General features: G+C 51.4%; 2 protein-coding genes across 3 annotated transcripts; both read right to left on the minus strand.

Moving 5' to 3' along the window:
• Nucleotides 1-6,692: 6,692 nt before the first annotated feature.
• Nucleotides 6,693-13,316, minus strand: LOC142906548 (uncharacterized). The gene is made up of 2 exons (XM_076054653.1): nt 12,870-13,316; nt 6,693-10,498 (listed from the first exon to the last, which is right to left on the minus strand). Exon 2 carries the CDS (start codon nt 10,469-10,471, stop codon nt 8,786-8,788), a length of 1,686 nt encoding a protein of 561 aa, XP_075910768.1. The 5' UTR covers nt 10,472-10,498; nt 12,870-13,316; the 3' UTR covers nt 6,693-8,785.
• A 1,272-nt stretch (nt 13,317-14,588) lies between these two features.
• LOC142906545 (uncharacterized) lies at nt 14,589-38,098 on the minus strand. Of its 2 annotated transcripts, none has more exons than XM_076054634.1 (7): nt 37,994-38,098; nt 30,138-30,197; nt 29,192-29,397; nt 26,469-26,633; nt 25,087-25,208; nt 22,231-22,420; nt 14,589-21,144 (listed from the first exon to the last, which is right to left on the minus strand). In XM_076054634.1, the coding sequence occupies exons 2-7, from the start codon at nt 30,145-30,147 to the stop codon at nt 18,865-18,867; spliced, it is 2,973 nt and encodes a 990-aa protein (XP_075910749.1). In that variant the 5' UTR covers nt 30,148-30,197; nt 37,994-38,098; the 3' UTR covers nt 14,589-18,864. The 2 variants fall into 2 exon arrangements, with proteins under 2 accessions (XP_075910749.1, XP_075910748.1); XM_076054633.1 differs by having other exon boundaries at nt 29,192-29,400.
• Between the last annotated feature and the right edge of the window lie 33,991 nt (nt 38,099-72,089).

Genomic DNA, 72,089 nt, shown 5'->3' on the forward strand with positions numbered 1-72,089 from the left:
ACACTGAACGCTATGGGCAGCCTTTAACACTGAACGCTATGGGCAGCCTTTAACACTGAACGCTATGGGCAGCCTTTAACACTGAACGCTATGGGCAGCCTTTAACACTGAACGCTATGGGCAGCCTTTAACACTGAACGCTATGGGCAGCCTTTAACACTGAACGCTATGGGCAGCCTTTAACACTGAACGCTATGGGCAGCCTTTAACACTGAACGCTATGGGCAGCCTTTAACACTGAACGCTATGGGCAGCCTTTAACACTGAACGCTATGGGCAGCCTTTAACACTGAACGCTATGGGCAGCCTTTAACACTGAACGCTATGGGCAGCCTTTAACACTGAACGCTATGGGCAGCCTTTAACACTGAACGCTATGGGCAGCCTTTAACACTGAACGCTATGGGCAGCCTTTAACACTGAACGCTATGGGCAGCCTTTAACACTGAACGCTATGGGCAGCCTTTAACACTGAACGCTATGGGCAGCCTTTAACACTGAGCGCTATGGGCAGCCTTTAACACTGAACGCTATGGGCAGCCTTTAACACTGAACGCTATGGGGAGCCTTTAACACTGAACGCTATGGGGAGCCTTTAACACTGAACGCTATGGGGAGCCTTTAACACTGAACGCTATGGGGAGCCTTTAACACTGAACGCTATGGGGAGCCTTTAACACTGAACGCTATGGGGAGCCTTTAACACTGAACGCTATGGGGAGCCTTTAACACTGAACGCTATGGGGAGCCTTTAACATTGAACGCGATGGCCTTTAACATTGAACGCGATGGGGAGCCTTTAACACTGAACGCTATGGGGAGCCTTTAAAACTGAATGCTATGGGGAGCCTTTAACACTGAACGCTATGGGGAGCCTTTAACACTGAACGCTATGGGGAGCCTTTAACACTGAACGCTATGGGGAGCCTTTAACACTGAACGCTATGGGGAGCCTTTAACACTGAACGCTATGGGGAGCCTTTAACACTGAACGCTATGGGGAGCCTTTAACACTGAACGCTATGGGGAGCCTTTAACACTGAACGCTATGGGGAGCCTTTAACACTGAACGCTATGGGGAGCCTTTAACACTGAACGCTATGGGGAGCCTTTAACACTGAACGCTATGGGGAGCCTTTAACACTGAACGCTATGGGGAGCCTTTAACACTGAACGCTATGGGGAGCCTTTAACACTGAACGCTATGGGGAGCCTTTAACATTGAACGCGATGGGGAGCCTTTAACATTGAACGCGATAGGGAGCCTTTAACATTGAACGCGATAGGGAGCCTTTAACACTGAACGCGATGGGGAGCCTTTAGCACTGAACGCGATGGGGAGCCTTTAGCACTGAACGCGATGGGGAGCCTTTAACATTGAACGCGATGGGGAGCCTTTAACATTGAACGCGATGGGGAGCCTTTAACACTGAACGCGATGGGGAGCCTTTAACATTGAACGCGATGGGGAGCCTTTAACATTGAACGCGATGGGGAGCCATTAACACTGAACGCGATGGAGAGCCTGTAACACTGAACGCTATGGGGATCCACTAACACTGAACGCTATGGGGAGCCTTTAACATTGAACGCTATGGGGAGCCATTAACACTGAACGCGATGGGGAGCCTGTAACACTGAACGCTATGGGGAGCCACTAACACTGAACGCTATGGGGAGCCTTTAACACTGAACGCTATGGGGAGCCTTTAACACTGAACGCGATGGGGAGCCTTTAACACTGAACGCGATGGGGAGCCTTTAACACTGAACGCGATGGGGAGCCTTTAACACTGAACGCGATGGGGAGCCTTTAACACTGAACGCGATGGGGAGCCTTTAACACTGAACGCGATGGGGAGCCTTTAACACTGAACGCGATGGGGAGCCTTTAACACTGAACGCGATGGGGAGCCTTTAACATTGAACGCGATGGGGAGCCTTTAACATTGAACGCGATGGGGAGCCTTTAACATTGAACGCGATGGGGAGCCTTTAACATTGAACGCGATGGGGAGCCTTTAACATTGAACGCGATGGGGAGCCTTTAACATTGAACGCGATGGGGAGCCTTTAACACTGAACGCCATGGGGAGCCTTTAACACTGAACGCCATGGGGAGCCTTTAACACTGAACGCCATGGGGAGCCTTTAACACTGAACGCTATGGGGAGCCTTTAACACTGAACGCTATGGGGAGCCTTTAACACTGAACGCTATGGGGAGCCTTTAACACTGAACGCTATGGGGAGCCTTTAACACTGAACGCTATGGGGAGCCTTTAACACTGAACGCTATGGGGAGCCTTTAACACTGAACGCTATGGGGAGCCTTTAACACTGAACGCTATGGGGAGCCTTTAACACTGAACGCTATGGGGAGCCTTTAACACTGAACGCTATGGGGAGCCTTTAACACTGAACGCTATGGGGAGCCTTTAACACTGAACGCTATGGGGAGCCTTTAACACTGAACGCTATGGGGAGCCTTTAACATTGAACGCTATGGGGATCCTTTAACATTGAACGCTATGGGGATCCTTTAACATTGAACGCTATGGGGATCCTTTAACATTGAACGCTATGGGGAGCCTTTAACATTGAACGCTATGGGGAGCCTTTAACACTGAACGCTATGGGGAGCCTTTAACACTGAACGCTATGGGGAGCCTTTAACACTGAACGCTATGGGGAGCCTTTAACACTGAACGCTATGGGGAGCCTTTAACACTGAACGCTATGGGGAGCCTTTAACACTGAACGCTATGGGGAGCCTTTAACACTGAACGCTATGGGGAGCCTTTAACACTGAACGCTATGGGGAGCCTTTAACACTGAACGCTATGGGGAGCCTTTAACACTGAACGCTATGGGGAGCCTTTAACATTGAACGCTATGGGGAGCCTTTAACATTGAACGCGATGGCCTTTAACATTGAACGCGATGGGGAGCCTTTAACACTGAACGCTATGGGGAGCCTTTAAAACTGAACGCTATGGGGAGCCTTTAACACTGAACGCTATGGGGAGCCTTTAACACTGAACGCTATGGGGAGCCTTTAACACTGAACGCTATGGGGAGCCTTTAACACTGAACGCTATGGGGAGCCTTTAACACTGAACGCTATGGGGAGCCTTTAACACTGAACGCTATGGGGAGCCTTTAACACTGAACGCTATGGGGAGCCTTTAACACTGAACGCTATGGGGAGCCTTTAACACTGAACGCTATGGGGAGCCTTTAACACTGAACGCTATGGGGAGCCTTTAACACTGAACGCTATGGGGAGCCTTTAACACTGAACGCTATGGGGAGCCTTTAACACTGAACGCTATGGGGAGCCTTTAACACTGAACGCTATGGGGAGCCTTTAACATTGAACGCGATGGGGAGCCTTTAACATTGAACGCGATAGGGAGCCTTTAACATTGAACGCGATAGGGAGCCTTTAACACTGAACGCGATGGGGAGCCTTTAGCACTGAACGCGATGGGGAGCCTTTAGCACTGAACGCGATGGGGAGCCTTTAACATTGAACGCGATGGGGAGCCTTTAACATTGAACGCGATGGGGAGCCTTTAACACTGAACGCGATGGGGAGCCTTTAACATTGAACGCGATGGGGAGCCTTTAACATTGAACGCGATGGGGAGCCATTAACACTGAACGCGATGGAGAGCCTGTAACACTGAACGCTATGGGGATCCACTAACACTGAACGCTATGGGGAGCCTTTAACATTGAACGCTATGGGGAGCCATTAACACTGAACGCGATGGGGAGCCTGTAACACTGAACGCTATGGGGAGCCACTAACACTGAACGCTATGGGGAGCCTTTAACACTGAACGCTATGGGGAGCCTTTAACACTGAACGCTATGGGGAGCCTTTAACACTGAACGCGATGGGGAGCCTTTAACACTGAACGCGATGGGGAGCCTTTAACACTGAACGCGATGGGGAGCCTTTAACACTGAACGCGATGGGGAGCCTTTAACACTGAACGCGATGGGGAGCCTTTAACACTGAACGCGATGGGGAGCCTTTAACACTGAACGCGATGGGGAGCCTTTAACACTGAACGCGATGGGGAGCCTTTAACATTGAACGCGATGGGGAGCCTTTAACATTGAACGCGATGGGGAGCCTTTAACATTGAACGCGATGGGGAGCCTTTAACATTGAACGCGATGGGGAGCCTTTAACATTGAACGCGATGGGGAGCCTTTAACATTGAACGCGATGGGGAGCCTTTAACACTGAACGCCATGGGGAGCCTTTAACACTGAACGCCATGGGGAGCCTTTAACACTGAACGCCATGGGGAGCCTTTAACACTGAACGCCATGGGGAGCCTTTAACACTGAACGCTATGGGGAGCCTTTAACACTGAACGCTATGGGGAGCCTTTAACACTGAACGCTATGGGGAGCCTTTAACACTGAACGCTATGGGGAGCCTTTAACACTGAACGCTATGGGGAGCCTTTAACACTGAACGCTATGGGGAGCCTTTAACACTGAACGCTATGGGGAGCCTTTAACACTGAACGCTATGGGGAGCCTTTAACACTGAACACTATGGGGAGCCTTTAACACTGAACACTATGGGGAGCCTTTAACACTGAACGCTATGGGGAGCCTTTAACACTGAACGCTATGGGGAGCCTTTAACACTGAACGCTATGGGGAGCCTTTAACACTGAACGCTATGGGGAGCCTTTAACACTGAACGCTATGGGGAGCCTTTAACACTGAACGCTATGGGGAGCCTTTAACATTGAACGCTATGGGGATCCTTTAACATTGAACGCTATGGGGATCCTTTAACATTGAACGCTATGGGGATCCTTTAACATTGAACGCTATGGGGAGCCTTTAACATTGAACGCTATGGGGGCCTTTAACACTGAACGCTATGGGGAGCCTTTAACACTGAACGCTATGGGGAGCCTTTAACACTGAACGCTATGGGGAGCCTTTAACACTGAACGCTATGGGGAGCCTTTAACACTGAACGCTATGGGGAGCCTTTAACACTGAACGCGATGGGGAGCCTTTAACACTGAACGCGATGGGGAGCCTTTAACACTGAACGCGATGGGGAGCCTTTAACACTGAACGCGATGGGGAGCCTTTAACACTGAACGCGATGGGGAGCCTTTAACACTGAACGCGATGGGGAGCCTTTAACACTGAACGCTATGGGGAGCCTTAACACTGAACGCTATGGGGAGCCTTTAACACTGAACGCTATGGGGAGCCTTTAACACTGAACGCTATGGGGAGCCTTTAACACTGAACGCTATGGGGAGCCGTTAACACTGAACGCTATGGGGAGCCTTTAACACTGAACGCTATGGGGAGCCTTTAACACTGAACGCTATGGGGAGCCTTTATCACTGAACGCTATGGGGAGCCTTTAACACTGAACGCTATGGGGAGCCTTTAACACTGAACGCTATGGGGAGCCTTTAACACTGAACGCTATGGGGAGCCTTTAACACTGAACGCTATGGGGAGCCTTTAACACTGAACGCTATGGGGAGCCTTTAACACTGAACGCTATGGGGAGCCTTTGACACTGAACGCTATGGGGAGCCTTTAACACTGAACGCTATGGGGAGCCTTTAACACTGAACGCTATGGGGAGCCTTTAACATTGAACGCGATGGGGAGCCTTTAACATTGAACGCGATAGGGAGCCTTTAACATTGAACGCGATAGGGAGCCTTTAACACTGAACGCGATGGGGAGCCTTTAGCACTGAACGCGATGGGGAGCCTTTAGCACTGAACGCGATGGGGAGCCTTTAACATTGAACGCGATGGGGAGCCTTTAACATTGAACGCGATGGGGAGCCTGTAACATTGAACGCGATGGGGAGCCTTTAACATTGCAAGGCTATGGGGAGCCTTTAACATTGCAAGGCTATGGGGAGCCTTTAACATTGCAAGGCTATGGGGAGCCTTTAACATTGCAAGGCTATGGGGAGCCTTTAACATTGCAAGGCTATGGGGAGCCTTTAACATTGCAAGGCTATGGGGAGCCTTTAACATTGCAAGGCTATGGGGAGCCTTTAACATTGCAAGGCTATGGGGAGCCTTTAACATTGCAAGGCTATGGGGAGCCTTTAACATTGCAAGGCTATGGGGAGCCTTTAACATTGCAAGGCTATGGGGAGCCTTTAACATTCAGCAGACTCGGCTGGGAAACCCCCAAAGTTCGAAGGGGAGAGGAGAAAAAAAAGTCAACAAAACTCCTCAAGTAGGGGAGAGGAGAGAAATGACCAAAAAAAACTTCTCAAATTTTCCCATGGCCAATCCGGCCGACCGTTAAATCACAAATTGCAAGGCGTGGCCCCCAATGTAAAACTAGAACGATTAACCGTTAACATGAACAATGAACAACGAAACCACCCCCAACATCATAACATAAAATCCCCGTGCCTCCCCCCATGGCACAGGACGGGCCCGGTTCAACCAACAGCCCCTTTTGACTCGCGAGTGAGATGGTGTGCGGAAATCTTGGCGTGCAGGCAAGAATCATCGAAACCGGCCGGTTTTTGAGAGCGTCCTCATCGTCGGGCCCCCAGATGGGGTGGGGGAGGCCTCCGCGGGGGGTCCCGCAGTGGGACAAAGCTGGCCCGAGGGGCATGGCACCTCCTGAGGTGGAGGAGACGGCTGTCAGACAGGAGAGGAAGGACCGGACGATGGGTGTCCTTCCCAAATTTGAGCCGATTTAGCCCGCTGCTCCGCGGACCTCAGTTTTTGGGTCCCTGTGGGGAAAGAGGCAGAGCACCCTTGAGGCATTGTATCCGCGGACGTGCGCCGCAGCGCGTCGGGCGCATCTGATACAGAGCCCCCAGGGATTGGAGATGAAGGAGCGCCGTCAGGCGGACAAAATGGTTTATGACGCGACGCATGCACGAACCAGCGCCTGCGTCCGAATTGGATGTGGACACTTTGCGGGCTCTTTACCTCAACGATTTCCACGGGGCTCCACCAAGGTTTATATAGCTTAGGGGACATCCCCACGGAGACCTGGCGTGCAGTGAAGCCTCGCCCTATCCCCAACTGCCCATTTGGTCCCAGTTTCCCGGGTCCCCACTCGTTAGCAGCTTGTTTAAAGCCGAATTACCTTGGGAGGCCTCCCTAGCCTCCGACAAGCACTGGAGGGTAAAGCGTACAGGGTCGGGCATTTTCTTACGAGCCAGATCCGGATTAAGCTGGACATCAATAGGCGGATCTTGCTCCTTCCCGTACATGAGCAATAATGGTGAGTAGCCGGTGGACGCATGAGGGGCCAATCAATAAGCGGCAAGAACCCCCGGGACATGCAGTTCCCAGTCGGTTTGTTCCTCATTGACCTGCTGACATAGCATGGATGTCAGCGTCCTATGTAGGCGCTCCACCATGCCGTCAGTCTGCGGGTGATAGGGCGAGGTGCGGATCTTTTTGGTGCCCAACAGGTCACACACCTCCTTGGGCAGCTTAGATGAAAAATTCCTGTCCTGATCCATGAGAAGGCATTCAGGGACTCCCTTATTCAAAACGTACCCGTGGAGAAAGGCGTCCGTGATCGTCACAGCCGACTGGTCTGGCACCGGCCCGGCCATTGGCCACCGAGAAAGGTAGTCAACATCCACCAGCAAATACTTGTTTCCCCGCGGGGTGGTGGGGAAGGGACCGAGTATATCGGGCGCGACGAGCTCTTGCACACGGGATACGCAAATCAATTGGAGAGGGGGGCACGCCAATTTTGGTGGGGGTTTTCGGCGGGCACATGCAGTGTACCCTCGCAGCATGTTCTGAACAAAAAGCAGCCATGCCGGGCCAATCAACTTTGCCCGCAGGATGGTGGGAACGACCACATTGTATTTTTGCAATTCTGCGTCCCATCGCATCAGGAGGCCCCCTCGCAGGATCACCGTGGATAACACCCGTCGACTCTCGCCTTCCGCGGAGTCACAAACACGGCGCCTAATGGTGAGCAAGGTGGCGTCCTCCGCCTGGAATCGCCCCCACTCGGTGTTGGTGAGCCCGAGCGTGTGGTAACGCATGTCGGCTGCGTCCGTGTGCGCGACATCAGCTGCAGCGACAACCTTACGGGGCGGACCTGAATCGGAGAGCCTGCACCGTCCCGCGCCCGAAATGCATGCGCACTTGTCACCGGGTGGTAAACGTGACAATGCGTCAGCATTCGTGTGGCGGACGCCCTTTCTATAAGAAACTACGAACGCATAGTCCTGAAGGACCTCAAGCCAATGGGACAGCTGGCCGGATGGCTGCTAAACACGCAGCGTGTACTGCAGAGCCGCGTGATCCGAACGCACCTCGAACTTGCGTCCATAGAGGTATGCCGGTACTGTTGGACGAAATAAACTATCGCCAGCAACTCTCGACGTGTAACGCAGTAGCATTGCTCTGCCGGAGACAGCCGCCTACTCCCGTACTCAATCACACGCTCTCCTCCATCCACAACCTGTGACAAAATGGTGCCGATATCCGAGTTGCTAGCGTCTGTATCAAGGATGAAGGGCAAAGAAAAATCGGGGTAACGAAGGGGAGGCGCGTTGACCAGGCCGTCACGCAGCGCGGCAAACGTGGCCTCCTCCTCCTCCCCCCACCAACATTTCTGTGCCTTGTCCGTGAAGACATGGAGTGGTTTTGCGATCGTGGCGAACCCGGGGACAAAACGTCGAACCTGACAAAACTACGTACCCTCGCCCGCAGAACCCCGATCGGCCTCCGACGTCTGCCGACACAAATCCGCAACCCCTATTTCTAAACAGATGCCTGAGGTGAGACAAAGGGCTGTGTGTGAGGTGCGCCGCGACTCGCCTGAGGAGAGAAGGGGCGACGATCCGCAGATGGCGTCGACTTGGAGAGTCCTCCCTGTTGAGCGCGGCACCCCTTAGACACATGTCCTGGCAGCCCGCACTTGAAGCACACGATCGGGCCGTCAACCGGGCGAGGGAAGGCCCCCCTCGGCCGGTCTCGTACGCCCTGGTGGTACTCCTCCGACCCCTTCCACTGTGCCACGGGACGGGAAACAGCGGATTGTAGAAGCCGCGTTCCTGTGGCCGGTCCCGTGCTCGCGACCATGCCGGCACGCCGACGGATGAAAAAATGGGCTTCGAGGCACCGCGCAACTTGAAGAGACGTCAGGTCGTCGTCCACCATGGCTGGCAAGACGACCTGGAGATCTCGGGCCAGCGGCAGCATTTTCTCCAGGATGAGAACATCCCACCCCACCTGGCCCATCTGGGGATACGCTGATTTCGCCAACGACAGGAGTGCCATGCGATAGGCGAGGGGCGTCTCGACCTCCCCTCGCCTACGCATAGCAAACTTGTGGCGTTTCATTGACGGAGGGGCGAATATCGCCCCCATCTGCGCCAGCGCTTGGGCGAGCGTCGCCTTGTGGTCATCGGGGATCCTGTTAAACTCCGCCAGCGCGTCGTCGTCGAGCACCAGAGGGAGCGTCCGCAGCGCCTCCTCCTCCGTCCACCCCATCAGTTTGAAGGCGGCGGAGAAGCGACGGCAGAAAGCCTCCCAATCGCCGCCCGCAGCGGCGAACTTCCGAACGAAGGGAAAACCGCGGTCCGCTTGCAGCGCTGTTGGCGGAAGGTCGGTTTTGGCGGGAGACGAGTCCCGGGCATTTTGAATTTTGGCGGGCTCCCGCGCGTAATGAAAATGGGCTTGGAGGCACCGCGCAAATTGAAGAGACGTCAGGTCGTCGTCCACCATGGCTGGCAAGGTGACCTGGAGGTCTCGGGCCAGCGGCAGCATTTTCTCCAGGATGAGAACATCCCACCCCACCTGGCCCATCTCGGGATACGCTGATTTCGCCAAAAACAGGAGTGCCATGCGATAGGCGAGGGGCGTCTCAGCCTCCCCTCGCCTACGCATAGCAAACTTGTGGCGTTTCATTGACGGAGAGGCGAAAATCGCCCCCATCTGCGCGAGCGCTTGGGCGAGCGTCGCCTTGTCGTCGTCGGGGATAACGTCAAACGCCGCCAGCGCGTCGTCGTCGAGCACCAGAGGGAGCGCCCGCAGCGCCTCCTCCTCCGTCCACCCCGCCAGTTCTGAGGCGGCGGAGAAGCGAAGGCAGAAAAACTCCCAGTCGCCGCCCGCAGCGGCGAACCCCCGAACGGAGGGAAAACCGCGGTCCGCTTGCAGCGCTGTCGGCGGGAGGTCGGTTTTTGCGGGAGACGTGTCCCGGGCATTTTTAATTTTGGCGGGCTCCCGCGTGGCGTGCGCCTCCACCGTTTCCCGCGCGCAGGAAACGGCGACGGACGTTTCGTCGGCGTCCTCCTGCGGTGGTAGTACAGCAGCCAGACCCGCGACGGTGGAGAGGAGGTCGCCAAGGCAGTCTTTCTTGGAGCGGCGCTCCCTCCCCGGTGAAGGCGGTGAAGCCAGCTCAGGGTCCCGCTGCTGCGCCGGCGACAGGATCTCCCCGCGCTCCATCACCGGGGCTCCAGCACCCGGGGCCGTCTGCGGGATAACAACCGTCATCTGTTTCTTCACCTGAAGACGACTGGGTGAGATCCTTAAGTCTCGTTAACATTTCTAATCGCCCCCTAGCTACACCAAACTAATAATCCCTTCTGGCACCAGTGTAGTGTGTAACATACACGGAGGCGCACACACTCCAAGTTGGAGGCAACACGTTTAATAAACTATGAACCCCACCCCAACCACCACCCCCACCACCACCACCACCACCCCCCCCCCACCACCACCCCTCCCCACACCTACACCCACCCCCACCACAACCACCCCCCCCCACCTACACTCCTCCCACCACCTACACTCCCCCCACCACCACCACCACCACCCCCCCACCACCCCCCCACCACCAACAACCCCCACCACCAACACCCCCCCACCACCACCAGCCCCCACCACCACCACCACCCCCCACCACCACCACCGCCCCCCCCACCACCAACACCCCCCCCACCACGACCACCCCCCCACCACCAACACCCCCCCCACCACCACCACCCCCCCCACCACCACCCCCCCACCACCACCACCCCCCCCCACCACCACCCCCCCACCACCACCACCCCCCCCACCCCCCCCCACCCCCCCCACCACCACCCCCCGGCACCACCCCCTCCCCCCACCTACACTCCCCCCACCACCACCCACCCCCCCACCACCACCACCCCCCCACCTACACCCCCCCCCACCATCACCACCCCCCACCTACACCCCCCCACCACCTCCCCACCCCCCCGCCACCACCCCCCCCACCACCACCCCCCCCAACCACCCCCCCAACACCACCCCCCCAACCACCCCCCCACCACCACCCCCCCAACCACCCCCCCAACCACCCCCCACCACCACCCCCCCCCCCCCAACCACCCCCCCACCACCCCCCTCCCCACCACCACCACCACCCCCCTCCCCACCACCACCACCACCCCCCTCCCCACCACCACCACCACCCCCCTCCCCACCACCACCACCACCTCCCTCCCCACCACCACCACAACCCCCCTCCCCACCCCCCCCCACCACCCCCCTCCCCACCCCCCCACCCCCCCCCCACCACCCCCCCACCACCTACCACCCCCCCCACCACCCCCCCCCCCACCACCACCCCCCCCCCACCCCCCCACCACCCCCTCCCACCACCCCCCACCACCACCATCCCCCACCACCACCCCCCCACCCCCTCCCCACCACCCCCCCCCCCACCACCCCCCCCCACCCCCCCCCACCTACATCCCCCCCACCACCACCACCGCCCCACCTACACCCCCCCACCACCACCCCCCCCCACCCCCCCCCACCCCCCCCACCACCACCCCCCGGCACCACCCCCTCCCCCCACCTACACTCCCCCCACCACCACCCAACCCCCACCACCACCACCCCCCACCTACACCCCCCCCACCATCAAACCCCCCACCTACACCCCCCCACCACCTCCCCACCCCCCCGCCACCACCCCCCCACCACCACCACCCCCCAACCACCCCCCCACCACCCCCCAACCACCCCCCCACCACCCCCCCAACCACCCACCACCACCCCCCCCCCCCCCCCAACCACCCCCCCACCACCCCCCACCACCACCACCACCCCCTCCCACCACCACCACCACCCCCCTCCCCACCACCACCACCACCTCCCTCCCCACCACCACCACCACCCCCCTCCCCACCCCCCCCACCACCCCCCTCCCCACCCCCCCACCACCCCCCACCACCCCCCACCACCACCCCCACCCCCCCACCACCCCCTCCCCCCACCCCCCCACCACCACCACCCCCCCCCCACCCCCCCCCCCCCCCCCCCCCCCCCCACCCCCCCACCCCCCCCACCCCCCCCCCCCCCCACCCCCCCCCCCCACCCCCCCCCCCCCCCCCCCCCCCACCCCCACCCCCCCCCCCCACCCCCCCCCCCCCACCCCCCCCCCCCACCACCACCCCAACCACCACCCACCAACCACCACCCCCCCCCACCCCCCCTCCCCCCACCACCACCCCCCCACCACCCCCCCACCTACACCACCCCCCCCCCCCCCCACCCCCCCCCCCCACCCACCACCCCCCCCACCCACCACCCCCCCAACCCCCCCCACCACCACCACCCCCCTCACCACCACCCCCCCCCACCTACACCCCCCACCTACACCCCCTCACCACCACCACCCCCCCACCACCCCCCTCACCACCACCCCCACCCCCCACCACCACCACCACCCCCCCCACCACCCCCCTCACCACCACCCCCCACCCCCCACCACCACCCCCCCCACCTACACCTCCCCCCCCACCTACACCTCCCCCCCCACCTACACCCCCTCACCACCACCACCCCCCCCATCCCCACCACCCCCACTCACCACCGCGCGCTGCCTCCCCGCCAAGTTGCCCACGGCCACGTTCCTGTTCACCTCGGGCCTGGGGTGGTAGGCCCTGCGGAAGCCTGGGCACGTGGCCGCTCGAGCACGTGGCGGAGGCGTCACAGTGGGCTTCGAGGCACGACTTGCAGAACGTGTGGCCGCACGTTGGACTCACGGGGTCGGTGAACAGCTAGAAGCAGATGGGGCAGTCCTCGTCGCCGCTTGAGAATGATATTGGGGCTTGGTCGGTGGGCGCTGGACGGGCTTGCTGGCTGCTGCCGTTGCTTGCTGTGGCAGCCGAATGGCTCACAGGGGCTATACCAAAATAAACGGAACCGTCGGTTTCACGTGAAAAGCCACGCCCACACCTACCCGAGGAAACCACGCCCCACATTAACCCCAGGAAAGCCACGCCCCACATTAATCCCAGGAAAGCCACGCCCCACATTAACCCCAGGAAGCCACGCCCCACATTAACCCCAGGAAGCCACGCCCCACATTAACCCCAGGAATCCCCGCCCCACACTCACCCCAGGAAGCCACGCCCCACATTAACCCCAGGAAGCCACGCCCTACATTAACCCCAGGAAAGCCACGCCCCACATTAACCCCAGGAAAGCCACGCCCCACATTAATCCCAGGAAAGCCACGCCCCACATTAACCCCAGGAAGCCACGCCCCACATTAACCCCAGGAAGCCACGCCCCACATTAACCCCAGGAATCCCCGCCCCACACTCACCCCAGGAAGCCACGCCCCACATTAACCCCAGGAAGCCACGCCCCACATTAACCCCAGGAAGCCACGCCCCACATTAACCCCAGGAAGCCACGCCCTACATTAACCCTAGGAAGCCACGCCCAACATTAACCCCAGGAAAGCCACGCCCCACATTAACCCCAGGAAGCCACGCCCAGCATTAACCCCAGGAAAGCCACGCCCCACACTCACCCCAGGATGCACAGCCCCAGTTCAGTGATTCTGCACTTGCTCCATTCCTATAGTACTATACCACCTTCAGCTTTTACGAACGACTGGTGTGTAAGGTTAGCGACTTGTCGTATTATCTGGCTGTATAGCAAATGAAAAAATACAATTACTTTACTATGCAAGCTACAAATTTGTGTTTGAATATTGACGTGTTTTTATACAAAATTTAGGGCCCCTTAATAACAACATTTGCTGCAGTCCCCGCACTGAGCTTAACCCGGCACAGGCTATCGTCGACAAGGACACCAAGGCACGTGGTTGCCTTAGGGGCCGTTCACCTGGGGGGGGGGGGTCAGACATTTGTGACGTTGTGTGACGAGAGTGGGGGGCGGTTTGGGAAATGTGACGTCACATGCGCAACTTTTTAAATAAATACAGACAACACGTTCTACTTAATTAAATAGACTTTTTGATAAATGTCTTCTCCTACAACATCAGAGTGCAGCGCCACATTGAATACGCATTACAATGACAATAGCTTAAAGCGATTTGAAGCGTGTTTCATTATTATGACTGGGGGGGGGGGGGTCAAAAATCGTCCAAAATCGCGTTACGTCATTTATGGACGGCCCCTTATCCGACACTGGGATATCGCAGCCGTCGAGTTAAGCTTCAGATGGTTTGATGTCACCCAGCTCTTTGTGTCGTATGAGGCGTGGAACGTGTTGAGTCGTGCGAGGCAGCATGGAAGTAAAGTTGGGTGTCAACAGAACAACAACAAACGAACACTTAAAACGCGGTTACAATTTATTTATTTGACGAAAACGCTTTCATTTAGGTTCCACGTTTAATTTGCATTTCATCGAAGCCGTAACATTATATTGCAAAGCGCAAACTGTGGGTGGCTGCGTTTTTGCGAAGACCGGGACAGTGCCCCACCCCACCCTCCCCGTCTACAGCGTTAAATGTTCGAGACCGTGAGCTGTTCACGGCGATGATGTGAATTAGGGCAAGAGGAGGAGGCTACGATATCTACTACTCATCATAATAGCCTCTCGGTGCGAGCGTGCGAAGAGACAAATCACAACACTCGGGTGACCCCACCTGACGAATTACCGCACTACCCCCTGAGCTGATAATAACGCGGTTACTACGCCACTGATAATGTGGTTACTACACCACTGATAATGTAGTTACTACGCCACTGATAATGTAGTTACTACGCCACTGATAATGTAGTTACTACGCCACTGATAATGTGGTTACTACACCACTGATAATGTAGTTACTACACCACTGATAATGTAGTTACTACGCCGCTGATAATGTAGTTACTACGCCACTGATAATGTGGTTACTACGCCACTGATAATGTAGTTACTACGCCACTGATAATGTAGTTACTACGCCACTGATAATGTAGTTACTACGCCACTGTTAATGTAGTCACTACGCCACTGATAATGTAGTTACTACACCACTGATAATGTGGTTACTACGCCACTGATAATGTAGTTACTACACCACTGATAATGTAGTTACTACACCACTGATAATGTAGTTACTACACCACTGATAATGTAGTTACTACACCACTGATAATGTGGTTACTACACCACTGATAATGTAGTTACTACACCACTGATAATGTAGTTACTACACCACTGATAATGTGGTTACTACACCACTGATAATGTAGTTACTACACCACTGATAATGTAGTTACTACGCCACTGATAATGTAGTTACTACACCACTGATAATGTGGTTACTACACCACTGATAATGTAGTTACTACGCCATTAATAATGTGGTTACTACGCCACTGATAATGTGGTTACTACACCACTGATAATGCAGTTACTACACCACTGATAATGTAGTTACTACGCCACTGATAATGTGGTTACTACGCCACTGATAATGTGGTTACTACACCACTGATAATGTAGTTACTACGCCATTAATAATGTAGTTACTACGCCACTGATAATGTAGTTACTACGCCACTGATAATGTGGTTACTACACCACTGATAATGTAGTTACTACACCACTGATAATGTGGTTACTACACCACTGATAATGTAGTTACTACGCCATTAATAATGTAGTTACTACACCACTGATAATGTAGTTACTACGCCACTGATAATGTAGTTACTACACCACTGATAATGTAGTTACTACACCACTGATAATGTAGTTACTACGCCACTGATAATGTAGTTACTACGCCACTGATAATGTAGTTACTACGCCACTGATAATGTGGTTACTACACCACTGATAATGTAGTTACTACGCCATTAATAATGTAGTTACTACGCCACTGATAATGTAGTTACTACGCCACTGATAATGTGGTTACTACGCCACTGATAATGTAGTTACTACGCCACTGATAATGTGGTTACTACACCACTGATAATGTAGTTACTACACCACTGATAATGTAGTTACTACGCCACTGATAATGTAGTTACTACGCCACTGATAATGTAGTTACTACGCCACTGATAATGTAGTTACTACACCACTGATAATGTAGTCACTACACCACTGATATTGTAGTTACTACACCACTGATAATGTAGTTACTACACCACTGATAATGTAGTTTACTACGCCACTGATAATGTAGTTACTACGCCACTGATAATGTAATTACTACATCACTGATAATGTAGTTACTACACCACTGATAATGTAGTTACTACGCCACTGATAATGTAGTTACTACACCACTGATAATGTAGTTACTACACCACTGATAATGTAGTTATTACGCCACTGATAATGTAGTTACTACGCCACTGATAATGTAGTTACTACGCCACTGATAATGTAGTTACTACACCACTGATAATGTAGTTACTACACCACTGATAATGTAGTCACTACACCACTGAAAATGTAGTTACTACACCACTGATAATGTAGTTACTACACCACTGATAATGTAGTTACTACACCACTGATAATGTAGTCACTACACCACGGATAATGTAGTTACTACACCACTGATAATGTAGTTACTACACCACTGATAATGTAGTTTACTACGCCACTGATAATGTAGTTACTACGCCACTGATAATGTAGTTACTACGTCACTGATAATGTAGTTACTACACCACTGATAATGTAGTTACTACATCACTGATAATGTAGTCACTACACCACGGATAATGTAGTTACTACACCACTGATAATGTAGTTACTACGCCACTGATAATGTAGTCACTACGCCACTGATAATGTAGTCACTACACCACTGATAATGTAGTCACTACATCACTGATAATGTAGTTACTACGCCACCGATAATGTAGTTACTACACCACTGATAATGTAGTTACTACACCACTGATAATGAGTTACTACACCACTGATAATGTAGTCACTACACCACTGCTAATGTAGTCACTACACCACTGATAATGTAGTTACTACACCACTGATAATGTAGTCTACTACACCACTGATAATGTAGTCACTACGCCACTGATAATGTAGTTACTACATCACTGATAATGTAGTTACTATGCTACTGATAATGTAGTTACTACGCCACTGATAATGTAGTTACTACACCACTGATAATGTAGTTACTACGCCACTGATGATGTAGTTACTACACCACTGATAATGTAGTTACTACACCACTGATAATGTAGTCACTACACCACTGAAAATGTAGTTACTACACCACTGATAATGTAGTTACTACACCACTGATAATGTAGTTACTACGCCACTGGATGGCATCCATGATGATAATGATGACAACACAGGAAGATTTCTTCACAATTCTGGCAAGTCAACCTGATAATGATGCTGGCTGTTGTTGAAATCACCGGCGAAACGTCACCAGCTACTCGAATTGTAGATATTGTAGTGAGTGTACTCTCCAACACAACATCCAGTTAGTGTCCTGAACTGTTAACTAATTGGCCACCTTTTGTTTACGTGACTAAACCTTTACTAATTGGCTGTGTCGGGTGGTGGTGGCGATGGGTTTAATGACACATTTATAATTTACGTGATGTAACCCAACAAAAAACATACACCTTCATTATGCACTATACCCGGTAAAATAAAATAGTTTCGTTGAAACTTCCACACCACTGACAATTCACCGCGATCCTTTGCGCGTGTCGTCCTATCTCTGTTTAGCTCATAAGAAATGTTTATTTTTGTGTGTACTCGAATTGGAAATGTCGCTGTGGGTTTACGCTCTCCAATGCACAATAACCACTTAGTGCCGAACTCGTAACGAATTGGCAACGTTTTGTTTACGTGACTAAAATTTGACTCATTGGCCATGTCGGTTGGTGGTGGTGGTGGCGGATTTAACGATACATTTATATTTTACGTGATCTAACCCTAAAAAAGAACTCCAAAAAACCATTTATTATAGATAATATTTCTATTTTAGCAGGTGTAAGGCCCACTGAGCTATACAGCTCGTTTTCAGAAGCGACATGGCAATCACAAATGATAGCTCAACGAAGTGGCTTTTCATCATCATCATCATCACATAAAAATATAGAGTAGCCAAATACTCTAAACGTGTAGAGACATTGACTATAAATTTGGAGGGGAAAAAACCGAAGGACCCGGAGAAAAATCGACGCGACCACCGGGGAAAGAGAGATGCAAACTCCAAATATACAGCAGGCGTCAGGGTCGGGATCGAACCCACGACCTCCTGTATACCAGGCGAGGTAGTTAACATCTCCTAGCCACCACGGGGTATCATCATCAGCAGCAGCAGTGTGGGGATTGCGGTGTAGGGTTGCCCTCGTAAGCTATGTTATGGGATTGTTGGATAACAAGCTGATGTATATTTATTTTCAGATTACGTGCCCTTCTAATTATTTGAGCCGTCCGACCAGCCAACACCTCGAAGGCGAATATTGAAATATGAGTGGCTTATATGTTAGTGGTCGCGGAAGTCCATACGCATGTTAAACACTCTCCTACAGCCTAGCTTTGAACTCATGAAAAAAAACAAAATCTCTCACAGCCTCAATGGGCGCGGCGTCACACTCTCCTACAGCTCAGAGGGTCCGGTACAGCCAGACCCTGCGTGGCAGGCGAGCGCAGCGGGCGTCCGTGAACGACCGGCGAGCGAGCGATCGCCGGCGACTGCCACGCGCCGACGGCGGCGACGGCCTGGCCACGTGAACCACGCCGCGGCCCAGCGCCACGAGTGGAGCGGGCCGGTGCCTGCGCCCCTCCGTACGCGCCACCCTCACCATTACCCGGAGGCCGCCAGAGCCGTCCGAGTCGGAGGAGGCGAGGGAGCTCGGGGGCCGTCGAGGGGTTCCCCGCGGATCGAACGGAGGGGTGCCCCCCGGGCGCGAGCTAGGGGCCTCTCCCGTCGGTGGGGTGCCTGCGACCTCCTCCGGGAGACCTTCGTCACCTTCCCACGAGACATCGTGGATTTTTTTCGGAGTGGAGTGCATGACGTAACGGGTGACCCTTCTGATGGCCCCGGGACGGGACGCAGGGGCGGGAGCCCGCACCTCCGGGCTGGAGAACTGAAAGGGCAGCGTCAGACACCTTGTGTCCGATTGGAAAGGCTCGGAATTCGACGGCCTTCCCTTGGTCCTGGGCCAGGACTCGTGCTTGGAGAGGCGACTGCTCCGTTGGGAATGGTGCACGAGCGGCGGAGAGAACCGCTCGTCCCGCGGGATGCCCTGACCCTTGGGCACGCGGTGCTCAATGTAGCGGACGACCCTTTTGATGGCCCCAGGCCGCGATCGCGGGATGGCATTTGGGGCTTCCGGTACAGAAAAGTTAACGGGACTGGTGGATCGTCTGACACCCAATGGGGACTGAATAGACGAGGCCGAAGCCTTCACAGCCGCCGCTGTGAAGGCGACTTCCTGTGGGGCGGACTTCCTGCCGCGCCTCACGAGCTTCCGGATCACCCCCGGCCGCGTCTGCTGCCTCGGATTCCACGAATCCCAGTGGAAGTCTCTCTGCTCCGGCCGCCTGCCGTCGCCTGAGTGTCGCACCTCCTCTGACCCAAAGAACCGCGCCCCCAATCCGGAGCGTCGCGTCTCCTCCGACCTGAAGAACCGCGCCTCCGATCCGGAGCACCGCGCCTCCTCCGATCTGGAGCGTCGCGTCTCCTCCGACCTGAAGAACCGCGCCTCCGATCCAGAGCCTCGCGCCTCCTCCGATCCGAAGAACCGGGCCTCCGATCCGCAGCGTCGCGCCTGCAATGCGGACCGTGATGCGTCCGCCCCACGGTTTCCGGGGGGCTCTTGTTCATGAGCGATTTGGCTCCAGTGGAATACGAGGGATGTCCCCAACTTGGAGCCGATGCTAAACGTGGTGCCCCTGATGCGGGAATTTCCGGCGCTCTCCTCGATGTCCGCCGGGCGACGTCGGGCGGCGATCGCCACCGCCACGGGCTCGAGGTCAGCGGCGGGGTCAACGTTTGAGTCAGGGTGGAGGCGACGGTCGATGCTTCCTCCGGCTTCGAGCCGGGGTGATTTATCCACGTCGAGGTCGAGTGACAGCTCGAGGTGCAGGTCAGGGTCTGGTTCCTTGGCATCAGCCTCGTTGTCGCGTTCAAAATCAGGCGCGAGGTCCAGTCCGAGGTGAGCGTCTGGATCAGAATGGAGTTGGACCTCGACGTTTTGGTCGTGCACAGACTTGAGGCTCGTGCTTGGACCATGGTCGGACTTTACGTCGGTTTTCAGATCACGATTAAGTTGGAGGTTGGACGTTGGATTGGGGTCAAAGTGGACACCGGTACTTGGATCGCATCTGAACGGGAGGTGAGCAGTTGGATCGGCGCTGACAATCACCTTCACGCTTTGGATGGGGTGAAATTTGAGGTGAGTCCTTCGGTGGGAAATTAATTGGAGGTCGGCATTTTGATCAGGGGCGAGTTTGAGGTCAGTGTGTGGGTCGGGGGTGAGTTGAATATCAGTGGTTAGATCGGGAGTCAGTTTGAGGTCAGTGCTTGGATCGGGAGAGAGTTGAATTTCAGCGGTTAGATCGGGAGTGATTTTGGGCTCAGTGTTTGGATCAAGAGAGAGTTCAATATCAGTGGTTAATTCAGGGGTGAGTTTGACGTCAGCGTTTGTATTAGGAGTCAATTGGATATCAGTGCTTGGATCGGGAGTGAGTTGGAGGTCAGATTCGGCTATGAGTGGAAGGTTGACGTGCAGCTGATGGTGGTGGTGATGAGCCGTGTGGCTGGTTTGAGCATCACCGCGATCCCCATTGTCTGGGAGGTCGAAGTTGGGGTCATCCGTAGCATCCACCTCCCCAAACACCTCGTGGCAGTGGTCGATCAGAAACTGCACGAAGGCGACGATCTGGAGGTGGCACAGAGCGACAGTGACAGCAGCGGACGTCACTCGGCGAGGCTGGTTGGCAACGTCCGGTGCGAAAGAACGTGTGTATATATACACAGAAACCCACAGACACCCAGACCCATAGAGACCCACAGATTAGCGCAGTTGTGGCTACGTATGGTGCGAAAGAAGTTCAACATACATGTGTAGTAGCATAGCGCTGGCTGCTGGCGGAAATGGGGATCCGCGGCGTACGGCAGTCCTGACGTCAACAGGCCAGGATATAAACGAGAGGGGGATCTAGGGGAAAGGTCACAGAAGGGGCCCACCAGGAACCCGCTAGCAGGTTCCAGAAAGGGGGCGTGGCCGGGGTGGAGCGAGGCCACGCTGACTCTATAAGAGGGGCCCCTGTGGGGGACCCCGGGGCTGTTGTTGGAGTGGGATCCCCGTCGTGCTGTTGAAGTTCATCGTCGCCATTCTTCTCGTCATCTTCACCATTATTCTCATCGTCCTCTCTGTCTCTACCATCTCGGGGCGCCGCTAGTCAGACAGCCTACCAACTGTCCTGGCTGAGTTCCGTCGCCGATAACAGACGGACTAAATATTGAGTGTGTTAATCCCGATGGTGCTCGTTAATAAAGAAGTGCCTCCAAGTCTTATCGTCTCCGAGTTAGTCACTACACATACATAAATGAATACCCACAGACACCAAGACCCATAGAAGCTCACAGATTAGCACGGTTGTGGCTACGTACAATGCGAAATAAGTTTAACATACATACGTAGAGACCCACAGACACCCAGACCCATAGAGACCCACAGATTTTGCCACTGGTGGTGAGGCAAGGCCATAAAGATGGCTGCTGTCTCTGGTGTAGTAGGCCAACCAGTTTCAAACACAATGCCATACATTATTATTAGCAGAGCATGTTTGTTTGCATGTTTTGCCGCACGTACTGTGTGTGGTTAATGCAGACTTGATGATGCTTTATTTGGTGTTTGAACATCTTAACACAACTCCCGTGTTATTGCTAGAAAGGGTTAAAAACCTATTCTTCTTAGTATATATTATTGTTATTATTTAATTATTATTTTTATTAAAGCGACCTTGTCGATGACGTCGCCCTCCTGCCTTCGGTCGATCTCTCCGGGGGCCCAGAGCATGCTGGGAGCCGTGCACACCGATAGGCTGAACGAGGTCATGTGACTCCAGTGCGCGTTGTCGGCGACGCGGCGCAGCAGGCGGAACACCGAGCCAATCAGAGCGCGACGCTCGAGCGACACGCTGCACAGCATTCTGGGAGGTGGCCACAGGAAACGTGGGGAAAAACTGTGGGATTAATCGTTGTAACCATGTGAAACTAAAAACTCTGAAACTATTTTCTATTGTTGCCAGGTATTTAAGCTGCTATGTACAGTGAGGGAAAAAGTATTTGATCCTCTGCTGATCTTGTACATTTGCCCACTGACAAAGAAATGATCAGTCTATAATTTTAATGGTAGGTTTATTTGAACAGTGAGAGACAGAATAACAACAACAAAAATCCAGAAGAACGCATGTCAAAAATGTTATAGATTTATTTGCATTTTAATGATGGAAATAAGTATTTGACCCCTCTGCAAAACATGACTTAGTACTTGGTGGCAAAACCCTTGTTGGCAATCACAGAGGTCAGACGTTTCTTGTAGTTAGCCACCAGGTTTGCACACATCTCAGGAGGGATTTCCCACTCCTCTTTGCAGATCTTCTCCAAGTCATTAAGGTTTCGAGGCTGACGTTTGGCAACTCGAGCCTTCAGGTCACTCTATAGATTTTCTATGGGATTAAGGTATGTAGACTGGCTAGGCCACTCCAGGACCTTAATGTGCTTCTTCTTGAGCCACTCCTTTGTTGCCGTGGCCGTGTGTTTTGGGTAATTGTCATGCTAGAATACCCATCCACGACCCATTTTCAATGCCCTGGCTGAGGGAAGGAGGTTCTCACCCAAGATTTGACGGTACATGGCCCCGTCCATCGTCCCTTTGATGCGGTGAAGTTGTCCTGTCCTCTTAGCAGAAAAACACCCCCAAAGCATAATGTTTCCACCTCCATGTTTAACGGTGGGGATGGTGTGTTTGGGGTCATAGGCAGCATTCCTTCTCCTCCAAACACGGCGAATTGAGTTGATGCCAAAGAGATCCAATTTGGTCTCATCTGACCACAACACTTTCACCCAGTTGTCCTCTGAATCATTCAGATGTTCATTGGCAAACTTCAGACGGGCATGTATATGTGCTTTCTTTAGCAGGGGGACCTTGCGGGCGCTGCAGGATTTCAGTCCTTCACGGCGTAGTGTGTTACCAATTGTTTTCTTGGTGACTATGGTCCCAGCTGCCTTGAGGTCATTGACAATATCCTCCCGTGTAGTTCTGGGCTGATTCCTCACCTTTCTCATGATTGCAACTCCACGAGGTGAGATCTTGCATGGAGCCCCAGGCCGAGGGAGATTGACAGTTCCTTTGTGTTTCTTCCATTTGCGAAAAATCGCACCAACTGTTGTCACCTTCTCACCAAGCTGCTTGGCAATGGTCTTGTAGCCCATTCCAGCCTTGTGTAGGTCTACAATCTTGTCCCTGACATCCTTGGAGAGCTCTTTGGTCTTGGCCATGGTGGAGAGTTTGGAATCTCATTGATTGCGTCTGTGGACAGGTGTCTTTTATACAGGTAACAAGCTAAGATTAGGAGCACTCTCTTTAAGAGTATGCTCCTAATCTCAGCTCGTTACCTATATAAAAGACACCTGGGAGCCAGACATCTTTCTGATTGAGAGGGGGTCAAAGACTTATTTCCCTCATTAAAATGCAAATCAATCTATAACATTTTTGACATGCGTTCTTCTGGATTTTTGTTGTTGTTATTCTGTCTCTCACTGTTCAAATAAACCTACCATTAAAATGATAGACTGATAATTTCTTTGTCAGTGGGCAAACGTACAAAATCAGCAGGGGATCAAATACTTTTTTCCCTCACTGTAGCTATTTTTTATAAGCGCCCTGGCCATCACAAATGATAGCTCAACCAAGTGACTTATCATCATCATGTGGACATTTAACACATTCCTGCGGAGGGAGCTGATAGGAACGTTGGGTTGCTCGGTCAATGGCCAGGGTCAACGGCGGCACGTGGTGTATTCCGCAAATATGCCCGACTGTGAGGGCGGGCACAAGCCAGCGTGAGTAGGTTAAACGTTGAGTTTTATAAGGGCACCACGGGGTGACCAGCCCCTCCCCACCCAGCCCCACCCCTCCCCACCCAGCTCCTCCCCACCCTCCCTTCTCCACCCAGTCCCACCCCTCACATTTTTGGATGCACGACGGACGGACGGACACAATAATCCCCTGTGGGCTGGTGTAACCAGGAGGCTCCTACCAGTAGCAGGAGCCAAATACTCTAAACGCGTTATGTTGATTCTAAATGTGGAGAGAAAAACCGGAGGACGCGACCACAGAGAGAATATTCCTCAGTGACAAACCTTACTAATTGACCATGTTGGGTGGTGGCGGGTTTCACGTCACATTTATATTTACGCGATCTAATAAAAAAAAACTCCATTATGAATAACATTGGTCGTGAAAGCCCACGTGCTATATGTAAACTATAAACAAACTGTAAACTATATTTATTTTACAAGGTAGGGCCCAACTGAGCTATGTAGATCTTTTTTTCAGAAGCAACCTGGCCATCACAAATGATGGCAGCTCAACGAAGTGGCTTATCAGCATCATCATCACCACCGTGTGGAAATGTATAGCATCCAAATACGCTAAACGCACACTGATTCTACGTGGCAATTAGTTCTTATTGAAATGTGGCAATTAGTTACTCTCCAACATATCGGTTTTTTGCCCAATCCTCGCCAGCTAGCTCAGCAACTTAATCAATGTGGGGTAGGGGGAGAGATGGAGGCTATGGGGGAGGCTTACGTCTCAATCCTCCGAACGGTGGCTTCTGGTTCCCAGGGGTCGTCCGGACAGCCCACGGCAGCCACCCACTGCTCGTAGCTGTCGCGAGGGAAAAACCCTCCAGGGACGGAGCGAAGGAATTCCTGGAGCAAGCGGTGAACACGCGCACGCACACAGTCACGCAAACTCACAGTCACACACACAGTCACACAGACTCACAGTCACACAGACTCACAGTAACACACACAGTCACACAGACCCACAGTCACACTCACAGTCACACACACAGTCACACAGACTCACAGTCACACAAACAGTCACACAGACTCACAGTCGCACACAGTCACAGAATCACAGCACACAGTCACACAGAATCACTTGCGCACACAGTCACACGCACACAGTTACAGACACATCTCTGTTGCGTGTAGCGTATTCTGCTACTACGATGATATTCCACCTCGTTGGGCGATCATTTGCGGCCAGGTCACTTATCAACAAGATATACGCAGCTCAAGTGGGGGTCTTACCTGGTCAAATAACAACATAGCTACAGAAAAGTTAGTTTTTGAGGAAAAAAAAACAACAATGATGCCTAGATTAGTTTTCATAGTTTCATAGTTTCATTTATTTGGCATAGCCCTGTGAGCCATTCGGCTGTTGAATCGGGTGCAACCGCAACAAACAAAAAAAACAAAAACACGAACAAGAAAACATCTTAAAGTGACTTTGTGTGACTGTGCAAACAGAAAATCCAGGAAAAAAACATCAAAATATTCCCAAAATATTCCTGATATAGCACCGTACACCAAAGATTAGGAATTCAGCATTGCATTCTGGGTAAGTGTTCTGACATTTGAGCCACCTGGCGTAAGTGATCTTGTAAATATGACCAGATTGACTGCGTTATCACCGTGTGCAGTCTTAGACGAAGAGAATCTCGCACGATAGTTGGTCGTGTAAGTCAGGGGTGGATGTTCGACCCACCAGATTGACTGCGTTATCACCGTGCGCAGTCTTAGCCGAAGAGAATCTCGCACGATAGTTGGTCGTGTCAGTCATGGGTGGATGTTCGACCCACCAGATTGACTGCGTTATCACCGCGTGCAGTCTTAGCCGAAGAGAATCTCGCACGATAGTTGGTCGTGTTAGTCACGAGTGGATGTTCGACCCACCAGATTGACTGCGTTATCACCGTGCGCAGTCTTAGCCGAAGAGAATCTCGCACGATAGTTGGTCGTGTCAGCCACGGGTGGATGTTCGACCCACAATTGCCATTCACGAGAAAAATAAAATCGTCGAGAGGCGAAAACTTCGACGACGTTCAAGGCGGTTTTTTGTTGTTGTTTTATGATTCGATTGTGACGACAGGGTGGTGTCGTCACAGCGCTCCCAGAATGCACCTTGAGGATGGTTGCCAGGGCGACGGGCGAGCCGTGCTCCCATTGGCCGGCTGGGGAGTTGGCGTTGATCTTGTTGCGGATTTCCCGCGAGGTGCGGAAACCCGGGCTTCGCCTGAACACCCCCGGCTCCCAGGGAGCTCGCCTCCAGAGCCGTCCTAGGAGCTCCTGTCCACAAATGAATGCACACGTGCATGCACAGGGCGCTTCACAACAATGTGAACACTCGATTTGAAGCTTTCGTGACTGCAAGGATTCATCTTCTTTGGTTCTTTCGGTAAAGTCATGTAGAATGAGAATAAAATAACAAAATGAAATAAGACAATAAAATTCTCACGACGTTTCGGCCACAACACAAGTAGCCTTCTTCAGGTTCTGTCACAAGCTAATCCCTCGGCTATTTCAATGCTAAATTCTCCTGCTCTGATATGTAAACTCCTTTGTCAAGGCACTTCACGCTTCTCACCGAGCTTAAAATACGCTATGGTTTACTTTATAATAGTTGGTAATTGGAGGCCTTTAGCGTTCATATACTTAATGCCTCTGTGGATATGTAAACTTTGACTTTAACACAGCTATTTCTGTCACAAGCTAATCCCTCAGTTTTTTTCAATGCTAAATTCTCCTGCTGTGATATGTCAACTCCTTTTTTCAAGACTCGCCACGCCTCGCACCGAGCTTAAAAGACGCTGCGAATCTTAGCGGCGTTAATTGAAGTTCTGTCGTCCCGACAGTTCTGTTCTTTCACCTGAAGAAGGCTGCTTGTGTTGTGGCCGAAACGTCGTGAGAATTTTATTGTCTTATTTTATTGTATTATTTTATTCTCATTCTACGTGACTTTACCGAAAGAACCAAAGAAAATGTGAACACTTCCGAGAATTTGCAAAAACAACACCGCAAGAAATGTGCCTCCTCCTCGGGGCTCTGCAGATCACCTGGAGAAGATTCCAGGCACGCGTTGACAACGATGGCGAACACGTGGAGACTTTCGGAAGATATTAACATACATTTGTTAATCATGTTACAGTGTAGTAGTATTATCCGTCCTTTTTCCATTAAAAAGGATAGTCCCAGCTAAGTGTTAACATTTCTTTGAAGCACCCGGTGTATACAGTGTGTCCATGAAGTCCCTATCTATTTGATTGAATTCATGGTATATACGTATATGTGTTCTTCCATAGTACAGGTTTTTGTTTGGGGGTTAGATCGCGCAAACATACGTGTGTCGTTAAGCCCGCCACATTTATGCAATCAAACCTCAAAAAACCTTTACGGATAATATTGGTTGCTAAGGCCTCTCTGGCTTATATTGACATGGCGCCTTTATCCAAGGCGCTTTCACAAGGCTTATGAGTGGTACAATGAGGGCAGCCAAAGATGATGCGGTGAATACGGATGGGGGGGGGGGTATAGGGAGGGAGGTTTAGTGGGAGTAGGAATTGCGGTGGGTACCTAGGGGTGGAGGGGAAGGATTGGGCCAGGGAGGAGTGGAAACTTGACAGGGAGAGAGGGTCGCCTCTTGCTTCACGTGGAGGCGAAGTTTGTTGCAGGTGTAGGGAAACGGAGCGGAAGCGGTGGATTGCGCACAAGGAGAGTGGACGGGGTGGGAATGGGAGGAGTCAAAGAGGTCGAGAGCGGAGCGGGCGGAAGGTGACATAGTGCGAGAGACGAGAGAAGCCAGGTGCGGTGGGGCAAGGCCATGAAGAGATTTATGTTTGTTGCTTTCTGCGTTTGTCTCAGGTTGGACATTTGCTGGTCTCATACTCGACTCACAATAAGGTCAAAGGGTGCGGGTGTGTGTGCGTTGAACTTCTTTCACACCGTACGTAGCCGACCCGCGCTAATCTGTGGGTATTTGTGGGTGTCTCTATGGGTCTGGGTGTCTGTGGGTCTCTGTGTATGTGTACGGTGACATTTCTTTGCACCGTACATAGCCAACAGTGCTAATCTGCGGGTCTCCGTGGGTGTCTTTCTGGGTCTCTACAATTGGAGGTGCGGTGGGGTGGGGGGGATAACAAACTTAACACAACAACAAAAAGCAGTTCTAAAGAAATGAATTTGTCACTCGAGATGATTATTTAAACGTGCAGAGAGTCCAGTGGCTTCCTAATATCGGAAGGAAGAGCGTTCCAGACGGCCACAGAAGGGCTTCTGAAAGTTCCGCGCGATGCAGTGACCACCGTCTTTGTTCGATGGTCAGCCAAAAGTGTATAGTGTAGTGTATAGTAGTGTATGGTGTAATGTATTGTGTAGTGTATAGCAGTGTATATTGAGTGTAAGGTATAGTAGTATATCGCGTATAGTGTAGTGTATATTATATAGTGTAGTGTATATAGGATCTGAAAGCATCCTACGATGCGGTGACAATCTTAGTTCGACAGCTAGCCAAAAGTGTAGTGTATAGTGTAGTGTGTAGTATATAGTGCAGTGTATAGTGTAATTCATAGTAGTGTATAGTGTAGTGTATATAGCTTTGCTCTCCAACACACAAGCGGCTAGTGCTGTACTAGTAACGTACTGATTGTAATTGTACTCAGTACTCAGATTGTAAATGTTTGTGTATTTGCTCTCCAACACAGAACCGGTTAGTGCTGTAATGAATTGGCCACGTTCTGTTTACGTGACAAACCTTCATATTTGGCTGTGTCGGGTGGTGGCGGGTTTAACGACACATTTGTACTACACACACACATCTCGTATTTCGCAATGCCCCCCCCCCCCCGTACCCTGATTGCCCGGGGCGCGAGCCCTTCCTCCCAGAGGTCCTCCATGGGGCATCCGAAGAGGTGGCGCTGGTGGGGCTCCGGGGGTTCGGCTTCGGGCTGCCCGAGCTGGGCCCTCTCGGAGGGCCATGTGTCCTCCCGGTGCCTCCTCCTGAAGAATGTTCGCCGCGGAGACTTCTGGGAGGGAGACACGGCCGGCGGGGTCCATTCTGCTGGCACGCACAAAAAAAAAGAGCGGTGGGTCGACGCTCTCGATGGAAATTGATCCACGCGGCGATGACGGTGGCGATGATGAGGCACTTCGGTGAGCTGCTATCATGGGTGACGGCAGGCGTCGGGGGGTCGTGATCGAACCCACGACCTCCTGCATACCAGGCGAGGTAGTTAACATCTCCTAGCCACCGTGGTGATGATGAGAGAGAGAGAGAGACGCAGAGTCCAAATATACAGCAGCATGCATCGTCAGGGGCGAGTTCGAACCCACGACCTCCTGCATACTCGGAGAGGTAGTTAACATCTCTTAGCCACCGTGACAGGGAATTAATTCATGACAGGGGTCATAATTTGTTTTATTTGAATGTCGCATTTACCCCGGGGGGGGGGGGGGTGAGAAAAAAAACTTCACTGAATCTCAAGCTTATGGGTGCAGCGGTGGCTAGGAGATGTTAACTACCTCGCCAGGTATACAGGAGGTCGTGGGTGCGAACCCGAACCTGACGCCTTCTGTTTGGAGTTTGCATGTCTTTTTTTACAGGAGATTCTACAACTTTTAAAAACATTCCCGGTGTTTAGTGAACATGCCCTACAACGTGTTTGGAATGGACGGGAGTAAAGTTGGACTTGTGAACAAATCGACTTACGAAAAGAACATCTAGAACCTAACTCCTTCGTAAGTAGAGGAGGTCCCTGTACTATTAATGCACATCAATTTGATAGAAATTAGCGTTACCTGTCTGCATGTCTGACGCTGTCCCCTTGCAGTGCGCTCCCCAATCGGAAGAGCCCTTCCCTGCAACGTCACAAAGGTCAACACAATCGTCACGTTGCCGAACGAATACATTATTTTTATTGTGAGATCTTCAGTTTTTTCAGTTTCAGTTTATTTATTTGGTAGAGCCCTGTGAGCCATTCGGCTCTCGAATCGGGTGCAACCACAACAAACAAAAAACAAAAACACGAACAAGAAAAACTCGTTACACCACACACACGCACGCAAAATGCTTTGAAACCAATGAACCACCACGACACCTCGCTGCCGATCTCGTCAAGGGAGCTATAAACCATGGGGCCGTCCATAAATGACGTCACGCACCTAGGGAGGAGGGGGGGTCAGATTATTGTGATGATGTGTGACGAGGGGGGGGGGGGGGTTGGGAAATGTGACGTCAAATAAAAATGCGCAACTTTAAATAAAATAGAATTGTTATAACAACACTAATTGTTATATCAACACTCCGACAACATGAGTGCAGCGCCACATTAAACACGCACTACAATGACAATAGTTTAAAGCGATTTGAAGCATGCTTTATTTTAGGGGGGGGCGGAGCTTTGTGACGTCATATTTGAGGGGGAGGGGCCTGACTTTTTGTGACGCCGTGTGACGAGTGGGGGGGGGGGTCAAAAATCGTCCAAAATCGCGTGACGTCATTTATGGACGGCCCCCATCATCACATCAACTCCGCTCATCCTTGCAGCAGCAGAAGCCACAGCGGATTTTGTGCTGGGCATCGGACAAAGACGGCAACTGGACATACGGGACAGGGTTCGTTCGTATCTCTGAAAGTTCCTAAGTCGATTGTTCGTAAGCAGAGAAGTTTACATTATGAGACCTCCTTTGCCAGGAACAAGATATAGTAATAGGTTTTACCCTTTTAACTGGCACAAAAAACTGACACCTTTATTCAAGGCATCATGTCTGCAATAACCACAACACAAGCTGTCAAAATGCAAACAAAACGACAACTCTGATAATCATATGCACTGTCCTTGAATTTGATTGGTCCACACCCGAGACGGCTTTCTTTAGAGCCTAGTCTCCACTGGTGTTGGACCTTTTGGCGTCTTCTTTTGGCGTCTTCTGGTCCAACACCAGTGGGGACTAGGCTCTAAAGAAAGCCGTCTCGGGTGTGGACTAATCAAATTTAAGGACAGTGCATATTATTATCAGAGTTGTCTCTTTTGTTTGCATTTTGACTGCTTGTGTTGTGGTTATTGCAGATATGATGCCTTGAATAAAGGTGTCAGTTTTTTTGTGCCAGTTAAAAGAGTAAAACCTATTACTATAGAGGAGATGTCCCTGGACGCGACCGAAATTGCGCCACCAATTTCGAAACGACAATTCCCATTGTTGTCGTGCATCAAGCCACACCACGCTGCGACTAGGGGGCAGCATTGAGCCGGTGGGCGAAGCCTGGGGACACTTTGATGCCCCCTTACATCAGACACACGGCCCTGGGTCAATACACTGCCCTCTGCCGACAACGTGACTCAACAACAGAGGCAAAGACTCCCCCACCCGTATATAGCCCGTGAATGTATCGTATGTGTGTTGAACTTAATTTCGCACCGTACGTAGCCAACCGCGCTAATCTGTGGGTCTCTGTGGGTCTCTATGGGGTGTTTCTGTGGACCTATGTGTATTTGTAAACATTTAACTCCTTTTGAACCGTACGTAGCCAACCGTGCTAATCTGTGGGTCTCTATGGGTGTCTCTGTGAGTCTCTGTGGGTCACTATGGGTCTGGGTGCCTGTGGATCTCTGTGTATGTATGTTGAACTTCTTTCGCACCGTACGTAGCCAACCACGCTAATCTATGGGTCTCTGTGGGTTTCCATGCGTCTGGGTATGTGTGTCTATCTGTATGTTGAACTTCTTTAGCACCGTACGTAGCCATCCGTGCTAATCTGTGGGTCTCTGTGGGTCTCTATGGGGTGTCTCTGTGGGTGTCTATGGGTCTTGGGTGTCTGTGGATCTCTGTGTGTGTATGTTGTAGGGAGCGGTAGTGTAGTGGTTAGCGCTACGCTGCGCTACGAACCCGGCAACCCAAGTTCGAATCCCGCTCACGGCCAACACCAGTGACGATTATCTGAACCGGTCCTGGGCCTCCCCTAGGTCCCTGATGCGGTGTGTAAACATCGCCACTGGAGAGACAAAGGCGGTCGGGCGTGGTGCTGGCCACCCACCCCCTCGTGAGCCGTGCCGACCTTCATAGGTGTTCGCTAACAGCACTTGCCCCAACAGTCTGTTAAGGCTATACGGGGGATCTTTGTCTTTGTGTGTTGAACTTCTTTCCCACCGTACATAGCCAACCGCGCTAATCTGTGGGTCTTTGTTGGTCTCTATGGGTCTGAGTATCTGTGGATCTCTGTGGGTGTCTCCATGGGTGTGGGTCTCTGTGGGTCTGGGTGTCTGTGGGTCTCTGTGGGTGTCTCTGTGGGGATGTCTGTGGGTCTCTGTGGGTGTCTCTGTGGGTCTGGGTGTCTGTGGATCTGTGTGTGTGTACGTTGAACTTCTTTCGCACCGTACGTAGCCAATCGTGCTAATCTGTGGGTTTCTTTGGGTCTCTATGGGTGTCTCTAGGGCTCTGGGTGTCTGTGGGTCTCTATGGGTGTCTCTGTGGGTGTCTCTGTGGGTCTGGGTGTCTCTATGGGTCTGTGTGTCTGTTGGTCTCTGTGGGTGTCTCTATGGGTCTGGGTGTCTGCGGGTCTCTGTGGGTGTCTCTGTGGGTGTTTCTGGGTGTCTCTATGGGTCTGGGTGTTTGTGAGTATCTCTGTGGGTGTCTCTGTGGGTCTCTGTGGGTGTCTCTGTGGGTGTCTCTGTGAGTGGCTCTGTTGGTGTCTCTGTGAGTGTTTCTGTGGGTGTCTCTGTGAGTGGCTCTGTTGGTGTCTCTGTGGGTGTCTCTATGAGTGTCTCTGTGGGTGTCTCTGTGAGTTTCTCTGTGAGTGTCTCTGTGGGTGTCTCTGTGGGTGTCTCTGTGAGTGTCTCTATTGGTGTCTCTGTGGGTGTCTCTGTGGGTGTCTCTGTGGGTGTTTCTGGGTGTCTCTATGGGTCTGGGTGTTTGTGAGTATCTCTGTGGGTGTCTCTGTGGGTCTCTGTGGGTGTCTCTGTGGGTGTCTCTGTGAGAGGCTCTGTTGGTGTCTCTGTGAGTGTTTCTGTGGGTGTCTCTGTGAGTGGCTCTGTTGGTGTCTCTGTGGGTGTCTCTGTGAGTGTCTCTGTGGGTGTCTCTGTGAGTGGCTCTGTTGGTGTCTCTGTGGGTGTCTCTGTGAGTGTCTCTGTGGGTGTCTCTGTGAGTGTCTCTGTGGGTGTCTCTGTGAGTGTCTCTGTGGGTGTCTCTGTGAGTGTCTCTGTGGGTGTCTCTGTGGGTGTCTCTGTGGGTGTCTCTGTGAGTGTCTCTATGAGTGTCTCTGTGGGTGTCTCTGTGAGTTTCTCTGTGAGTGTCTCTGTGGGTGTCTCTTTGGGTGTCTCTGTGAGTGTCTCTGTGGGTGTCTCTGTGGGTGTTTCTGTAGGTGTCTCTGTGGGTGTCTCTGTGGGGATGTCTGTGGGTCTCTGTGGGTGTCTCTGTGGGTCTGGGTGTCTGTGGATCTGTGTGTGTGTGTGTACGTTGACGGGTGCGAGGGGCTGGTAACCCCTCGACCTTCAATTAATTACCACTAAACCACGAGTTAAACTGAAATATGTAACTAATAAGCTTGTGCCGGAGGCCCCGGGGGGCCAGGCGTCTATGACGTCTCCTGGCCAAACCCCAATTGGCAGAGCCAGGAGATTGAATATCTACCCTCGGGGCTCCTCCAGAAACAACGAAACGCCACTACGGGTGGCCACGTGGAATGTTCGAATGCTCACTGCGGAGGAGAGGCTGCCACTCCTCTGTCGGGAGCTGGACCGGTACCGCCTGGATCTGTGTGGCATTCAGGAGGTCCTGTGGACCGGCTCTGGCTCCTGCCACCATGAGGGGTGGACAGTCCTCTACTCGGGGCAGCAGACTGCCAAACAACAGGGTGTGGCTCTTCTTTTGAACAAAAGAATAAAGGGGGCGTGGGAGCGTGGCGGTGAGGTGTGGGAAACTGTAAGTCCCAGGCTACTTTGGGCTCGCCTTCCCATCAACCGGAGGCGAGGAATGGTGGTCGTGGTTACTTATGCCCCCACCGAAGATGAACATCCGTGGAGGGATGCAGGCAAAGCTGATGAGTCAGATGCCTTCTATGACCTCCTGTCACAGGTGCTGGCTAAAGTGGCCCCTCGGGATAGAGTCATCATGTTGGGTGACTTCAATGCCCGAGTTGGTCATGATACTGGCACCTGGTCTGGAGTGATTGGAGGGCATGGGCCAGATCAGCTCAATAACAACGGTAGGAGGCTGCTAGATTTTTGTGCAGCCCATGGGCTTGTAATTACCAACACGCATTTCCGGCATCGGCACATCCACACAACATCATGGATGCATGCCGGGTCCAAGCAAGAACATCTGCTGGACTAAATAGTGACAGACCAGCGGATGCGAGCCCATGTCCTTGACACCAGGACCTACCGTGGAGCTGATCTGCCCTCTGACCATCGACTAGTCATCTGTAAGATGCGCCTGCCATTCCTCCACTCCGGTGGTGGGTGTACACCCAGGACCCCATTCCAACCTAAAGTGGCCTGTGACTCATGCGGCTGAAATGGCTGCTTTGGGTACGCGGTCCAGACCTCCCCAGAGACCCTGGCTGACAGAGGAGGTGTTCAGGATGTTTGAGAAAAGCGACAGGCCCACTGTCATCGGCTACAGAATCCCACGTCAGAGAATGAGGAGGCTTACCGCAGCCTTCGCTCGGAGGTTCGGAGAGCCGTGAGGCGCTGCAAGGATGGGTAGTGGTCGCGGGTTGCTGAGGAGATGGAGTCTGCCTCAGTGGCCCGTGATCACAAATCTCTATTTAACTCCATCAAAAAAGTAACCTGCAGCGCTACACCTATTACCATCATTAGGGGAAAAACGGTGATCCAATCTCCGAGCATTTCTGTGAGGTCCTGGGGGAGGGAAAATCCCTCAGCCAGGAAAACATCGTGGCACAAAGTGAGGATGACCCTGCTGAGGCTGCGGTGCCTCAAATATTGGAAGAAGTCACCCCCTGTGAGTGGCTGGCTGAGGTGCCATCTGTTGAGGAAGTACTGAAGGCGATCCGGAGTCTGAGACCAGGAAAGGCAACGGGCAGAGATGATCTCCCAAGCGAAATGCTGAGGGAGGGTGGCGTTTGTGCGCAGACTGCCCTATATGACATCATAACAACAGTCTGGACCACTGGACGGGTTCCGCAGGATTGGAAGGATGCCTTGGTGGTCCCCCTTTTTAAGAAGGGGGAGGCAAGGATTATTCAACATCGTCTTGCCAGGCACGCTGAGGAGAGGCTTGCGGAGCCCCAATGCGGTTTCAGGAAAGGGCGGTCCTGCACAGATGCCATATTTTCTGTCCGTCTGCTACAGCAGAGGTGTAGGGAATTCCAACAAGACCTACATCTCTGCTTTATTGACCTGGTCAAGGCCTATGATACCATCAGTAGGCCTGGGCTCTGGGTCGTTCTTCGTGCTTTTGGAGTACCTGACCCTCTGCTCACGATCATTAAGGACCTTCATGATGGTGAGCGGGCCCGGGTAAAACTACGTGGCCGGGAGTCAGAGCCATTCCCTGTTAACCTTGGGGTGCGACAGGGATGTCCTCTGGCTCCCACATTATTTAACATCTATTTTGACCACGTGGTTCGTGAAGCCTTCAATAGCTGTACCGGGGGAATCTCCATATGGTACAGATATAATGGGAGGCTAATCGATGCCCGGGTGCGGTCAAGGGATGGCTCCCTATTGCTCAACCACGTTATGTATGCTGATGACTTGGTAATAGCTGCTCAGTCAGAGGAGGAGTTGGAGACGCTGCTGCTGAGACTGGAGCGTGCCACTAAGAGGTGGGGCCTTACCATCAGCCCCACCAAAACTAAGCACCTGCCTGGGTATTTTGTACCATCGGACACTCCACCCCCACAACTCCCAATCGGTGATGGGGCAGTTGTGGAGAGAGTGGAGAGTTTCCCATACCTGGGCAGTGTGCTTATGACTGGCTCCAGTTTAACAGCAGAGGTCTCACTCCGAATCAGTCGAGCGGCAATATCTTTTCATCGGTTGCGTAACGCTGTGTGGAAGCTACCTGGTCTGTCGCTCCGCACTAAGCTTCAGGTCTTCTCGGCCACGGTCATTCCCTCCCTTCTCTACGCTTGCGAAACGTGGACCCCCCTAATGGAACATCTTCGCCGGTTGGAAACATTTAGGCTGGCCTGCCTACGATCCATCCTGGGTTTAACCAGACTGGATTGTGTGAGGAGCTCACAAATCCTTGAAAGATCTGGGCAGGGTCCCATCGGTGAGCTCCTCCGGCAGGCAAGGCTGCGATGGCTGGGTCATGTAGCCCGCATGCCCAGCCACCGCATGCCGAAACAGCTTTTGTTTGGCCGGATTGAGGGGGCTAAGCGGGCGCGGCACGGGCTAGAGAAGAGATGGAGTGATGTGGTACAGGAGGACGTGGAGCTGAGTGGACTTGCCGATGACTGGTACCAGCGGTGTCAAGATCGGCCTCTGTGGAGGAGGCTCGTGAAGGACGCTTCTGGGCAGTTGGAGGCAGTCGCCCTCCAACAACAACGGAGGGCGGAGGAGCGACGCTCACAACAACGAGCGGAGCGCCGGGTGGCTAAAGCACAGCAGGTTGGCACAGTAGGGGGCACAGGTGGTGCATCAGCCAGTCATCTCAGTCAGTCGACCCGTGGCACCTGGGTCTGCCCCGTGACCTCCTGCCAGCGGGTGTTCGACACTTCACGTGGCCTCAGGGTGCACGTGGCCTGGCACAAGCGTCGTGGTGACGTCACCGCCACTTAGTGGCGAATGGCGGTTGTTGTTGTGTCTGTGTGTGTGTGCTGTGTGTGTCTCTGTGTGTGTGTCTCTGTGTGTGTCTCTGTGTGTGTGTGTCTGTGTGTGTCTCTCTGTGTGTGTGCCTGTGTGTGTCTCTGTGTGTGTGTCTATGTGTGTGTGTGTCTCTGTGTGTGTGTTTCTGTGTGTGTTTGTGTGTGTGTCTGTGTGTGTGTGTCTGTGTGGGGAGCGATAGTGTAGCGGTTAGCGCGCTGCGCTATGAACCTGGCGACCCGGGTTCGATTCCCGCTCACGGCCAACACCAGTGACGATTATCTGAATCGGTCCCAGGCCTCCCCTAGGTCGACTCAGCCTCAAATGTGTACCTGGTGCGGTGTGTAAACATTGCCACTAGGGAGACAAAGGCGGTCGGGCGTGGTGCTGGCCACCCACCCCCTCGTGTATCGTTCCGGCCTTCATAGGTGCTCGCTAACAGCACTTGCCCCTACAGTCTGTTAAGGCTATATGGGGGATCTTTGTCTCTGTGTGTGTCTCTGTGTGTGTCTCTGTGTGTGTCTCTGTGTGTGTCTCTGTGTGTGTCTCTGTGTGTGTCTCTGTGTGTGTCTCTGTGTGTGTCTCTGTGTGTGTCTCTGTGTGTGTCTCTGTGTGTGTCTCTGTGTGTGTGTTTTGAGATGAACGTTCGTGCCAGTGCCGCCCTTCAGAAGGAGCTCGCTGACATCAACTTGATCCCCCCAACACTCCGTTGAAGTCCATACGAGGTGGGGGGGGGGGTGGTATGGGTTGGGAGGTAATCTCTGTTTTGCTACACAGCCCCAATCGTCAACAACAACAACAACAATGACACGAGAACAATGAAAGAACAACAAACAAAGAGCCGTCCGCCGCGTTGACGATGAACATCGCTGGGTTACTCACGCGGTCCCTCGGTCGTCTCTGTCTCTCTCGATGTGGGCCCCCCCCCCCCCAAACCACCGTGGGCTCTGTGCGTATCGCGTGCGGGTGACCCGCTGGTTGTGTGGTTCGCTCCCTCGGTGTCAAAACAACAAGGGTGGGTGGGAGGGCAGTCAACATTTCAACATCGCTGTTGGGCAACTTGCAGGAGTGAGAGGACGAAAGGCGGAATCGAAATCGATGATCGTGCATGATTTTTTTTTTGGGGGGGGGGGGTAGAAATACGAAACTAAAACAACAAATTCGATTGATTGATTGATTTATATTTCACCAGGTGTGTAAGGCAGCCCCCCCACCTCCCCCCCCCCCCGCCGCCTCGCCCCCCACCCACAAATTGAACTCGCGAAGTGGTCCAGCTCGTTGGTCAGAAGCCACCCTGGGCCATCACAAATAACGGCAGCTCCACGGAGTGAGCGATATCATCGCGCGTGATGTGTGGCAATGTGTGGAGCGGAGGGCGGATTCTCCAGAAGGACGAATTTCTAAATGTGGGAGGGGAAAACAACCGGAGAGATGACCACGGGGTGAGAGAGAGAGAGAGAGAGCCACACACAAACTCCAAATCTACAGCAGCAGCAGCAGCAGGCGTCGTCAGGGTCAGGATGGAACCCACGACCTCCTGCACACCAGGCGAGGTAGTTAACATCTCATAGCCACCGTGATGATGATGATGATGAGAGAGAGACGCAGACTCCAAATCTACAGCAACAGCAGGCGTCGTCAGGGTCAGGATGGAACCCACGACCTCCTACACACCAGGCGAGGTAGTTAACATCTCATAGCCACCGTGATGATGATGATGATGAGAGAGAGACGCAGACTCCAAATCTACAGCAGCAGGCATCGTCAGGGTCAGGATGGAACCCACGACCTCCTGCACACCAGGCGAGGTAGTTAACATCTCATAGCCACCGTGATGATGATGATGAGAGAGAGAGACGCAGACTCCAAATCTGCAGCAGCAGGCATCGTCAGGGTCGGGATGGAACCCACGACCTCCTGCACACCAGGCGAGGTAGTTAACATCTCATAGCCACCGTGATGATGATGATGATGAGAGAGAGGCGCAGACTCCAAATCTACAGCAGCAGGCATCGCCAGGGTCGGGATGGAACCCACGACCTCCTGCACACCAGGCGAGGTAGTCAACATCTCATAGCCACCGTGATGATGATGATGATGAGAGAGAGAGACGCAGACTCCAAATCTACAGCAACAGCAGGCGTCGTCAGGGTCAGGATGGAACCCACGACCTCATGCACACCAGGCGAGGTAGTTAACATCTCATAGCCACCGTGATGATGATGATGATGAGAGAGAGACGCAGACTCCAAATCTACAGCAGCAGGCATCGTCAGGGTCGGGATGGAACCCACGACCTCCTGCACACCAGGCGAGGTAGTTAACATCTCATAGCCACCGTGATGATGATGATGAGAGAGAGAGACGCAGACTCCAAATCTACAGCAGCAGGCATCGTCAGGGCCGGGATGGAACCCACGACCTCCTGCACACCAGGCGAGGTAGTTAACATCTCATAGCCACCGTGATGATGATGAGAGAGAGAGACGCAGACTCCAAATCTACAGCAGCAGGCATCGTCAGGGTCGGGATGGAACCCACGACCTCCTGCACACCAGGCGAGGTAGTTAACATCTCATAGCCACCGTGATGATGATGATGATGAGAGAGAGAGACGCAGACTCCAAATATACAGCAGCAGGCATCGTCAGGGCCGGGATGGAACCCACGACCTCCTGCACACCAGGCGAGGTAGTTAACATCTCATAGCCACCGTGATGATGATGAGAGAGAGAGACGCAGACTCCAAATCTACAGCAGCAGGCATCGTCAGGGTCGGGATGGAACCCACGACCTCCTGCACACCAGGCGAGGTAGTCAACATCTCATAGCCACCGTGATGATGATGATGAGAGAGAGAGACGCAGACTGCAAATCTACAGCAGCAGCAGGCGTCAGGGTCGGGATGGAACCCACGACCTCCTGTATACCCGGCGAGGTAGTTAACATCTCATAGCCACCGCAGCTCCCGAGTCTTGAGACTCGGCAAAGTTTATTTTCCTCACCCAGCGGTGAATGAATGCGACATTAAAATAAAAATTATGACAGCTGTCATGAATTCATTCCCTGTCATGGGGTGTCACTGTGGCTATGAGATGTTAGCTACCTCGCTGGGTCTACAGGAGGTCGTGGGTTCCATCCCGACCCTGACGCCTGCTGCTGCTGTAGATTTGGAGTCTGCGTGTCTCTCTCATCATCATCATCACGGTGGCTATGAGATGTTAACTACCTCGCCTGGTATGCAGGAGGTCGTGAGTTCTATCCCGACCCTGACGATGCCTGCTGCTGTAGATTTGGAGTTTGTGTGTCTCTCTCATCATCATCACGGTGGCTATGAGATGTTAACTACCTCGTCGGATCTACAGGAGGTCGTGGGTTCCATCCCGACCCTGACGATGCCTGCTGCTGTAGATTTGGAGTCTGCGTCTCTCTCTCATCATCACGGTGGCTATGAGATGTTAACTACCTCGCCTGGTGTGCAGGAGGTCGTGGGTTCCATCCCGACCCTGACGATGCCTGCTGCTGTAGATTTGGAGTCTGCGTCTCTCTCATCATCATCACGGTGGCTATGAGATGTTAACTACCTCGCCCCGCCTACAGGAGGTCGTGGGCTCCATCCCGACCCTGACGATGCCTGCTGCTGCTGCTGTAGATTTGGAGTCTGCGTCTCTCTCTCTCTCTCTCCGTGGTTGCGTGGATTTCGCTCCGGGTCCTCCGGATTGTCCACCGCTCCACGTTCAGAATCAACGTCTCTACGTGTTCAGAGGTGTTTGGTTGCCGCTCGCAATTTCCACACGATGACGATGGCAATTAATCCACCTCGTAGCGCTATCATTCAGTGATAGCCAGGTCGCTTTTGAAAAAAAGTAAAATAGCTACATAGCTGATCAGTGGGTGCCTGACCCAGCAACGTTAACAAAGTAAATGTGTTTATAGTTTAATGGTTTTAGGTGTCAGGGACGCCGTGCTTGCAAGGGGATGGTTGATCAATTCGTGGTTTCACAACGCTGAGGTGTCTTTGCCTTTCTGTGGGGTAGGAAAGCAAAGGGCAGCTCACACACGAGGAGACAGCTCACACACACATGAGGAGACAGCACACACACGAGGAGACAGCTCACACACACACACGAGGAGACAGCTGACACACACACGAGGAGACAGCTGACACACGATGGGACAGCTCACACACGAGGAGACAGCTCACACACACACACACGATGGGACAGCTCACACACGAGGAGACAGCTGACACACGAGGAGACAGCTCACACACGAGGAGACAGCTCACACACGAGGAGACAGCTGACACACGAGGAGACAGCTCACACACGAGGAGACAGCTCACACACGAGGAGACAGCTGACACACGAGGGGACAGCTCACACACGGGGAGACAGCTCACACACGAGGAGACAGCTCACACACACACGAGGAGACAGCTGACACACGAGGGGACAGCTCACACACGAGGAGACAGCTCACACACGAGGAGACAGCTCACACACACACGAGGAGACAGCTGACACACGAGGGGACAGCTCACACACGAGGAGACAGCTCACACACGAGGAGACAGCTCACACACACGAGGAGACAGCTGACACACGAGGGGACAGCTCACACACGAGGAGACAGCTCACACACGAGGAGACAGCTGACACACGAGGAGACAGCTCACACACACACGAGGAGACAGCTCACACACATACGAGGGGACAGCTCACACACGAGGAGACAGCTGACACACGAGGAGACAGCTGACACACGAGGGGACAGCTCACACACGTGGAGACAGCTCACACACGAGGAGACAGCTCACACACGAGGAGACAGCTGACACACGAGGAGACAGCTCACACACGAGGAGAAAGCTGACACACGAGGAGACAGCTGACACACGAGGAGACAGCTGACACACGAGGAGACAGCTCACACACACACGAGGAGACAGCTGACACACGAGGAGACAGCTCACACAATCACGAGGAGACAGCTCACACACGTGGAGACAGCTCACAGACGAGGAGACAGCTGACACACGAGGAGACAGCTCACACACGAGGAGACAGCTCACACACGAGGAGACAGCTCACACACGAGGAGACAGCTCACACACGAGGAGACAGCTCACACACGAGGAGACAGCTCACACACACGTGGTGGCGCGGCAGTTTTTGGCTCGGCCATCGAACAAAGGCGGTGGTCACCGCTGTATAGACTACACTCTACACTACACTATAAACTACACTATATACTATACACTTCACTATACACTACACTATACACTACACTATACACTACACACTACACTATACACTACACACTATACACTACACTATGCACTATACTACACACTACACTACTATACACCACACTATACACTACACTATACACTACACTATACACTACACTATACACTACACTATACACTACACTATATACTAAACTACTATACATTACACTATACACTACACTATACACTACACTACTATACACTACACTATACACTACACTATATACTACACTACTATGCACTACACTATACACTACACTATATACTAAACTACTATACATTACACTATACACTACACTATACACTACACTACTATACACTACATTATACAGTACACTATATACTACACTACTATACACTACACTATACACTACACTATATACTACACTATATACTACACTATACACTGCACTATATACTACACTACACTATATACTACACTATACACTACACTATACACTACACTATATACTACACTATACACTACACTATACACTACACTATATACTACACTACACTATACACTACACTATACACTACACTATATACTACACCACACTATGCCCTATACTACACACTACACTATACACTACACTATACACTACACTATACACTACACTATACACTACACTATACAGTACTATACACTACACTATACACTACTATACACTACACACTACACTATACACTACACTATACACTACACTATACACTACTATACACTACACTATACACTAAACTATACACTACTATACACTACACTATACACTACACTATACACTACACTATACACTACTATACACTACACTATACACTACTATACACAACACTATACACTACACTATACACTACACTATACACTACTCTACACTACACTATACACCACACTATACACTACACTATACACTACTATACACACACTATACACTACACTATACACTACACTATACACTACTACACTATACACTATACACTACACTATACACTACTACATTACACTATACACTACACTACGGGTGCACCAATTGAGTCGAGGCTCAAAAGAAAGCCCACCCTTGGTGTGGACCAATCAGTTTCAAGAACAATGCATCATCATATTATCATAGTGTGTTTTTTTTGTTTGCATTTTGACTGCAGGTATTGTGGTTAATGCAGTGACATGAATCCTCGTTAAAAAGGTTTCAGTTTTGTTGCCAGAAAAAAACAACAACGGGAAAACCCCTATAATTATTATTACTACTACTACGTGTAGAGGTGTTACAGGAGGTTGTATAACGGTGGCCACAACCACGTCCGCTACGGCCACCACCCTGGAGGGCTGTGATCCCTCCCAGCCCCGCCCCTCAGTGAGGGACAGTATAAAAGGTGGGACCCGGACAGTTGAGAGGCAGTTCGAGCTCAGTGAAGATGAAGAGCCAGGGAAGAACGGAGATCGACTAGCCAGACCCCGGAACTCCTTCGGCCCGATGTCCTTCCGAGGGCCACGGACTCGTGTGGCTGGTGATCGGGACCTAGCCTCCTGAGAGAGGACCAGGATAGAGGGGACCGGGGAGCTAGCGTGGGCTAAGGCTCGGGGAACGTTTCCCTCTGTGGAGTACGGGCGAAGAGACCCGTTACCTCTTCAAGTATCAGATTCGCCACTGTAATTGAAGCGTCTGTAATAAATACGTGTTGCCTCCAATGAACAGTCTCCGACGTCAATAAGGCCACTACACATGGACACACACTCACACACACATATATATGGACACACACACACATGAACACACTCACCCACAAAGATCCCCCATATAGCCTATAACAGACTGTAGGGGCAAGTGCTGTTAGCGAGCACCTATGAAGGCCGGAACGGTATACGAGGGGGTGGGTGGCCAGCACCACGCCCGACCGCCTTTGTCTCCCCAGTGGCAATGTTTACACACCGTACCAGGTACTCATTTGAGGCTGAGTCGACCTAGGGGAGGCCCGGGACCGGTTCAGATAATCGTCACTGGTGTTGGCCGTGAGCGGGAATCGAACCCGGGTGGCCAGGTTCATAGCGCAGCGCGCTAACCGCTACAATATCGCTCCCCACTATATAGACACACACACACACAGACACACCCACACACACATAGACACACTCACACACACATGGACACACTCACCCACATTCACACACACATAGACACACTCACCCACACTCACATAGACACACACACACATGGACACACTCACCCACACTCACATAGACACACACACACATGGACACACACACACACTCACATAGACACACACACACACATAGACACACTCACACACACATAGACACACTCACACACACATGGACACACTCACCCACATTCACACACACATAGACACACTCACCCACACTCACCCACACTCACCCACACTCACCCACACTCACATAGACACACTCACACAAACATAGACACACTCACACACACACACATAGACACACTCACACACACATGGACACACTCACACACACATGGACACACTCACCCACACTCACACAAAAGATAAAGACAAAGATCCCCCATATAGCCTTACGAGGGGGTGGGTGGCCAGCACCAAGCCCGACCGCCTTTGTCTCCCCAGTGGCAATGTTTACACACCGTACCAGGTACTCATTTGAGGCTGAGTCGACCTAGGGGAGGCCCGGGACCGGTTCAGATAATCGTCACTGGTGTTGGCCGTGAGCGGGAATCGAACCCGGGTGGCCAGGTTCATAGCGCAGCGCGCTAACCGCTACAATATCGCTCCCCACTATATAGACACACACACACAGACACACCCACACACACATAGACACACTCACACACACATGGACACACTCACCCACATTCACACACACATAGACACACTCACCCACACTCACATAGACACACTCACACACACATGGACACACTCACCCACACTCACATAGACACACACACACATGGACACACACACACACTCACATAGACACACTCACACACACATAGACACACATAGACACATAGACACACTCACCCACATTCACACACACATAGACACACTCACCCACATTCACACACACTCACCCACACTCACCCACACTCACCCACACTCACCCACACTCACCCACACTCACCCACACTCACCCACACTCACCCACACTCACATAGACACACTCACACACACACACACATAGACACACTCACACACACATGGACACACTCACACACACATGGACACACTCACACACACATGGACACACTCACCCACACTCACACAAAAGATAAAGACAAAGATCCCCCATATAGCCTTACGAGGGGGTGGGTGGCCAGCACCAAGCCCGACCGCCTTTGTCTCCCCAGTGGCAATGTTTACACACCGTACCAGGTACTCATTTGAGGCTGAGTCGACCTAGGGGAGGCCCGGGACCGGTTCAGATAATCGTCACTGGTGTTGGCCGTGAGCGGGAATCGAACCCGGGTGGCCAGGTTCATAGCGCAGCGCGCTAACCGCTACACTATCGCTCTCTCACACACATGGACACACACACACATGAACACACACACACACATGGACACACACACACATGGACATGGACACACACACATGGACACACTCACACACACACATGGACACACTCACACACCCACACACATGGACACACTCACACACACTCATGCACCATGCTCCCATGCTCCATCCACACGCCCACGCCTGCTCACCCTGGTGTCACTGCTCAGTGTGTGTTTAACCCCTGGCGACCAATCTCTAATAGCCTTACACAGCTGCAGAGCCGATAACAGATCTCATCACGAACTGCTAATTTTATCGCACGGGCAGGCACACCCACACAAAGACTAAGATGCCCCGCATAGCCTCCAGCAGCCTGTTGGAGGGGCAAGTGCCGTTGGTGGCGAGTAACTCAACAAAACTGTGAACTATTTTAATTGTTAGCAGGTAAGGCCCTTACTGAGCTGCTGCATAGATCATCATCACGGTGACTATGAGATGTTAACTACCTCGCCTGGTGTGCAGGAGGTCGTGGGTTCCATCCCGACCCTGACGATGCCTGCTGCTGTAGATTTGGAGTCTGCGTCTCTCTCTCTCTCATCATCATCACGGTGGCTAGGAGATGTTAACTACCTCGCCTGGTGTGCAGGAGGTCGTGGGTTCCATCCCGACCCTGAAAATGCCTGCTGCTGTATATTTGGAGTCTGCGTCTCTCTCTCTCATCATCATCATCACGGTGGCTATGAGATGTTAACTACCTCGCCTGGTGTGCAGGAGGTCGTGGGTTCCATCCCAACCCTGACGATGCCTGCTGCTGTAGATTTGGAGTCTGCGTCTCTCTCTCTCTCTCATCATCATCACGGTGGCTAGGAGATGTTAACTACCTCGCCTGGTGTGCAGGAGGTCGTGGGTTCTATCCCGACCCTGACGACGCCTGCTGCTGTAGATTTGGAGTCTGCGTCTCTCTCTCTCTCATCATCATCATCACGGTGGCTATGAGATGTTAACTACCTCGCCTGGTATGCAGGAGGTCGTGGGTTCCATCCCGACCCTGACGATGCCTGCTGCTGTATATTTGGAGTCTGCGTCTCTCTCTCATCATCATCACGGTGGCTAGGAGATGTTAACTACCTCGCCTGGTATGCAGGAGGTCGTGGGTTCCATCCCGACCCTGACGATGCCTGCTGCTGTATATTTGGAGTCTGCGTCTCTCTCTCATCATCATCACGGTGGCTAGGAGATGTTAACTACCTCGCCTGGTGTGCAGGAGGTCGTGGGTTCCATCCCGACCCTGACGACGCCTGCTGCTGCTGTAGATTTGGAGTTTGTGTGTCTCTCTCTCTCTCCGTGGTCGCGTGAATTTTTTCTCCGGGTCCTCCGGGTTTTCCCTCCCACATTTAGAATCGAGTTATTTGGCCGCTGCTATGAATTTCCACTCGACGACGACGCTGATGACGATGGCGATCCACTTGGTTGAGCGGCTATCATCGGCGATCGCCAGGGTTTGCTTCTGACAAAGAGCGACTACACCAAGGCCGTAGCCATGGAGTCAACATTGGGGGGGTGGGGGGGGGACCAAATCTTCCAGGGTGTCTGGGGGTCCAAACCCAGAAACTAAAATATAAATTTGAAAACTAATTTCCTGCCTAAAATATTAAAAAAATCACTAACACATAGGATGGACTTTTTATTTATTTTTTACAATAATGTCTAATAGTTTTATTGTATTTACATTACTCTGTTTGAACTTTTAAAAACATTTTTTGTTTCATTGGATGTTTAGATGTGTTAACTACTCACTGTTCGGTAACCTGCATTGCCACCAGGTATCAAAGGGGCAGTGCAGCGTTACCTCTGGGTACATAACGGTTGGGGTCAGACGAGGTGAAGTGGATCATAGCCACAGTTTGGTAAGAACCAATCAGACAGTTCCACGTGGAAATGTGTGATTGGTTACACCTGGCCACGAACGGGTATAAGAAGGGTGACTGCGCAGAGCACGGGGAGTTCTCTCCCTACACGAAGACCGAAGTCCGGGCTGAAGATAGTCAGGACCCTGGACCAGCCTTCCAGCCCTTCTGAGGGCTAAGGCTCGGTGTACCCAGTGGTCAAGACCCGCCGGGTCAGCGGTGGGTCAGATAGCCTCCCCTAGGTCCCAGCCGGAGGACTCTAGGATAGCGGTAGACGTGTGAGTAAGTCCCGCCAAGATAGGAGGCTGTACCTCCTTAGGTTAGCAAGGGACCTGTGTGTAGGTCACGATAAGTCTGGAGGTTGTAGCTCCTTAGGTATCAAGAGACCTGTGTGTAGGTCACGCTAAGTCCGGAGGCTGTAGCTCCTTAGGTATCAAGAGAGCTGTGTGTAGGTCACGCTAAGTCCGGATGCTGTACCTCCTTAGGTATCAAGAGAGCTGTGTGTAGGTCCCGCTAAGTCCGGAGGCTGTACCTCCTTAGGGTATCGGGTGAGGGGACCGTACACCCCCTCTGTGTGTTAAGGACTGTGTAAGAGAAGTATTACAATAAACAGAGTGTGCCTCGTAAGAAGTTTATTCGTCATTATAAACACTACATATGTAACGGCAGAGATTAGGGATTGATAAAATACAACCATAACCACAATCATATAAATAGAAATCTATTTTATAGCAATATATTAAATATATATTATAATTACGGCCTTGGACTACACAGCGGCCCAGTGGGGCCCTACACCTGGTCAACTAAAACAAATGTGTTCGTGGTTTTTATTATTTCACGTTTTATTTAACTCACTCTGTTGTTGTATCCTCAAATATTGTAACTTAACTTTTTTACCCACTTCCCAATGTGGTACCGCCTGCTAACTTGGTATACTTACGTCATACTGATGACAATAACTATATTCTATCAAAACAAATACAAGTATATATTTTTAAACGTTATTTTTTTTTACATGTTATGTTTCGGCTTGGGTCGAATTGTCCACGTTGGCTGTAAATCACCACCGGTCCCTTACGTTGTGGCAAGCTTCGGGGCAACTTCCTGGAGTCGTGGAGTTCTTCCATTACTAGTACGGTACATTTCATTAAAGCGTGTTTAAAAAAAAGTTGTTTTCAATATTACTTATTCCTTTGTTTAACGTGAGCTGTAAGTTGTCTACCACGGCATTCCACGCAACGCTCCCGCGCGCGCCCTGTGACCTCACTAAGGGGGTCACGGCTAATCGGGGGGATCGCTCCGGGCCCCTCGCTTTGGGGGGCACCAACACGGTGTCATTTACCATGCGGCACACACGCACACACCCACACACCATCCACCCACACCACCCACACACCCCATCCACCCACACCACCCACACACCCCATCCACCCACACACCCCACACACCCCATCCACCCCACGCACCCCACACCACCCACACACCCCATCCACCCACACCACCCCACCCCACTCACCCCACGCACCCCACACACCCCATCCACCCACACCACCCACGCACCCCACCCACCCCATCCACCCACACCACCCACCCACCCCATCCACCCACACCACCCACGCACCCCACCCACCCAACTCACCCCACGCACCCCACACACCCCATCCACCCACACCACCCACCCCATCCAACCACCCCACGCACCCCACCCACCCCATCCACCCACACCACCCACCCACCCCATCCACCCACACCACCCACGCACCCCATCCACCCACACCACCCACACCACCCACCCCACACACCCCATCCACCCACACCACCCACCCACCCCACCCACCCCACTCACCCCACCCCACTCACCCCACGCACCCCACACACCCCATCCACCCACACCACCCACGAACCCCACCCACCCCATCCACCCACACCACCCACGCACCCCACCCACCCAACTCACCCCACGCACCCCACACACCCCATCCACCCACCCCACCCACCCCATCCAACCACCCCACGCACCCCACCCACCCCATCCACCCACACCACCCACCCACCCCATCCACCCCACCCACCCCACCTCACACACCCCACGCACCCCACTTACCCCACGCACCTCACGCACCCCACGTACCCCACCCACCCAACTCACCCCACCCACCCCACTCACCCCACGTACCCCACCCACCCCACGCACCCCACCCATCCCACGCACCCCACCCACCCCACCCCATGCACCTCACCCACCCCACGAACCCCACGTACCCCACGTACCCCACCCACCCCCCCCACCCACCCGACTCACCACACGCACCCCACCCACGCACCCCACTCACCCCACCCACACCACCCATATAAAAAAAATATATATTTTTTGCTATATTCTTTTTTGTTTAATATAAAATAAAAAAAATATATTTTTGCTAGATTATTTTTTTATATATAAAATATATATTTTTGCTAGATTATTTGTGTTTTATATAAAATAAATATTTTTTTGCTATATTTTTTTTGTTTTATATAAAATAAAAATATCTATTTTTTTGCTAGATTATTTATGTATTTATTTTAATACCTACGTCACTTTATCTAAAGAATCAAAGAGCATGAACTACCCCCCCACTACCTGGAAATCTTGGCTCCGCCATTGTCTGCGGGTTATTGAACCTTCCGACAAATCTGCAACGCAGCGTGGCGAATGCTTTTTGCTACGCGCCTACAGCAGGTGCTTGTGTTTGAGTCTTATCTGCCCGAGTCTATATATATAGTTGTGTGTGCGTCTGTGATGCGTCTTATCCACCAGGCAATTGCCCGTTGCTTTATATGGTTAAGGGCCTGGGTGATTGAGACGTGTGTTGGTGAGGAATGGTGGGGTGATGGTTGGTGGTGAGTGGTGGTGAGTGGTGGTGAGTGGTGGTGAGTGGTGGTGGTGAGTGGTGGTGAGTGTTGGTGGTGAGTGGTGGTGGTGAGTGGTAGTGGTGAGTAATGGTGAGTGGTGGTGAGTGGTGGTGGTGGTGAGTGATGGTGATTGTTGGTGGTGAGTGGTTGTTAATGGTGGTGGTGGTGAGTGGTGGTGATTGTTGGTGGTGAATGGTGGTGAGTGGTTGTGGTGGTGAGTGTTGGTAGTGAGTGGTGGTGGTGAGTGATAGTGAGTGGTGGTGAGTGATAGTGAGTGGTGGTGAGTGATGGTGAGTGGTTGTGGTGGTGAGTGGTGAGTGATGGTGAGAGTTGGTAGTGAGTGGTGGTGATGAGTGGTGAGTGGTGGTGAGTGTTGGTAGTGAGTGGTGGTGATGAGTGGTGAGTGGTGGTGGTGAGTGATGGTGAGTGGTGTTGGTGGTGAGTGGTGGTGGTGAGTGGTGGTGAGTGGTGGTGGTGGTTAGTGGTGGTGAGTGGTGGTGAGTGATGGTGAGTGGTTGTGGTGGTGAGTGGTGGTGGTGAGTGATGGTGAGTGTTGGTAGTGAGTAGTGGTGGTGAGTGGTGGTGGTGGTGAGTGATGGTGAGTGTTGGTAGTGAGTGGTGGTGAGTGATGGTGAGTGGTTGTGGTGGTGAGTGGTGGTGGTGAGTGATGGTGAGTGTTGGTAGTGAGTGGTGGTGGTGAGTGGTGGCGCAGAGACGCACGTGGAGAGAGACGAGAAGGACAGAGACACAGAGATACGGAGACACGGAGACACGGAGAGACACGGAGACAGAGAGACAGAGAGACAGAGACACGGAGAGACAGAGAGACACAGAGAGACAGAGACACGGAGAGACAGGGACACGAGACACAGAGAGACAGAGACACAGAGACACGGAGACACAGAGACACAGTGAGACAGAGAGACAGAGACACAGACAGAGAGACACAGAAACACGAAGAGACAGAGACACAGAGAGACAGAGACACAGAGACACAGAGACACAGAGAGACAGAGAGACAGAGACAGAGAGACACAGAGACACGGAGAGACAGAGACACAGAGACACAGAGACACAGAGAGACAGAGACACAGAGCGACAGAGACACAGAGACACAGAGAGACAGAGACACAGAGAGACAGAGAGACAGAGACACGGAGAGACAGAGACACTGAGACACGGAGAGACAGAGACAGAGAGACACAGAGACACGGATTTAGACAAATATATAAATACCCCGTACAGCCTTCCCTGACTTTTAGGGCAAGTGCTGGTCGCGAGAACGGAGCGTGCACACGAGGGGGTGGGTGTCCCAGCACCACGCCCGGGCCACCTTTGTCTCCCCCACTGGCGATGTGTTTACGCACCGCACCAGGTAATCATTTGGGGCTGAGTTGACCTAGGGGAGGAGACCCAGGACCGGTTCAGAGAATCGTCACTGATGTTGGTCGTGAGCGGGAATCGCAGCGCAACGCTAACCACTACACCACCGCTCCAAGCAATGCTTTCATAGAGATAAAGACAAAGATCCCCCGTGTAGCCTGTGACAGACTGCTGGGGCAAGTGCTGTTAGCGAGTAGCAGCAGCGCCTATGAACACACAAAGACAAAGATCCCCCGTGTAGCCTGTGACAGACTGTCGGGGCAAGTGCTGTTAGCGAGTAGCAGCAGCGCCTGTGAACACACAGAGACAAAGATCCCCCGTGTAGCCTGTCACAGATTGCTGGAGCAAGTGCTGTTAGCGAGTAGCAGCAGCGGCTATGAACACACAAAGACAAAGGTCCCCCGTGTAGCCTGTGACAGACTGTCGGGGCAAGTGCTGTGAGCGAGTAGCAGCAGCGCCTATGAAGGCCGGCACGGCACACGAGGGGGGTGGATGGCCAAACAACCCCGCCCGGGCCGCCTTTGTCTCCCCCGACTGGCGATGTGTTGTTTTTGACGCACCACACCGAGCTACTCGTCATTTGAGGCTGAGCCGACCTAGGGGAGGAGACGCAGGGCTAAGGCTCAGATAAAATCGCCGCCGAGTTTGGCACACAGGACCCGGGCTGGATGATCAGTCGATGTGGTTCGCTAAGTTCCACATTCATGAACGCGCCCAGCGCGCTCGGAACGATTCCGTCTCAAACCCCCTCCCACCAACCGAACTCCGCCTCGTCGTGCCAGGCTAGGTGCACGTTGATGCCACCACGTGAGGCGTCGAAAGCCCGCTGGCAGGAGGCCACGGGACAGACCCCAGGTGGTGGCATGGGTTGTACTGCTGTGCCAGGCTACGTGCAGCAGGAAGTCACGGGACAGACCCAGGTGGTGACATGGGTTATATATTTGTGTGGACGAGGTGTGTTATATATTTGTGGATGGGTGTGTTATATATTTGTGGATGGGGGTGTTATATATTTCTGGATGGGGGTGTTATATATTTGTGTGGACAGGGTGTGTTATATATTTGTGGATGGGGGTGTGTTATATATTTGTGGATGGGGGTGTGTTATATATTTGTGGATGGGTGTGTTATATATTTGTGTGGACAGGGGGTGTTATATATTTGTGGATGGGGGTGTGTTATATATTTGTGGATGGGGGTGTGTTATATATTTGTGGATGGGTGTGTTATATATTTGTGTGGACAGGGGGTGTTATATATTTGTGGATGGGGGTGTGTTATATATTTGTGGATGGGGGTGTGTTATATATTTGTGGATGGGTGTGTTATATATTTGTGTGGACAGGGTGTGTTATATATTTGTGGATGGGGGTGTGTTATATATTTGTGGATGGGGGTGTGTTATATATTTGTGGATTGGTGTGTTATATATTTGTGTGGACAGGGTGTGTTATATATTTGTGGATGGGGGTGTGTTATATATTTGTGGATGGGGGTGTGTTATATATTTGTGGATGGGGGTGTGTTATATATTTGTGGATGGGGGTGTGTTATATATTTGTGGATGGGTGTGTTATATATTTGTGTGGACAGGGTGTGTTATATATTTGTGGATGGGGGTGTGTTATATATTTGTGGATGGGTGTGTTATATATTTCTGGATGGGTGTGTTATATATTTGTGTGGAGGGGGGTGTGTTATATATTTGTGGATGGGTGTGTTATATATTTGTGGATGGGGGTGTTATAAACTGTTTGTTCGCGCCATCGGAACAGGACGGCCCCGAAAGGGTGTGGGAAGGGAGAGACATTCAAGTTGAGAATCAGAGGAGGGAGTGGAACCGGTGGGACGGATGGAAATATCCGAGCCCTGAGAGGCCTCTAATGAGCCTCTTGCAATTGACGTGGCAGGAAGCCCCAGAAAAATCACCACCACCACCACAACCACAACCACCACCACCCACCCCACCACCAACCACCACCACAACCACCACCACCAACCACAACCAACCACCACCAATCACCACCACCACAACCACCACCACCCACCCCACCACCAACCACCACGGCAACAGCTGCTGTTGTTTGATTGTGTGTGTTGTGTGTTTGTGTTGTGTGTGTGTGGTGTGTGTTGTGTGTGTGTTGTGTGTGTGTTGTGTGTGCGTGTTGTGTGTTGTGTGTTTGTGTTGTGTGTGTGTGTGTTGTGTGTGTGTTGTTTGTGTGTTGTGTGTGTTGCGCTGTGAGTGGGGAGCGGTAGTGTAGTGGTTAGCGCTACGCTGCGCTACGAACCTGGCGACCCGGGTTCGATTCCTGATCACGGCCAACACCATCAGTGACCATTATCTTAACCGGCCCTGGGCCTCCCCTAGGTAGACTCAGCCTCAAATGAATACCTGGTGCGGTGCGTAGTGAACGTCTCCATTGGAGGAGACAAAGGCGGCCGGGCGTGGTGCTGGCCACCCACCCCCTCGTGTGCCGTGCCGGCCTTCATAGGTGCTGCTCGCTAACAGCACTTGCCCCAACAGTCTGTTACAGGCTACACGGAGAGGGGGGGGGGGATAGAGAGAGAAAGTGAGTACCCATCAACACCAGGGCCTATCCCTCCACTGCCGCATGTCCGTCGTCGGAACGCCGGGACCTAATTGAGGAAATGTATCCACGTGGAGCTCCCACGTGGAGCTCCCAAGGAGTTTTCCGCGGATATCCGCGGACAGCTCCTCCATCCTTATTTGGGTCTTTGGGTAATGTCCCGTCGATTGGTTCAAAGAAAATAACAAGAGACTCCGACGTTTCGATCGCAACGCATCCTCCTCCTCCTGATGACGATCGCTTGTGTTGCGATCGAAACGTCGTCGTTTTTTTGGTTATTTTCTTTGGACCTGTATCTAGAGTGACTTTAATAATGTGAACTACCGCAGTCACGAAAGCTTTAAGTGAAGCTCCTCCATCCTTCGCGCGCAGCTTTCGCGGCCCGGATGAGCAACTCAAACTAAAACGATTTACTTAATAAACAACAGCAACAAGAATAATAATAGGGGGTTTCCCCTTTTTTTCTGGCGACAAAACTGAACCCTTTTGCAAGGCGTCGTGTTTACAGTAAACCACAATACTTGCAGTCAGAATGCAAACTAAACTCTGATAGTATGATGATGGTGATGATGATGCATTGTCCTTGAAACTGATTGGTCCACACCAGAGACGGCTTTCCTTAGAGCCTCGTCTCAAACGGTGTTAGACCAGAGGACAGCGCCAAAAGGCGAACACAGCACAAAGACAATGCCACTATCAGAGTAATGAGGGTTCGGGGTTAAGCATTTACATCATGAGGCCTCCTTTCAGAAAAAAGGGGAAAAACCCTATTATTATATTTTGGTACTGGCAAAGGAGGCCTCGTGATAATAAACAACATTTCTTTTTTTTACCAAGGTGTAGTCAGGCGCCCCCTATGTGGTAGTTCTTTTTTTTGCAGAAGCGACCCTGACTAATGGCAAAAAGATCTCCAAAATCTTGAATAAACACAAGATCCAGGTCCGTTTCAACACATTACATAAAATCCGTGATCTGGTTCTGTCTGTAAAAGATGTGATTCCGGACATACAGTACCCTGGTGTCTACAAACTAAGTTGCCTCTGTGGTAGTAGTTACATTGGAGAAACCAAACGACATGTCTCGGACCGCATTCGTGAACACAAAGCAGACCTTAAACACGGTAGGACCAACACCTCGGCCGTGGCAGATCACTGTTATAATTCAGTAGGCTCACATGACATTGACTTCTCCAAGACAGAGGTTCTTTGCAAGCCATCTGGCTACCATGAAAGATTCGTTCATGAGGCTATCCACATATACAAACACAGAGACAATTTCAACCGAGAAGATGGATTCTGGCTTAGCAATCATTGGAAGGATTTGATAAACCATTTCGGGTCTTAATTGATTGTTCACGCTTACGGTGGCTTTCAGACAGCATACATGAATTTTTCGTCTCCCCCCACCTCTTTTCCGAACATAGATGGACTCGTCCATCTAAACAAACTGTCAAATCGCTATCCGTGGTGCTAACGTAAAAAAATAAATAAATACAAACCGCCACTTCTTTCAAATGCTTCTTGCCGTTGGTTTTCACACCTGATGATGACTGTTTGTGTTGCAGTCGAAACGTCGTGAGAATTTTATTGTTTTATATATATAATTATTATTTAATTGTTTCCCTTCGACGTGACTTTACCGAAAGAACCAAGAATATAATGGCAAATGATAGCAGCTCCACGGAGTTGCGGGTCATCGTCATCACGTGGAAATTTACACCAGCAGCCAAATAACTCTGAAACGCGTAGAGACGTCGATTCTAAACGTGGGAGTGCGGAAACAAACCCACAGGACCCGGAGGAAAATCCACGCAGCCACTGGGAGAGAGACGCAGACTCCAAATATACAGCAGCAGGCGTCGTCAGGGTCGGGATCGAACCCACGACCTCCTGCACACCAGGCGAGGTAGTCAACATCTCATAGCCACCGTGATGATGATGAGAGAGAGAGACGCAGACTCCAAATATACAACAGCAGGCGTCGTCAGGGTCTGGATCGAACCCACGACCTCCTGCACACCAGGCGAGGTAGTCAACATCTCATAGCGACCGTGATGATGATGAGAGAGATACGCAGACTCCAAATATACAGCAGCAGGCGTCGTCAGGGTCTGGATCGAACCCACGACCTCCTGCACACCAGGCGAGGTAGTCAACATCTCAAAGCCACATCAGGCGCGGTCCATCTGAGACTTGGCCTGTTGTGCACGAAGGGCTCAAATAATTAGAAGGGGCACTTAATGAGAAATTAAATATACATCGCTTTGTTTTACAACAATGTGAAATTAAATATAAATCGATCTGTTATACAACAATGAGAAATTAAATATAAATCGATTTGTTATCCAACAATGTGAAATTAAATATAAATCGCCTTGTTATACAACAATGCCATAGCCTAAGCTTACTGGGGCAACCCGACACCACAGCCACACACAGAGCATAGCAGCAGCAGCTGCAGATGATGATGATGCACAATCAGAATATTGTAATTATGCTAGAGGAATACGATGAGAAGAATACGATGAGAGGGATCCTATTAGAGGAATCCGATGAGATATGAAGACCTTTTTTATTTCACGCTTTTATTTAACTCACTCTGTTGTTGTATCCTTAAATCTTGTAACACAATTTTAAACCACTTCCCAATGTGGTATTGACGGCAAACTTGGTATACTTATGTCATACTGATGACAATACTAGATTCTATCATTATTTTTTTTTATATTTTAAAGCAATCTTTTGAATATGTTGTGTTTCGGCTTGGGTCTTATTGTCCACGCTCAACTGTCTATGGAGAGTGTTTGTCTATGGGCAATGTTACTCTATGGGCAATGTTACTCTATGGGCAATGTTAGTCTATGGGCAATGTTAGTCTATGGACAATGTTAATCTTTGGGCAATGTTAGTCTATGGGGAATGTTAGTCTATGGACAATGTTAGACTATGGGCAATGTTAGTTTATGGGCAATGTTAGTCTATGAGTAATGTTAGTCTATGGACAATATTAGACTATGGGCAATGTTAGTCTTTGGGCAATGTTAGTCTATGGGCAATGTTAGTCTATGGACAATGTTAGTCTATGGGCAGTGTTAGTCTATGGGCAATGTTAGTCTATGGGCAATGTTAGTCTATGGACAATGTTAGTCTTTTGGCAATGTTAGTCTATGGGCAATGTTAGTCTATGGGCAATGTTAGTTTATGGGCAATGTTAGTCTATGAGTAATGTTAGTCTATGGGCAATGTTACTCTATGGGCAATGTTAGTCTTTGGGCAATGTTATTCTATGGGGAATGTTTGTCTATGGACAATGTTAGACTATGAGTAATGTTAGTCTATGGGCAATGTTACTCTATGGGCAATGTTAGTCTATGGGGAATGTTAGTCTATGGGCAATGTTAGTCTATGGGCAATGTAAGTCTATAGGTAATGTTAGTCTGTTTCCCACGTAGCCCAGTCCGTGATGTCCACTCAACAACTCTGACGCTCCCTCCAGCTGCATGCAACCGTGCGGTATTCACCAGCGATCGCGGGGTGATTCTCGCTCGTTGAACGCTCATCCAGACGACAACTCTCCATACCAGACTATCGTAACATTTGTTGCCCGTATTGAACCGGCTGTACGCCATATGGACCTCAAAACTCAATTCCTCTACACAAGAATACGGGGTAAACCATTTGGGTTGACAGGTATGGTAGTATATAGTGTTAGTGTAGTGTATAATGTATAGTAGTGTATAGTAGTAGTGTAGTATATCGTGTGTAGTAGTAGTGTATAGTAGTAGTGTAGTGTATAATGTGTAGAATTAGTAGTAGTGTATGGTAGTAGTGTAGTGTTTAATGTATAGTAGTAGTATAGTGTATAATGTATAGTAGTGTATAGTAGCAGTGTAGTATATAGTGTGTAGTAGTAGTGTATAGTAGTAGTGTAGTGTATAATGTGTAGTAGTAGTAGTGTATAGTAGTAGTTTAGTGTATAATGTATAGTAGTAGTGTATAGTAGCAGTGTAGCATATAGTAGTAGTGTAGTGTATAATGTATAGTAGTGTATAGTAGTAGTGTAGTATGTTTAACACGTAGGCTTTCGCGACCAATATTATTCATAATAAAGGTTCTTGGGTTAGATCGCGTTTATTTATAAATGTGTCGTAACCCTCCACCACCCGACACGGCCAATCAGCAAAAAAAGTGTCACGTTGACAAAAGACAAATAATTCACTACTTCAGCCCAACGGTGTGTTGACTCAGCCTCAGGTCGACTCAGCCTCAACACACCGTTGGGCTGAAGTAGTGAATTATTTGTCTTTTGTCAACGTGACACTTTTTTTGCTGATTGGCCGTGTCGGGTGGTGGAGGGTTACGACACATTTATAAATAAACGCGATCTAACCCAAGAACCTTTATTATGAGTAGTGTAGTATATAGTGTGTAGTAGTGTATAGTAGTAGTGTAGTGTGTATAGTAGTGTATAGTGTTTAGTAGTAGTATATAGTAGGAGTGTCGTATAGCATGTATAGTAGTAGTGTATAATGTATAGTAGTGTATAGTAGTAGTGTAGTATATCGTGTGTTGTAGTAGTAGTGTATAGTAGTAGTGTAGTATATAGTGTGTAGTAGTGTATAATAGTAGTTTAGTGTATAATGTATAGTAGTAATGTATAGTAGTGCAGTGTATAATGTATAGTAGTAGTGTATAGTAGTAGTGCAGTGTATAATGTATAGTAGTAGTGTATAGTAGTAGTACAGTGTATAATGTATAGTAGTGTATAGTAGTAGTGTAGTGTATAATGTATAGTAGTAGTGTAGTATATTATGTATAGTACTGTATAGTAGTAGTGTAGTATATCATGTATAGTAGTAGTGTATAGTATTAGTGTAGTATATAGTGTGCCGTAGTAGTGTAGAATAGCATATATAGTAGTAGTGTATAGTAGTAGTGTATAATATATAGTAGTAGTGTATAGTAGTAGTACAGTGTATAATGTAGAGTAGTGTATAGTAGTAGTGTAGTATATCATGTATAGTAGTATATAGCAGTATTGTAATACATGCCTTGCAACGCATTATCAATGCCTAACTTATTACAGACATTATTGGTCACCCCGTGCCCCTTATAAATCTCAACGTTCATCTACAAAGTCCCATCATCACAGGGAGAGAAACACAAAACAAATAGACACAAACATTTTTGTTAGTTTTGCTCTGCACAAGACTACGTGGTCAAACCGCATGGGCTGACAGCTTTGGGATGATCTCCCCACGGGATTTGGCGTCCAAGATAACTGGCGACCGTTTCGAGTGGAATTCCGGCCTCCCCTCCCACACCCCGACGCTCCTAAAATATCAAAGAAAGTTTGCAGTGAGGGAATTGTGGTATGCGCGTGGTGCGTGTATCTGTGGGCTGTGTGTGATTCTCGCTCACGGCCGGTGACGAATATCCGAACCAGCCTTGGGCATCCCCTAGGTCGACTCAGCCTCAAATTAGTACCTGGTGCGATGGTGTAGTGAACGTCGCCACTGGGGAGACAAAGGCGGCTCGGGCGTGGTGCTGGCCAGGCTACACGTAGGGGGATCTTTGTGTGTTCATAGGCGCTGCTGCTACTCGCTAACAGCACTTGCCCCAACAGTCTGTCGCAGGCTACACGTGGGGGGGTCTTTGTCTTTGTGTGTTCATAGCCGCTGCTGCCACTCGCTACTAACAGCACTTGCCCCGAGAGTCTGTCGCAGGCTACACGGGGGACCTTTGTCTTTGTGTGTTCACAGGCGCTGCTGCTACTCGCTAACAGCACTTGCCCCGACAGTCTGTCGCAGGCTACACGGGGGACCTTTGTCTTTGTGTGTTCACAGGCGCTGCTGCTACTCGCTAACAGCACTTGCCCCTACAGTCTGTGAAGCCGAAACGTGAGGTCATCTGTGTTGGTCGCCCTGAATTGACCCCCACATGGCAAAGAGACGACGAAGTGGAGCGCCAAGAGGGGAGAGAGGCGGGGTGGACGAGATGAGCCACAGAGGCTAGGGGTGAGAGAGAGGGGGGGGGGCGGGGAGAGGCCAGAGAGACAGAGTGAGAGACAGAGACACAGAGAGACAGTGACACAGAGTGAGAGACAGAGAGAGCGAGACAGAGAGAGACAGAGTGAGAGAGCGAGACAGAGAGAGACACCGAGAGACACAGAGTGAGAGACAGAGACACAGAGAGACAGAGACACAGAGTGAGAGACAGAGAGAGACACAGAGAGTGAGAGACACAGTGAGACAGAGAGAGACAGAGTGAGAGACAGAGACACAGAGTGAGAGACAGAGACACAGAGAGACAGAGACACAGAGTGAGAGACAGAGAGAGACAGAGTGAGAGACAGAGACACAGAGTGAGAGACAGAGAGAGAGAGACAGAGTGAGAGGGCGAGACAGAGAGAGACACAGAGAGACAGAGACACAGAGTGAGAGACAGAGAGAGAGACAGAGACACAGAGAGACAGAGACACAGAGTGAGAGACAGAGAGTGAGAGACAGAGTGAGAGAGCGAGACAGAGAGAGACAGAGAGAGTGAGAGACAGAGTGAGACACAGAGATAGACAAAGAGAGGCAGACTTTTGACTTTTAAACAACTTTTATTGCCGCCAGCAGCAACAGCACCGAAGGCGATTCCGATATGAAACACACAAAGTCACCAGCAACACAAACAACCGCTATAAATCCACGCGCTGTGCCGCTAAATGCGCCGCGCACAACACGAAATCAAAGCCACGTGGTGGTGGTGGTCATCGCGCACGTCACGGTGACGAGCGAGCGCTTCAGAGGGCTTGTCCGGCTCCCCAGCGTTGGAAGAAGACGCGCTGCACACCACCGGCATGTGTGTGGCACGTGGCCGGAGCCGCGCCTTGAGCAGGCCCCTGAACACCGGAAGCACAGAGCAGCCGTCAGTGTCGCCTTGCGGCATCTTTTACCTCGTTCCGTACACCGCCATCTTAGCCTGAGCACAGGCGAAGATGGCGAGGTCATGGCGCTCGTTAGCCAGGTAAGGCACTGCCCCATATATGAAGCTGCTGTTGTAGAAGGGCACCCCCAGTTTCCTGAAGATGTCCCCCAAAAGGCGGAACATTGAGTTTGAGCCGCTGGCAGCGCAAGTACCGGTGGGGCAGATCCTCCCTGGGACCGCAGGTAATGCACCAAGTCTGTTACCCCCCGGCGAGATTCGGCCGAGCCACACGGCCGATGGCAACGTGCGGTGTGCCAACCTCCACCGGAGGTCACCGCAGCGTTTGGCTACGGGAGACACTTTGTACATTTGTTTCCACTGGGAGGGGGGCGGTCGCAATGAGGGGGTAGAGAAATGGTCTCTCCATTTTGTGTCCGGTAGGTCGGCCTGGTTCCCGGGAATGCAGCGCCTTGACACAGCCACGTGTAGAGAGCGCTGTGTTTGGGGCGCTCTTCAGGGACAACGTTCCTGCAGACTCGGAGCTTCAGGAGCTTGCCGGAGTCGCTGTGGTCGGGGGGCAGCGCGCAGGAGAAGCACAACTCCAGGAGAGAGACAGAGAGACAGAGAAAGACAAAGAGAGAGGCAGAGACTTTTTGACTTTTAAACAACTTTTATTGCCGCCAGCAGCAACAGCCCCGGACGCGATTTCGACATGAAACGCACAAAGTCACCAGCAACACAAATGAAAATAAGCGCTACAAATCCACGCGCTGTGGCGCTAAAAGCACCGCGCACGACACAGAAGAAAAGTCACGTGGTGGTGGTGGTCATCGCGCACGTCACGGTGACGAGAGAGCGCTTCAGAAGGTGACCACGTGGGGTGCCGTCCACGCTGGTGCAGAGAAGGGCTTGTCTGGCTCCCCAGAGTTCGAAGAAGATGTGCACATCACCGACATGTGTGTGGTATGCGAGAGAGAGAGACAGAGACTTTTGACTTTTAAACAACTTTTATTGCCGCCAGCAGCAAAAGCACTGGAGGCGATTTCGATATGAAATACACAAAGTCACCAGCAACACAAATTAAAATAAACGTTACAAATCCACGCGCTGTGGCGCTAAAAAGCAGAGAGAGAGAGAGAGACAGAGAGAGAGACAGAGCGAGAGACAGAGCGAGAGGCACAGAGAGAGAGACAGAGAGACAGAGCGAGACAGAGAGAGAGTCAGAGACAGAGAGAGACAGAGCGAGAGACAGAGAGACAGAGCGAGAGACAGGGCGAGAGACAGAGCGATAGACTTACAGAGACACAGAGAGACAGGCAGAGAGAGACAGAGAGAGAGACAGAGAGACACAGAGAGACACAGAGAGACAAAGCAAGAGACAGAGCGAGAGACAGAGAGAGAGACAGAGCGAGAGACAGAGAGACAGAGCGAGAGACAGAGAGAGACAGAGAGAGACAGCGAGAGACAAACAGAGAGAGACAGAGAGAGAGACAGAGCGAGAGACAGAGAGACTTACAGAGACACAGAAAGAGACAGAGAGACTTACAGAGACACAGAGAGAGACAGAGTGAGAGACAGAGCGATACAGAGAGAGAGAGACAAAGAGAGAGATAGAGCGAGAGACACAGAGACAGAGCGAGACACAGAGAGACACAGAGACAGACAGAGACAGAGAGAGACAGAGCGAGAGACAGAGAGAGACAGAGAGACTTACAGAGACACAGAGAGAGACAGAGAGACTTACAGAGACACAGAGAGCGAGACACAGAGAGAGACAGAGCGAGAGACAGAGAGACTTACAGAGACACAGAGAGCGAGACACAGAGAGCGAGACAGAGAGAGAGACAGAGAGAGAGACTTACAGAGACACACACAGACAGAGAGACAGCAACGTGTGCTCGCTAATTCTCTCTCGGTCCGAGAGTCTCCAGTCGACTATCACCTTTCGCTGACTCTCTCAGACTCGGGTACGCACAGGCGCCGCCGGCCAGGTGGGGTGGATGGGGCGGTGCAGACGCCTTCATTCATTGGTTTTCATTGGGGGCACGCGCGTGTGCGTGCCCATGTATGTAGTGTGTGTGTGTTAACGTGTGTGTGTGTGCATTGATGTGTGTGTTAACGTGTGTGTGTGCATTAATGTGTGTGTATTATCGTGTGTGTGTGCGCGTTCATGCGTGTGTGTGCATTTATGTGTGTGTGTCCGCAATCATGTGTGTGCGCATTTATGTGCGTGTGCGCATTCATATGTGTATGCATTAATGTGTGTGTGCATTACTGTTTGTGTGTGTGTGCATTACTGTGTGTGTGTGCATTACTGTGTCTGTGTGTGTGTGTACAATACTGTGTCTGTGTGTGTGTGCATTACTGTCTGTGTCCGGCAAAACAACCCCCTACCTCCTCGTGGTGCCGGACGGGCAACTCTGTCGTGGACAGTGCTGTGGGGGGAGGGCCAATTCCGATTGGTTCCTCCCCTCATGGCGTCTGTGACCACCACAGGGGCTAAACGGGGGCTCTGGACGGGTGTGAGGGGCTGGCAACCCATCCACCTTCAAAAAATTACCACGAAACTACGACTTAAACTTAAATATGTAACAAATAAGCTTGTGCCGGAGGCCCCGGGGGGTCAGGCGTCTATGACGTCTCCTGGCCAAACCCCAATTGGCGGAGCCAGGAGATTGAATCTCAACCTTCGGGGCTCCTCCAGAAACAACGAAAAGCCATTACGGATGGCCACGTGGAATGTTCGAACGCTCACTGCGGAGGAGAGGCTGCCACTCCTCTGTCGGGAGCTGGACCGGTACCGCCTGGATCTCTGTGGCATTCAGGAGGTCCGGTGGACTGGTTCTGGCTCCTGCCACCATGAGGGGTGGACAGTCCTCTACTCGGGGCAGGAGGCTGCCAAACAACAGGGTGTGGCTCTTTTTTTGAACAAAAGAATGAAGGGGGCGTGGGAGTGTGGCGGTGAGGTGTGGGAAGCTGTAAGCCCCAGGCTACTTTGGGCTCGCCTTCCAATCAGTCGGAGGCGAGGATTGGTGGTCGTGGCTACTTATGCCCCCACCGAAGACGAACATCCGTGGAGGGATGCAGGCAAAGCCGATGAGTCAGATGCCTTCTATGACCTCCTGTCACAGGTGCTGGCAAAAGTGGCCCCTCGGGATAGAGTCATCTTGTTGGGTGACTTCAATGCCCGAGTTGGTCATGATGCTGGCACCTGGCCTGGAGTGATTGGAGGACATGGGCCGGATCAGCTTAATAACAAAGGTAGGAGGCTGCTAGATTTTTGTGCAGCCCATGGACTTGTAATTACCAACACGCTGTTCCGGCATCGGTGCATCCACACAACATCATGGATGCATGTTGGGTCCAAGCAAGAACATCTGCTGGACTACATAGTGACGGACCAGCGGATGCGAGCCCATGTCCTTCACACCAGGACCTACCGTGGAGCTGATCTGCCCTCTGACCATCGACTTGTCATCTGTAAGAAGCGCCGCTCATTCTTCCGCTCCGTTGGTGGGTGTACACCCAGGACCCCATTCCAACCAAAAGAGGCCTGGTCTCGGTTATCTGATGAAAGTTGCAAGCGAGAATTTCATCATCGCCTGCGGCTGGGGTTGGCATCGTCCCCCACTCCTCCTGATGTCGAGGGTAAATGGGCGAGGTTTAGAACTGTGACTCATGCGGCTGCAATGTCTGCTTTGGGTACGCGGTCAGGACCTCCCCAGAGACCCTGGCTGACAGAGGAGGTGTTCAGGATGGTTGAGAAAAAGCGACAGGCCCACTGTCATCGGCTACAGAATCCCACGTCAGAGAATGAGGAGGCTTACCGCAACCTTCGCTCGGAGGTTCGGAGAGCCGTGAGGCGCTGCAAGGATGGGTGGTGGTCACGGGTTGCTGAGGAGATGGAGTCTGCCTCAGTGGCCCGCGATCACAAATCTCTATTTATCTCCATCAAAAAAGGTAACCTGCAGCACCACACCTATTACCATCATCAGGGTAAAAAACGGTGATCCAATCTCCGACCCCCAGGAACAGGTTTGCAGATGTGCTGAGCATTTCTGTGAGGTCCTGTGGGAGGAAAACTCCCTCAGCCAGGAAAACATCGTGGCACAAAGTGAGGATGACCTTGCTGAGGCTGCGGTGCCTCAAATATTGGAAGAAGTCACCCCCTGTGAGTGGCTGGCTGAGGTGCCATCTGTTGAGGAAGTACTGAGGGCGATCCGGAGTCTGAGACCAGGAAAGGCAGTGGGCAGAGATGATCTCCCAAGCGAAATGCTGAGGGAGGGTGGAGTTTGTGCACAGACTGTCCTATATGACATCATAACAACAGTCTGGACCACTGGACGGGTTCCGCAGGATTGGAAGGATGCCCTGGTGGTCGCCCTCTTTAAGAAGGGGGACCGCACAGACTGTAACAATTACAGGGGCATTTCACTCCTCAGTGTGCCGGGAAAGGTCCTGGCAAGGATTATTCAACATCGCCTTGCCAGGCACGCTGAGAAGAGGCAGAGGAGCCCCAGTGCGGTTTCAGGAAAGGGCGGTCCTGCACAGATGCCATATTTTCTGTCCGTGAGCTACAGCATAGGTGTAGGGAATTCCAGCAAGATCTACATCTCTGCTTTATTGACCTGGTCAAGGCCTATGATACCATCAATAGGCCTGGGCTCTGGGTTGTTCTTCGTGCTTTTGGAGTACCTGACCCTCTGGTCACGATCATTAAGGACCTTCATGATGGTGAGCGGGCCCACGTAAAACTACGTGGCCGGGAGTTAGAGCCTTTCCCTGTACACCTTGGGGTGCGACAGGGATGTCCTCTGGCTCCCACATTATTTAACATCTATTTCGACCACGTAGTTCGTGAAGCCTTCAATAGCTATACCGGGGGAAGCTCCATGTGGTACAGATATAATGGGAGGCTGATCGATGCCCGGGTGCGGTCAAGGGATGGCTCCCTATTGCTCAACCACGTTATGTATGCTGATGATTTGGTAATAGCTGCTCATTCAGAGGAGGAGTTGGAGACGCTGCTGCTGAGACTGGAGCGTGCCACTAAGAGATGGGGCCTTGCCATCAGCCCCACCAAAACTAAGCACCTGCCTGGGTATTTTGTACCATCGGACACTCCACCCCCACAACTCCCAATCGGTGATGGGGCAGTTGTGGAGAGATTGGAGAGTTTCCCATACCTGGGAAGTGTGCTTATGACCGGCTCCAGTTTAACAGCAGAGGTCTCACTCCGAATCAGTCGAGCGGCAATATCTTTTCATCGGTTGCGTAACGCTGTGTGGAAGCTACCTGGTCTGTCGCTCCGCACTACGCTTCAGGTCTTTTCGGCCACGGTCTTCTCTACGCTTGCGACACGTGGACCCCCCTAATGGAACATCTTCGCCGGTTAGAAACATTTAGGCTGGCCTGCCTACGATCCATCCTGGGTTTAACCAGACTGGATTGTGTGAGGAGCTCACAAATCCTTGAAAGATCTGGGCAAGGTCCCATCGGTGAGCTCCTCCGGCGGGCAAGGCTGCGATGGCTGGGTCATGTAGCCCGCATGCCCAGCCACCGCATGCCGAAACAGCTTTTGTTCGGCCGGATCGAGGGGGCTAAGCGGGCGCGGCACGGGCTAGAGAAGAGATGGAGTGATGTGGTACAGGAGGACGTGGAGCTGAGTGGACTTGCAGATGACTGGTACCAGCGGTGTCAAGATCGGCCTCTGTGGAGGAGGCTTGTGAAGGACGCTACTGGGCAGTTGGAGGTAGTCGCCCTCCAACAACAACGGAGGGCGGAGGAGCGACGCTCACAACAACGAGCGGAGCGCCGGGTGGCTAAAGCACAGCAGGTTGGCACAGTAGGGTGCACAGGTGGTGCATCAGCCAGTCATCTCAGTCAGTCGACCCATGGCACCTGGGTCTGCCCCGTGACCTCCTGCCAGCGGGCGTTCGACACTCCACGTGGCCTCAAGGTGCACATAGCCTGGCACAAGCGTCGTGGTGATGTCACCGCCACTTAGTGGCGAATGGCGGTTGTTGTTGTTGATTACTGTCTGTGTGTGTGTATTACTGTCTGTGTGTGCATTACTGTCTCTCTGTGTGTGTGCATTACTGTCTGTCTGTGTGTGTGAATTACTGTGTGTGTGTGCATTACTGTGTGTGTGCATTACTGTGTGTGTGTGCATTACTGTGTGTGTGTGTGCATTACTGTCTGTGTGTGTGTGCATTACTGTGTGTGTGCATTACTGTGTGTGTCTATGTGTGCATTACTGTGTGTGTGTGTATTACTGTCTGTGTGTGTGTGCATTACTGTGTGTGTGCATTACTGTGTGTGTGCATTACTGTGTGTGTGCATTACTGTGTGTGTGTGCATTACTGTGTGTGTGTGCATTACTGTGTGTGTGTGCATTACTGTGTGTGTGCATTACTGTGTGTGTGTGTGCGGGGAGCTGTAGTGCAGTGGTCAGCGCTACGCTGCACTACGAATCCCGCGACCCGAGTTCGATTCCCGCTCACGGCCACCAACACCACCAGCGACGATTATCCGAACCGGTCCTGGGCCTCCCCAAGGTCAACTCAGCCTTAAATGAGTACCTGGTGCGGTGCGTAAAAACAAAAAAAACCCCATCGCCACTGGGGGAGACAAAGGCGGCCGGGCGTGGTGCTGCACACCCACCACCCTCCGTGTACCATGCCGGGCCTCCACATGTGCTGCTTTGGCATTGTCCTCTGGTCTAACCACCGTTTTGAGACGAGGCTCTAAAGGAAGCTGTCTCTGGTGTGGGACCAATCAGTTTCAAGGACAATGCGTCATCGTCATGATCATCATCATCATGCTATCAGAGTGTGATTTTTTTGTTTGCATTCTGACCACGAGTATTGTGGTCAATGCGGCGGACACGATTCCTCGTTAAAAGGTTTCAGTTTGGCGCTTTAACATCTGAACACGGCTGTTTTGTTGCCAGAAAAAAAAGGGTGAAAACCTTTTCTTAGGTGCTGCTCGCTGACAGTCTGTGGAGGATACACGGAGGGATCTTTACACGAATTTCAATCCGGGTGGTTCAAGTGGGGGGTTTTTTTTGGGGGGGGGGAGGGAGGGAGGGCGGAATCCACGGATACTTTGACACTTACTCTTCGGTTTTTTCGGTAAAGTAACGTAGAAATAAAAAAAATAATAGCATACGACGTTTCGATCGCAACACAAGCAATCATCATCAGGTAGAGGAAACACATAACCGCAGATATATATACAGACCTTAAGTAGGGGGATTTAACACAGATATACCAGGGGATACAGAGAGACGGAACATCACACTAAATCAAACGGGGCTTAGCAACATTTGGAAACTATATAAAGCAACACAAACGGTCGGTTAAAACACAATTAACGCATGGTTTGGTTGATTGCTTGCGTTGCGATCGAAACGTCGTATGCTATTATATATTATACAATTTTATTGTTTTATTATTTCTACGTGACTTTACCGAAACGGGTCCCTGCAGGGTGGGCTGGTAGGACAAGTCTCTGCGCTGTCTATTGCTGATTTTACACCCCAACAGCACGGGATTTCACTTCGTTAAAGTATTGAAAGGGGACGGACGGACGGACACATTAATCTATTGCAGGCTGGTACACTCAGTTTACAACTTCGTTCCTACCAGTATAAAGGATGTCAGTCACAGGAGAGTGACTCTCAATGACGTCACTCACGTGGTTAAATAAAGGATGACAGTCACACGAGATTTCACTTCGTTAAAGTATTGAAAGGGGACGGACGGACGGACACATTAATCTATTGCAGGCTGGTACACTCAGTTCACAACTTCGCTCCTACCAGTATAAACCAAAGAGTAATTCCTGCAGTCACGAAAGCGCCTAAATCAACTTTGACACTTGTCAGGGATGAAGGCCGAATCGGCACCTGCTGACATCTCAAGCGACTGAGCTGCTGAAGCACCGTCGGCCCAAACGCGGTCACTCGACCGGCGAAAGTCAGCCACCTACCCGTGCCTCTCCCATCGTGGCTGATGTTCCTCCCTTGTCAACGAGCTATGAACCGCCGTCACACAAACTTAATTAATCATCTAGGAATAGGTTTTACCCTTTTTTAACTGGCACAAAAACTGACACCTTTATTCAAGGCATCATGTTTGCAATAACCACAACACAAGCAGTCAAAATGCAAACAAAAGAGACAACTCTGATAATAATATTGGCACTGTCCTTGAATTTGATTGGTCCACACCCGAGACGGCTTTTCTTAGAGCCTAGTCTCCATTGGTGTTGGACCAGAAGACGCCAAAAGGCGTACAACTCAAAAACAGCGCCACCATCAGAGTTATTGAGGTGCTCGGGGTGAGCATTTACATTATGAGGGTGAAACCTATTCCTATATCTTGTTACTGGCAAAGGAGGTCTCATAATGTAAATTCATTCGTCATCCTCGCAGCAGCGGTGGCTTCTGGCTAACCGTGAAACAAAGGCGGTCACTCCACAGTCACTCGAGCGGCGAAAGTCAGTCACCTACCCGTGCCTCTTCCGTCGCCACGGCCCTGTCGACGTTCTTCCCATGAGGGGCCGTCCATAAATGACGTCACGCGATTTTGGACGATTTTTGACCCCCCCCCCCCCCCCCTTCATCACTCGGCGTCACAAAAAGGTCAGAACCCCCCCCCCACCACCCTCAAATATGACGTCACAAAGCTCTGCCCCCCCCCCCTCCCACACCCAAAAAAAATATTAAAAATGCTTCAAATCGCTTTAGACTATTGTCATTGTAGTGCGTATTTAACGTGGCGCTGCAACTCTGATGTTGTAGGAGAAAACATTTATTTAAAAAGTCTATTTACATTATGAGACCTCCTTTGCCAGTAAGAAGATATAGGAATAGACTAGTCTCCATTGGAGACTAGTCTCCATTGGAGACTAGGCTCTAAGAAAAGCCATCTCGGGTGTGGACCAATCAAATTCAAGCACAGTGGATATTATTATCAGAGTTGTCTTTTTTGTTTGCATTTTGACTGCTTGTGTTGTGGTTATTGCAAACATGATGCCTTGAATAAAGGTGTCAGTTTTTTGTGCCAGTTAAAAGGGTTAAACCTATTCCTAAAGTCTATTTAATTAAGTAGAACGTGTTTGTCTATATTGATTTAAAGTTGCGCATTTTGATGTGACGTCACATTTCTCAAACACCCACTCCCCCTCTCGTCACACATCGTCACGAATGTCTGACTCCCCTTATGGACGGCCCCTTGTCAACGAGCTGTAAATCATCGTCACACAAACTGCGGTCATCATCCTCGCAGCAGCGGTGGCTTCTGCTGCCGTGAATCGATGCATTGGTCTACGACGAGGCTGGCTCCGTGTCGTTTCAGTGGACACTGAGAGGCATCGCCATAATGGGATTCTGGCTTTAAGCGCTGGGTCTCGGGGTGGGGGGGGGGGTCTCTCCTCCTCCTCCTCTCTCTGTCTCTCTGCATCCTCTAGGGGATTGTAATGGCTCGTGTCCGCGAGCCTGCCCAGCGCAGCTGAAGGATTTCGCATTTCTTCGAATTCAGCTAAATCTGTGCCAGATTCCACCATGCCAGCCACGTGGCATGGGGAATGCAGCTTCAGGGGGCCCAACATTCCATGACATTATATTTTTAATATGTTTATATAACTAAACTATCTTCTTCATTCTTATTCTTGGTTCTTTCGGTTAAGTCACGTTGAAGGGAAACAATAAAATAATAATATATAAAACAATATATTTTTATTATTTTATTGTTTCCATTCAACGTGACTTTACCGAAAGAACCAAGAATATGAATCACTGCAGTCACGAAAGCTTTAAACAAAAATATATCTTCTTGATTATTTCGGTAAAGTCACGTAGAAGAGAAATAATAAACTAATAAAAATAAAACAAAATAAAATAAAGAACCAATAAAGAACCAAGAATATGAATCCCTGCAGTCACGAAAGCTTTAAATCAACAAATGTTTATATAACTAAACTAATCTATATTTTATTTTACCAGCTGTGGGCCCCACTGAGATGCTACGGATCTCTTATTCTGAAGCGACCCTGGCTATCACAAACGATAGCAGCTCAACCACGTGGTGTATCATCATCATCACGTGGACATTTATAGCGGAAGCCAAATAACTCTTAAACGCGTGCGAATATTCAAGCCCCCCGCACTCCCCTAGGTCGACTCAGCCTTAAACGAGTACCTGGTGTGGTTGTGCGCCGAACGGCATCAGCATTTGGGGATACAAAGGCGACCGGGCGTGGTGTTGGCTATCCACCCGTGTCTCGCTACATGTATGTATGCACCGTACATAGCCAACCGCGCTGATATCTGGGTTTCTATGGGTCTCTGTGGGTCTCTATGGATTTGTGGGTCTCTGTGTGTGTGTATGTTGAACTTCTTTCGCACCGTACATAGCCAACCGCGCTGATCTATGGGTTTCTATGGGTCTCTGTGGGTCTCTATGGATTTGTGGGTCTCTGTGTGTGTGTATGTTGAAC

The sequence above is a fragment of the Petromyzon marinus genome, chromosome 66, assembly GCF_048934315.1.
Source record: "Petromyzon marinus isolate PM22_M1 ecotype Great Lakes invasive population chromosome 66, UKy_Petmar_22M1.pri1.0, whole genome shotgun sequence".
In the NCBI taxonomy this organism is placed as follows: Eukaryota; Metazoa; Chordata; class Hyperoartia; order Petromyzontiformes; family Petromyzontidae; genus Petromyzon; species Petromyzon marinus.

Coding starts and splice junctions, on each gene's coding strand:
- LOC142906545 (XM_076054633.1), bottom strand. Junction 25,209..26,468: donor CCCTGGCAACCATCCTCAAG/GTGCATTCTGGG, acceptor CGCTTGCTCCAG/GAATTCCTTCGCTCCGTCCC. Junction 21,145..22,230: donor AGGGCGACGTCATCGACAAG/GTCGCTTTAATA, acceptor TGCCACCTCCAG/ATCGTCGCCTTCGTGCAGTT.
- LOC142906548 (XM_076054653.1), bottom strand. CDS start 10,471: ATGGAGCGCGGGGAGATCCTGTCGCCGGCGCAGCAGCGGGACCCTGAG.